This window comes from Gossypium arboreum, chromosome 10 (assembly GCF_025698485.1).
Source record: "Gossypium arboreum isolate Shixiya-1 chromosome 10, ASM2569848v2, whole genome shotgun sequence".
NCBI lineage: Eukaryota > Viridiplantae > Streptophyta > Magnoliopsida > Malvales > Malvaceae > Gossypium > Gossypium arboreum.
This window is the reverse complement of record NC_069079.1, coordinates 116,557,877-116,629,965: the sequence shown is the minus strand read 5'-3', so window position 1 is coordinate 116,629,965 and position 72,089 is coordinate 116,557,877. Positions and strand designations below refer to the sequence as shown.

Here is a 72,089-nt window from a genome sequence, read left to right as displayed (position 1 = left end):
CTGTGGAAGCTAAGCTAATCTTAGAAGAAGCTCATGAAGGTGTATGTGGGACGCATACAAATGGGTTCACGATGGTAAGGCAAATCATGAGGTTTAGCTATTATTGGGCCACTATGGAAGGGGACTGTATCAACTATACCAAGAAATGCCATAAGTGTCAGATTTATGGGGACAAAATTCATGTACCACCTTCACCTTTGCATGTTATGACTTCTTCATGGCCCTTCTCCATGTGGGGCATAGATGTCATTGGACCAATATCACCAAAAGCTTCGAATAGACATCGGTTTATCTTCGTGGTAATTGACTACTTTACAAAATAGGTAGAAGCTGCTTCTTATGCGAATGTTACTAAATCAGCTGTAAGTCAATTCTTGAAGAAGGAGATCATTTGTCGGTATGGAATGCCTGAGAAGATCATATCCGACAATGCATTGAACTTAAACAATAAAACGATAGCAGAGGTTTGCGACCAGTTTAAGATTAAGCATCACAATTCTTCTCCCTATCATCCAAAAATGAATGGGGCAGTGGAAGCCGCCAACAAGAACATTAAGAAAATAGTGGGGAAGATGACTGAGACTTATAGGGATTGGCATGAGAAGTTACCGTTTGCACTCCTGGCCTATCGAACATCTGTCAGAACCTCTACTGAGGCAACCCCATTCTCGTTAGTTTATGGGATGGAAGTAGTGTTACCTATTGAAGTAGAAATACCTTCTCTTCGAATTTTGACAGAGATAAGGTTAGATGAAGCTGAATGGGTTCAATCCCGATATGACCAGTTGAACTTGATTGAGGAAAAGAGACTAAGAGCCATTGACATGGTCAGATGTATCAGAAGCGAATGATGGGAGCTTATGATAAGAAAGTTCGACCAAGAGAGTTCCACGAAGGAGACCTTGTACTGAAAAAGATCCTTCCTCTTCAAAAGAACTTTAGGGGAAAATGGATGCCGAACTGGGAAGGGCCGTATGTCGTGAAGAAAACTTTCTCTGGCAGTGCATTAATCTTAACGAAAATGGATGGAAAAAGTTTACCCAACCCAGTAAACTCAGACTCAGTTAAAAAATACTTTGTCTAAAGGAGAAGTGAATCCAAGGTGAAAACCCACAAAGGGCACTTTGAGGTTTCGATTTTCAAAAAAAAAAATGGAGAGGCCTTGGTGAAAACCCTCAAAGGGCACCTTGTGACCAAAGGGGTTTTGAGTTGACAACCCTAAAAGGCGACTCAAATTTTGAAGCATCCGATAATCTTGCTTAACAAAGAACGAAGAACGTTGCATATTGGGGCATCGACAGAGTACTTTGAATCTCCTAAACACATGCCTTCATGAAGTTGATGTATAAGCACTCAAGCGGCGATATCTAGGGCATCTAATTTTGGCCTGTTTGCTATCTTTAGATTTTTTTTTCTTCTCAAAGATAGGCTTTCAGATTAATTTCCTTTGTATCTTTTTCGATAATTCATTCAAATCCAATTATTCTTAAAATTTATTCATCTTCCATTATTCTTTAAGTATGTTGCATCGAAATAATGATAGATGAACTAAAATGTTCACAAACGAAGTTTTGCGCATTACTCTGGAATTTCTAGATAATACAAGAAACTAAAATAGGACAATTGTTCGAGAAATTCACATAAGTAAGAGATGAAGGAACTCGAGGTATTTCTTTCTTCTAGTCCAAAAGGAAAATGGACAAAACCAACGATTCAATTCTAAGGAAAGATTATCTTACAGACATCCTCAGTGGATCGTAGCCTGTGAGGAAGGCTACAGGCCTACAAGCTGAGCAAGAATAATACTTTGAGAAGAGAAAAGACAAGTGAAGGAATGAGTGGTGACATCTAGGATAGGGATCATGTTCATAACATGTTGCACCATAACATGTTCGACTCACTTCGATCATAGCATCTTAATTATCAGGCATAATCATTCTACATGTTATCAAAGACGACGCGCCTTAATCCCCTAAGCAGTAGGGTAATAGGCCGCAACACAGCAGATCTGGCTGAAGCAAGATCCAAGTTGGTTTGGCATCCCTGTGCTTACAAGGAACAAATCGAAGACATAGCTGATTTGGCTTTCACGTGCTTACGATGAAGCAAATCTAAGATGATTTAGCATCTCTGTATTGTCAGAGAGCAAATCGAAGTTTGGTGTCTCCATATTCGACGGAGAGCAGACACATAGCAGATCTGGCCTTCAGATGTTTATATTGAAGCAAGATCCAAGATGATTTGGCATCATTGTGCTTACAAGGAACAAATCAAAGACATAGCTGGTTTGGCTTTCACGTGTTTACGATGAAGCAAATCTAAGATGATTTGGCATCTCTGTATTGTCAGAGAACAAATCGAAGTTTGGCGTCTCCATATTCGACGGAGGGTAGACACATAGCAGATCTAACCTTCAGATGATTAGACTGAAGCAGATCCAAGATGGTTTGGTATCCTTGTGCTTATAAGGAGTAAATCGAAGACATAGCCGATTTGGTTTTTGCATGCTTACACTAAAACAAATCTAAGATGACTTGGCATCTTTGTATTGGCAGTGAGCAAATCGAAAAAGGCAGATTCAGTGTCTCGGTTTTGTCAGAGAGCAAATCGAAGATACCGACATGACAGTCATAAGTTTGTAAGAAGCAGGTTGAAGACCATGATTTGATAAGACCGGTCAAATTTGGTCTTTCTAAATATTTCCTCGATTCCCGTCACACAGCAATGAGCAAAGAGGGGCAACTGTAGCAGCCCAAATTTGACCGGCTAAAAACAGAATAAAAGAATTAAATAAATAAGTATTTATTTATTTAAAATGTCCATTTAAAAGTCCAATTACAAAGCCCAGGTGTTTTGATTCAATATAGAAGTACTACCCGGTAACACCTAAATACAGTGCTAAAGCCCAAATCCAAACCACTTAAGCTTACTGGACCCATTTACACCCAAAAAAAAACCCAGCACCTTGACCTAGGTTTACACGGGGCCCAAAAGGCCCAAAGCAAAAAACAGGCAAGGAAACCCTAGGGTTTCCTGAGAACTCAGCGCCGTAATGAAATTCTGGAAGCTTCGGGCACTCTAAGCGACGCGACCTTTCATCTCGTGCAAATTCGATGGCCCAATCAATTCCACCAAGCGCGTCATGATCAAATGTCACGCCACTATCGACGCGCAAGACACGCTGGAATCCGGCGTTGGCTCCATCAGCGCGCAAACATCAGTGATCGAGCGAGATTCTCGTGGATTACCTGCGAACAAAAGAGGAAGCAAAGACAGAAAACCAAGGCAAAAAAGGAAAGAAATCTTTGATTTCTTTCCTAAAACATAATAGCCTAAGACTATAAAGCCTTTCTTCAAATCTGCAAAAGAGGGAGGGGATTTTACACACAAACATAGAGAGCAAAAACACACGAGGGATAGAGAGAAACTTCAAACTTGTACACAAGGATTCTACGAACAGTTGTAAAAGTTTACTACTGATATATACAAAAAGTAGTTTTCTTTCTGAGAAAGGTGATTTTCCTCTTCAGATCTACTTTATTATTTATGATTTTTACATGTAGTTTGCTTAGTTTACAGATAAAAATAAAGAAAGAGAGATGATATACCGAAATCTGCATCGAAATGGGCGAGGGTTTAACCCTCCGATCACCGTGTATGGTGGCATGTGAGGCACACGAGCCTGAGTTGCTCCGAGGTCGAAGGCCGAAGATCAGAACCCCTTTCTTCCCATCTGCAGAGAGTTTCAAACCTTTTTGTTTTTAAAAACCAGTGTAAAATGAATTTTGGGCTTAAGTTTTGGTTTATATAGCCCCAACGAAACGGTGTCGTTTTGGTTTAACCTAATAAGCTTAAAATGGCATCGTTTTTAGATTAAGGATCCGCGCGCTGACCCTGTTACCCGAGGGGATCAGCGTGTTTTTAAGGATTGGGTTAATTACTCAATTGGTCCTCTTGCATTTTAATATTTATAATTCCATTTTTATTTATTTCAAATTTAGCCCTAAGGATTTAATTTTGTTTCAATTTAGTCCTCACGGTAGTTTTAAAATGGTATTTGAGAAACGGCGTCGTTTTAGGATTAGGGCTAAATTGCCCAATGAGTCCTCTGAATTTAACGCGCATTTCAATCAGGCCCAGAATATTTATTATTTCGAAAATTAACCCCCAGATTTCTTAATTAAATTCTATTTTAATCCTTTTTATTTTATATTTTTTGTTTTAAAAAACTATTAGTAATATAAATAGTATATATATTATTCATTAGATTATTATTATACTTTTTTTAAATTTTTATTCATTATATATATATATATTCATTCCGTTTTTTATATGTTTTATATATTGTTTATATTACTATATTTTTATATGTAAAATACTTATTATTATTATTTTATATATCCTCATCATATTATATTCTATTTATATATTCATCACATATTATATTTTACTATATTTCATGATATTTTTATATATTATATTATATACATTGTATTATATATTTTCATAATTTATATCATTATATATTTTTATTTGTAAATTGTGTTATACACTATATGTTTATACTATATTTCTTTACATTACCTTTATTTTATTATAAAGCATGCATTATTCTTTATTAATTATATATTTTCAAAACCTTATAAATAAATGTAATGTTAATACTTAGTACATTTTATGTATAGCTATTATACCTTATAATATAATTTATATATAAGTATTTTTAAAAAGAGGGTTCTCTTTTATCATTCTTATATTATACTTTTAAATGTCTTATTTCTAATTTTTTTATTTTTTATACTTTTTTACTTATTTGTCTTTGTATTTCTCTTATTTTGATATTGTTTAGTTGATTAAATCTTACAAATCATTTATAATTATTGTTAAGAGTTGTATTTTAGAATTGACATGTATGTTGGTATTATTTTAGGCAAGTTTATGTTAAATTGTATGCCATGCATCATCTTTTGTCTATTATTTTTAAAAAAATATATATTTAGAGTATACCTTATATGTTTATATGCTTACTTATTCATTTTTAATGTATGTCGTATATGTTTGTATGTATGTTTTACATGCTTTAAATTTGCCATGTTCGTTGTTTAAAATTTGTTTAAGTTCATGCTTTTACTTGCCTATTAAGATAATATGTTATCTTGTATGATGTTCTATATTGATAATATGCTCCTTCATGCATCGATTTTAAAAACGAGACTCTAAAGTTTAAAAAAAATAAAGGCAATGCTTGGTGTTTGAAAATTTCGAGAAAAGTAGTGCCCTAACTTATTGGGTTGCAACTTTTCTCGTTGAGTTCGAATAGTCAAGCACCCTTCTAAATTTTTAAGGTTTTCAAAGTACAAGCGACTGTTTCAGAATTTCAAGGCGTTGTGTCCTAGCTTACTGGATATGGCGTTTTGTTGTTTCGAGATAGGGATTTCCAAAAAGGCTAACTTAGTGTCAAATGTCTTAAAAATATTGTGTCCTAACTTATTGGATGTAATATTTTGATTCATTTGATACAAGTGAACCCTAATTTTCAAAATCAAAAATATTAAAAGAGGATTGCATCTTAAATTTTTTAATTTCCGACATTAAAGACACTTGATAATCAATTAGGTACCAATTTTTAGGCGTTACGAGGGTGCTAACCCTTCCTCGTACGTAACCGACTCTCGAATCTGTTTTCTCGACTTTCGTAGACCAAAATTAATGTTTTAAAACAAAACATCTTATAAGGTGACCCAATTACACCTAAAAAGATTGGTGGCGACTCCCATTGTCTTAAAGTCGATTCCCATTTTCCAAAACTCGATTTAAAAATGGTTTCGACATTCCCTATCACATGCACTCAATCATCGAGTTAGTTTCATGTCAAAGCAATATAGCATTAATCTTAGACGAGCTCATCAATTCAAGCATTTCTAATCTCATTTCTCATTTTAATCCCGTTGAACTTTTAGGATTCTCGATGGATATCTCATTTATCATCAAATCATGCAAGTGATCATTTTAGATAGGCACTCCCGCGAACCTTGCTCTCACGGTGGGATTACCAATCCAGGTTAAATCCCTCGTAACATAAATTCAAGGAGTATTGTCGGGATTACCATTCTAGGCTAAATCCCTTACAACGACAATTACTCTAATAAGCTCGGATCTGAATTACCAGTCTAGGCTAATTTCAGTCCTTAATTGAATTACCCATCCAGGCTAAATCCATAATGCACACATATTCGTCGGGAGGTTCGATCACTTAAGGAACACCCGTCCAGGCCAGATCCTTACTATACTGAGATCATTGGATTATCCATCCGGGATAAATCCTTTTCTGCAACACATGCAAGATCTCATGTCATGTAAGCAAGAATTTATCCATCGGATCTCTTTTTTTATTCAACCGGGACAATTATCATCATTTTCATTTTACACTACCACATTTCATGGATTATCATGTAATCAATATCTAAATTAACATACATTTAAGAATATGCATTTTAAGTATATTTAAAGTTTACTTTGAGTTACACAAACTTACCTGGTAATTGCTTCGGGTTCATATTTTGGTTATTTCGAAACATTTCGTTTTCCACGGTCGACATCCGGAATTGGTTCCTCAGGGTCTATATCAGTAGAAATGAATTATTAATACTTCACACTATTCATTTCAGACCTAAATTTCACCCCTGGGCAAAATGACCATTTTGCCCCTAACATTTCACATTTTTACAAATTAGTCCCTAGGTTCGTATAATGAAATGCATGTTTTCTTGACTACCCAAGCCTAGCCAAATGTTTTTCATACTTATAACAGCCCACATTTCCTTTCATTTCACATTTTTCTACCCATTTTTACAACTTTTACAAATTGGTCCCTTAGGCAATTTCCATGAAAAACTACTTAGTAAAAGTTGTTTACCATCCTTTAAACTCTCATAGTCCTCCATAAATCATCAAAATACAGGCATCTCATGGATGGGTAATTTTCTAAACATAAACCCTAGCTTGAAATATGGGTAGAAACAGAGAGAGCATGTTACGAGGATCTAAAAAATACAAAGAACATAAAAAACGAGGCTTGGGAGCACTTACTATTGAGTTTGAAAATGTCATAACCCTAGTTTAGGAAGCTCTTGAAATTTTGGCAGCTATGGGGAAGAAGATGGCTGATTTTGGCTTTTTTTTTCCCTTTTTATTAAGTTTATTACCAAATTACCAAAATACCCCTCTTTACTAAACTTTCAAATTTTACTATGCATGCCCATTTTTTCCCAAAAACTTAGAAATTGGGAAAATTTCTATTTAAGATCTTTTAATTAATAATACAAAGCAATTTCATACAAATTGCTTATAGAACCCAAGTTTTGCAATTTATTCAATTTGGTCTCTAATTTCCAATTGGACACCTTACACTTAGAATTTCTTCATGAAACTTTAACACATGCTTATTTTAATATTCTAGACCTTATAATAATCATGAAATAAATATTTTAACATCGGGTTTGTGGTCCCAAAACCACTATTCCGGCTAGGCCCAATTTTTGGATGGTACATTTTTCCCCCTTAAGGGACTTTCATCCTTGAAAGTTTTACTGGTAAACAGATTCGGATATTGGCTTCTCATGGCTTCTTCAAGTTCCCATGTGGCCTCTATGCCATAAAACTTTCATTAGCTCTATATTCTTATTCCTCAATTGTTTGACTTCTCGAGCCAAAATTTTAACCGGTTCTTCACTATAAGTCATGTCCGGTCTAATCTCAACTTTCGTCGGTGAAATCACATGTGAGGGGTCCGATCTATATCTTCCCAAAATAGATACATGAAACACATCATGAATCTTTTCCAATTCGGAAGGTAATGTTAATTGGTAGGCTAGCAGTCCAACTCTTTCGGTAATCTCGTATGGTCCAATAAACCTTGGACTTTGGTAGCCTTTTCAACCAAATCTCAAGACCTTTTTCTATGGAGATAATTTCAAAAAAAATTTATCTCCAACTTGAAATTCAATCTCTTTTCTTTTCAAATTAGCATATGACTTTTGCCTATCCGACGTCACTTTCAAAGAATCACGTATCACTTTAACCTTTTCTTCAGTTTCCTTGACTAAATCAACTCTAAGAACTTGACTTTCCTTGAGCTCTATCTAATACAGTGGAGTTCGGCACTTTCGGCCATACAATGCCTCATAAGGTGTCATTTTCAAACTCATCTAGAAACTGTTGTTGTAGGCAAATTCCATTAAAGGTAAGTATTTTTCACAACTACCTTGAAATTCGAGGACGCAACACTGTAGCATGTCCTCGAGAGTCTGAATCGTCCGCTCAGACTAACCATCAGTCTATGGGTGGAATTCCGTACTAAAACTCAACTTTGTAACCAAGGCTTCTTGTAATTTCTTCTAAAATCTCGAAGTGAATCTCGGGTCTCTATCTGAGATGATTGACAACGTTACTCCGTGTAATCTCACAACTTTAGAAATGTACAAGTCGGTTAGTTTATCAAGAGAGTAATCTATCCGTACTGGAATAAAGTGAGCCGACTTTGTTAGCCTATCAACCACAACCCAAATAACATCTTTCTTTTTCGGGGTTAACGGCAGTCCAGTCATGAAATCCATGGTAATCTTGCCCCATTTCCATTCGGGGACCTCACAGGCTGTAACAAACCTGAAGGTACTTGGTGTTCAGCCTTAATCTATTGACATATCAAGCATCTTGATACAAATTCTGAAATTTCTCTTTTCATGCCATTCCACCAGTACATTTTCTTTAAATCATTATACATCTTGGTACTTCCCGGATGAATAGACAGAGGACTATCATGTGCCTCTTGTAAAATTTTTCGGATAAGCTCATCATTTCTTGGTACACAAACCCTATCTCTGAACATCAAGCAACCATTGGAACTAATCCAAAAATCTGATTTAATGCCTGATTCGCATTGAGTTCTCTTGGCTTGTAAATCACTGTCATAAATCTGAGCATCACTGATTTCCTGAAGAAATGTCGGTCTAGCTCTTAACTCTGCCAAGACCGAACCATCATCCAACAACGCCAACTGCGTGTTCAAAGCTCTCAAAGCAAACAAGGATTTTCTGCTTAGTGCATCGGCGACCACATTTGCCTTTCCCAGGTGATAATAAATTATTAGCTCTAACCATCTTCGTTGTCTCAGATTCAATTCCTTTTGAGTTAGCAAATACTTCAAACTCTTTTAATCTGTGAATACACAGTAAGTTTCATCATACAAATGATGTCTCCAAATCTTCATGGCGAATACAACAGCAGCTAGCTTCAAGTCGTGTGTTGGATAATTTTTCTCCTGCGGCTTTAGTTGCCTCGAAGCATATGCTATCACCTCGCCCTCTTGCATAAAGCACCTAACCTAGTCCATTTAAGGACGTGTCACGATAGACCACAAATTCTTTTCCCGGTTCGGTTGCACTAAAACTGGAGCTTCAGTTAGCAACGTCTTCAATTTCTCAAAACTTTGCTGACACTTTTCTAACCACTCAAACTTAACATCTTTTTGTAGCAATCTCGTCAAAGGAGTCGCAATCATCGAAAATCCTTTTACGAAACGTTGATAGTAACCGGCTAAGCCCAAAAAGCTTCTAACTTCGGTTACGTTCTTTGGTGGCTTCCACTCAACAATGGCAGAAATCTTATTCGGGTCAACTCAGATGCTATCACCTAACACAATGTGACTGAAGAATCCAACCTTTAGGAGCCAAAACTCACTCTTGCTAAATTTAGCATACAACTGTTTGTCCCGTAAGATCTGTAAAATCGTTCTCAGATGCTCCGTATGCTTAGTCTCACTCTTGGAATAAATCAGTATGTCATCAATAAACACAACAACTAACTTGTCTAAGTATGGCTGAAATATCCTATTCATTAAGTCCATAAACACAGCCGGTGCATTTTTCAACCCAAAAGGCATCACAAGAAATTCATAATGGCCATACCTTGTTCTGAAAGTAGTCTTAGGTACATCTGACTCTTTTACTCGCAACTGGTAGTAGCCGGATCTTAGATCTATCTTAGAAAGCACAATGGCTCCCCTCAATTGATCAAACAAGTCGTCGATCCTTGGCAACGGATACTTGTTCTTGATGGTTACCTTGTTGAGTTGTCGGTAATCTATACATAGTCTCGTCGAACCATCTTTCTTCTTTACAAATAATACGAGAGCACCCCACGGTGAAAAGCTTAGTAATAATATGAGAGCACCCCATGGTGAAAAGCTTAGTCTTATGAATCCTTTATCGGTCAATTCTTGCAACTGTGCTTTTAACTCTTTCAACTCGGTTGGTGCCATCCTATACGGGGTAGTAGAAATAGGTTCTATTCCAGGCACTAGTTCAATACCAAATTCTACCTTTCTGACAGGAGGTAAACTAGGCAACTCTTTTGGAAACACATCCGAGTACTCGCATACTATCAGTACCGACTCAATCCTCAGCTCAGATTCCTTAGAGTTCAGTACAAAAGCAATGTAAGCTTCATACCCTTTTCTCATATACCTTTAAGCCTTCATTGAAGAAATCACAACTGATGGTGTATTCAACTCACTTGAATCAACTCGGAGAACTTCGCCATTTGAACATTTCAATTCAATATACTTGCTACCACAATTTACTATTACATCTTGAAAGGCCAATCAATCCATGCCAAGTATTACATCAAACTCATCAAAGGGTAAAAGCATAAGGTTAGCCAGAAATCAATGACCTTGGATCGTTAAAGGACAATTCTTACAAACCTTATCTACTAAAGCAGACTTGCCTAGAGGGCTAGACACCTTAATCACAAACTCCGTACGTTCTACAGACATATTCATGCTAGACACCAATTTCATGCAAATATATGAATGGGTCGATTCTGGATCAATCAGGGCAACAACATGAGCATTATGGAGAGAAAATGTACCCGTAATGACATCGGGAGCAGAGGCTTCCTCTCGAGCGCGTATCGCGTAAGTTCTCGCAGGGTTCGAGCCTCTGATTTTGCAGTAGTATCCTTGGAAATAGTTCGACTACCACTTGCGTTTCCAGGATGTCGTGGTGGTCTACCTTGAAAATTAGGAGCATTCGATTTCGGGTCTAAGTTCAAGCATCTTTTCGCAAGTTGAACAACTACTACTACTTCATCCTTTTGACCTTCTTTCCCAATTTCAGCATCAACAATATCCAGCAGATGGTTTTCTTCCATCGACGACATAAAATATGAGACTAAGCCTCTCTTTTCTTGAGATCCGAACGGCGAGATTATCTTTTTTTGTAGCAGCCTAATTTTCAGTGGTGTCGGAACAGTGATTTAAGATCACTAAATCTGACAAATGAGTAGGAAATATTATTAATTTAGTGAGTATAAGTTAAATGTGAAGTTAGGAAAATTTTTGAAATAATGAATAGTGTACTAAAAATATATATATTAAAATAATTAGAATAAAAAACGAGGTATCGAGACCTTGGGAATTTTAAATCGAGCCATAAATATTTTTATAAATATTTATGGAGTGTTAATAAGTTAGTATTAAAGTTTCGTCAAGAAATTTTAAAGTACTGATAGCTAATTGAACAAAAAGGACTAAATTGTATCAAATGTAAAATTGTGGGAAATGATTAAATAGCTTAAATGATAAAAGAAAAAGGGTTTAAAAGGAAAATAGACCCAAGGTCTATTTGGGCTGGACGGCAAGAGCATGAAATCAGCAAGAAAATAAGGGGAATTAAGGGCAAAATTGGAAAATTACAAAATTTACTTAATAAAACTAGGACTAAAGTGGAATTATCTAGATTTCTCTTTATTTTTCTGCATTCTCATCAGAAAAACACCATGGAAGAGTTCCCTTAAGCTGGTTTTTCATATTCTTACTGCAAGTAAGTTCAATTCTTGATTATTTCTTGAAATTTTTGTGTTTTTGTGACTTTTACAACTAGGTCCACTTGTTGAATTCATTAGTTCTTGATTCTATGAAAGAAATTGAAAGTTTCTATGAATATGTGCTGGAAGTATATGATGATTTGACATGGATTTAGAGCTTTAAATTGTTTATGTGCTGATTTTATTGAAAGAATTGAATAGAAAGTGAATGTTTGGGACCTAAATTGTAAAAGAGTTTGAAGTTAGAGTTTTATGTGGAAATTCTGAATTTCAATAGTTATGAAATAACTTATAATGACTAGGAAAAGTATTAATTGAGAAAATTAGTTTAATTGAGGGGTTAATTAAGTAAGGACTGAATTGTATGAACTGTGAAATTTGGGGCAAAATGAAAATCAACATTTTGCACTAAAACAGTTTTAGACAGCAGCAATAGTCTAATTTTGAAAAATCACCAAAAATTTTAGAAATTGAATTAGAGGATGAATAAAATATGAAATTAAAGCTTATTGAGTCTAGTTTCTTATAGAAGAAACGGTGTAAGCAATGGAATTGTAAATCATGAGATATAATAAGTTTTGTGAGACAATGTCAGAATGATTTTGGGTTCCCCTGTTCTGAATTTGGAAAATCATCATAAATTGGATAAAAATAATTAAGAGATTAAATTTATATGTTTAAAATACTTAAAGAGTCTGTTTTCAATAGAAATAAGCGGGAACATCATCCGAATCTCGTACGATGAGATAATTAATTCTTAGTGAAGAAGGGTCGGAACTGTCAGACAGCAGAAAAGGGGTAATTTTAAAGAATAAAATGTACTTATTGGATAAACCAAAAATTCTGAAAATTTTATGGTAATAAGATATGTAAGTCTAGTTTCAGATAAAATTAGCGGATCTTAATTTTGAGTTCTGTAGCTTAAGATATAAATAATTTAGTGACTATGACACAAATGGACAATTTTGAATACACGTATAAGTAAATAGTGAAATTATTGAAAATGTTACTTGTTGCATGTTATATAAATTAAGATGTGGAATGGAGAGGAGGAGGAGGAAAATATGTATGAATATTCAGCTAGCATGGCTAATTTGCATGTTTTAGGCTCATGGACTAAATTGAATAATAGAAAAACTGTAGGGGAAATTTTGTAAAAAAAATATCAAAAATGACCAAAATGAAGGAAATGAATTTTTTTATTATTTAAATTATAAAATTTAATGAAACTATTAATTTAGATCAAGATCGGGTGAAAACATGTTTTAAGGATTAAATTGAAAAATGTTGATATTATGGAAAATTCTGATATTTTATAGAATTCATGGGTTGTTATCAATTTGTTTGAGAATAATGGCTGGAAATAAAGATTAAATTGCAAGAATTTTATTCTATTTTAGCCTAAGGATGAATTCGTCATTAATTAAAAGTTTAGGGGTAAAATAGTAATTTTGTTTAGAGCATTAGTTGAATGTATTATAACATGAAATAAATGAAAACGACGATCAAATTTCTTTATAAAGATCCGGATGACTCGAATACGAGACTTGAACTCGGAAAAGAAAAGATATCGGATTAATAAAATATCTGATAAATAAATCGGTAACTCCGGTAATGCTCCGTAACTCTATTCCGGTGACGGATTCGAGTTAGGGGCGTTACATTTTTCCCGTTAAGAGCTCGACAATAACCACTCCGAAACTATAAACATCACTCTTTTCAGTAAATTGACTTGACTGGAAGTATTCAAAATCTAAGTACCCAAAAGTCCCAAGCACTTTGGTCGTCAAGTGAGTTTGATCAATGCTGATTGATCTAGATGTTCTGAAGTCTGACACTTTTGCTCGGAACTTTTCATCTAGTAGTAAGTTACTAGACTTGATATCTCGGTGATAAATGGGATGGATGCAGATGAGTGTAAGTTAGAAATTGCACTTGCAACTTCCGCTACAATGCGTAATAGTATATCCCACGACCTCAGGTACTCTTCATTTTGGTCATGAATGAGATGGAAAAGGGTTCCATTAGGGATGAACTCATAAACAAGGAGGGGCACTTCGGTCTCCAAGCAACAGCCTAATAACTTGATAATATTTCTGTGATCAATTTGAGAAAGAATAAAAATCTCATTGATAAATTGTTCAACATACCCTTCGTTTACAGTCTTGGACTTCTTTACTGCAACAATTCTCCCATCAGACAACATTCCTTTATAAACCATGCCTTGACCACCACAACCCAATATTCTGTTCCCATAATATTGATCAGTAGATATTTCCAACTCTTTGAAACTGAAGAGTTTAGCTTTATCCAGACCACCTTCATTTGAAGACGTCTATTTTTGAAACAATATCCCACCATTTCTTTCAAAAAGTTTTTAAGTTTTATGTATTTTCTTTTCTGCAATATCCTATAAAGCCGCCATACTCCGAAAATTAGAAACAAAAGCCCTATACTTAAGCCGATACCTGCATGAGATCCAAATAAATATGTCAATGCCACTTATTTGATTAACTCCTGGCATCGTTAATGTTACCATTTAAGCTACCGTTTGAATAAAATTTAGATGGGCATATCTTTTGCCACATAAATCATGATGTTGTATATATTGCATTAATTTCTCAATTTTTGAAAAATGAATGAATAAAATTCTGACTTACACGAAAAATTATCTACAAGATCAGTATTTGTTTCTTAGCAAATGATAGGAATTTTCTTCAATCCGAAATGGAAATGACAAACTAAAATATTAATATTAAAGTGTATTTCAATATAATCTAAAAAATTAAACTACTGTTAATATTTTCAATATTTATTTATATAAATTATATTTTGGACATATATAAAATTTAAAATAGCTTTCAAGAATATCAAGATATTATTGTTTATGATAAAATCATAAAAATAAAATTAATTTTTAGTGTGGCTTTTCTTCAAAAAAATTCATGTAATAGTACAACTTCTGAATTCATGTAATATAAAAACGAATATGCATCTATTTTTTTACTTCAATTAATGTAATTTATGATTTATATAAAAATAATTTCAAAAAATTATTTAAGAAATTACATCGTTAGTCACTCTAAATAGAGGTTATTTCAATTTTAATCACTTCAATTTTTTCTTAAATTGGTAACACAAGATAAAAATTGATCAAATTGGTCACTCCATTGCTAAATTGTAACAGAAGACTAACGGTGCATTTGTATGAAAAAAATTTTGGATGACCAAAATAAAAACAACTCCTATTTAGAGTGACAGGCAAATAGTTTATCCTAATTTTACAGTAACTAATGTGAAAATGTACTATTAGTCTTCCATTACCATTTAATGGTGGAGTGATCTATTTGATCAATTTTATTTTAGATTATCAAATTAACAAAAAAAATAATTTAAGTGACCAAAATAGAAAACATCCATATAATAAGATAGTTTACCTATATAAAAGATATAGGTTGAAAGTTAAAAGGAAATAAAAATAAATATAACTTCGATAAAGATTACAAATATTTTTTACATAATGAAAATTTTAGCTTATGATAAGATATTTATTTATTTTGCTTGACCCTAATTTTTATTTTCACCTATTTCACCTTTAATCTTTAACCTTATAAATTTGGTTAAATTGTTGTTTATTGGACAAAATAATTGACTTAACTGTTAAAAATTTAATTATATTGACTTGACAGTTCCTATTAGTATTTCATAAAATATTTAAAAATGCATAAAGGTTATTTAAAAAGAAAAAATTAATAATATAATTAATTTTTATAAGATAATAATTTAACTAAATTTAGAAAGTTAATAACCAAAATGGGGAAAGAAAAATCAAAACTAAAGTGACAAAAAGATGGTAAAAATATTAAATATTAAATATTAAATATTAAAAGTGTATATGAGTATATTATTATTTAATTATAAATAAAATGTTAAATAAGGAAATAAAATTTATTAGTTATATCAGCTCTTGATTGAACCCAAAAAACAATAACTCTTATCCGATATATAAAGAAAGTAAGTGTACCAACCTACTGCAACAACAGGAACGGGAAAATTCTCACGGTACGGCTTGGGAGTGCAACCTGTTCCATTTTTCCGACCATCACCCTCAAATCCTACAGGGCATGAGCAATTGTAGCTTCCAAGTGTATTCTGACATGTACCACCTTCATTGTAAGGCTTCAGTCTTTCACATTCATTAATATCTACAGTTTTTAAACATTTTAAATAAACAAAAAAGTAGAGTTAGCTAATTTCTTCAAAATAATCTGCAAGGGAGAATAACTTCAAATCAATTACATAAATTATTGAAATGTTTACCTTCGCAATCAGTGGCGGACGTTGAGGCTCAGGGCTCATGTTTCTCCTGAAGTTTAATTTTTTATAATTTTATTTTTGTAAATTTATACTATTTTTAATATTAAAATTTAATTAGATAAATTACTGAAATTTTTTATCTCTTGATAATATTAACCAATTTATTATTGTAATATTAAAATTAATTAAATTAATCTCCTTCTAAAGTTTAAAATATTATGTTTCTATATTATTCTTAATGAAATCAACTTGATAATTGTATGTGAAATTTAAATTTCTTTTGATTATATAATATCGAATCTTCTATACTAAACTAAAATAAAAAAATAATTGCAATTAATTACATTAATTGCTTATCCTTTGTTTGGGGTAAAGAAATGATGAAAAAAATTTGGATTTTGTTTGGTATAGAAGATAAAATTAATTATTTTAATTAATTGTAAGGATTTTTCTTTACTTTTAGCTTAGTAATAAATTTGTTGACTCTATCAAGGGATAAAAACATTTCAATAACTTATTTAATTGATTTTGTTGTTTCAAAATTTAAAATTACAATATTGAAAAAATAATTAGAGCTTTCAAAAATGGGGTAAACAAGTACAATTTGACATATTTTAAAGTATTATTTTACTTTCTACCACTTTTTCACTTTAATTCTTAATATATATATATATTTTATCCTAAACAATACTTAAAAAATTGAATGACCAAAATGAAAGTAACTTACAGATTGGATGACCAAAATAAAAGTGTGAACATGATATGGTGAGTATAATTAATTACCATTAGAGATTTAACAGTTAAGTGACTAAAATAAATATGCCCTAAAAATTTAATGACAAAATGGTGAAAGTTTTATTTTAAATAACTAAAATAAAAACACCCTAAAATTGGGTGATAACTAAATAGTTTATCTTTTATTTAATATTTACATATTTTATAATTAAATTGAAATATTTTTTGTTAAAATAGTTATTCGTAAAAAAACAAAATTGAGTGGGTTGGGAGGAAAACACGACTGTTGTCTTTCTCTAATAGACACAACCTATTCATTAAGGTGCTTTTAATTTGGTCTTTCGGGGAACAGAATTTTCAATTTACGCACCAATAAATCCAAATGGAACGATGATGTGTTTTTTTCTTTATTAGATAATAATAAATTTATATTCAACTTTAATATATTTTATTAATTGATTTTAATTTTAAAAATTTAAAAATATTTATAATTGTTATAAGCACCTAGCTTGACCAAGCTTTGCCACCACAACTTCGCCGTGCAACAATCTCGAATATCTCAACCTCGTCAAGGTCTGGTTCCGTAAACACATGTGGAGCTCCTTAGACCTACCCTGCCAGGGATAGGTTTTGGGTTCTTCTTTTCCTGACTCACAGTCATAGGTGAGACCTCACTTATCTTGTCTCCGTCCATCACTACCCACCTAGAAAGTTATTGTGCCTCCCAAATAGTCAACCATTACGAGACTTGAACTGTCCATGTGTCAAGACCACAGATTAAGAAAGGGCTGCCCTCACCCATAAATATATCTTTGTTGGAACATTTTTAAAATATTTATAATGTTCCAATAGTTATAACTGAAAAGTTACAAGTGATCCAAAAATAATGTCACTTGGTAATCAAGCAAGAGTTGTCACTATTCATAGTAATCAATTATATCTCTTGTCACCAAAAGTTATATAACTTAATTAATAAAAAGGGTCACAATTATTCAAGTTGATTCTGATAAATACTCTAAAATGACATACTTTTATGTGTTAATTACATATATATTTTGAGTATGATCCCACTAATTTGAGTTTTTTTTGGTTTTTTTTATCTTGTAGGGACACAATTGAATTTGGGGGGGGGCAAAAAACATGAATTTAAAGACAAAACAAGTCAGCATGCGAAATAGGGAAGAAATGGTGCTGAAAATACAAAGTATGAAAGACTTGGGGCAAAAATTCAAAAAAGAGATTTATGAACATAAGACTTTATTTAAATTTGAATTTTATTTTTAGGATTATTGTTAGGATTATTATGATATTGTTTAGCTTTAATTTCAAATTATATATTTTATTAACTTCTAGAGTTTAAATAGGAACAAACTAGGTTTTTTATGTACATAAATAGGGGATAGAGTGGTATGAATATTCACACATCATTTCTGTAAAAACTCCTTCCCCTAAGGCTCTAGCCTTTTTGTTCCTTTTATTTTATTTTCCAATAAAATTCATTTCCATTAAACTTGAGTTCTTTTTCCCAAAAAGCATGAGCCACTAAACTTATCTACCTAAAGGTTATCAAAATTCCTCAAAAAAAGGGTTTATGAGGCTTAAAATTCGCACTTAGTCTTCTCAACGAGTACTCATCATTTCTCCGCACTACAGGATTGACGCTTTTGTCCATGTCCTTTCAAAAGTAATCTTTTCATCTTATGCAAGGAATGGCCACTTTGTATGTTTTTGAAAGGCTTTACATTTGGTTCGTTAACTTACTGCGTCAGAGGTTGTCGAGCCCAAGAGATGAAACGGCGTGGCATTCGCTATTGAGAAATGATGATCTAGTGTAAGACGGTCACACAAAAATGACGATTGGTTAGAGTCAGGTTCCTCTAAATCGTAAGGCTAAAATCTAAGTGGAGTTGGAGGTCGTAGGCGTCTTCTTCCATTATAACTGGCTTATTCAGTCATAAAAAGGACCGCCTAAAAACCTAGGATTAAACCCAAGGAGGATCGAGATAACTGGAAGTTGGAATCCCTCAAATTGAAGAATCTCTTTCCTCAACTCTGTTTGTTTTTACAATTGCAGTTTCAATTTATACAAATTCAACTCGTCCATATTTTTAATTCTATTTTTCTTATTTTTTTTCCTAGGTCAGACTTTTTTCTTGGGCAGGATTGTACCTAGGATTTCGAGGAATAAAAAGTTGTAGCAATCCAGTCCATGAGGATTTGACCCTACTTTCCTTATACTATTCTTTTCATTATTTCATAAGGATAGGTTATTTTTGGTGTTTTCAACGACACACCAAATTTTGGCGTCGTTTCCAGATACTGGAAACATACTAATCTTGTTTCTTTCTTTTTCTTATGACCAGATCTACTCCAAGAAATCTTGGTTTTGGTTCAGAAATAGAAAAGACTGCAAGAGCTAATAGCAAGATAACAAGTTATGGAAAAAATAATTAAATGTGTTAGGAACTCAGAGTAACCCACTGCCGAAAATAGAAGTAGGCGACGAAGTTGAGTCTAGGGTTAATGAAAACCATACTCAAACACTAGAGAACGAAAGAATAGGACTGGATCCACTAGAAGAAGTGTCTAACGCTAGGTTTAATGTAAACCCAAATCTAGCACAACAACCTATGGCTCAAACAAATTAGCAAATGGCCGAAGCTCTTACAGAGCAACAGTCGTTATGCATTGCGTATCCTACTATAGATATTAATTTTGAACTTAAGTCAAGATTAATCTAGTTGTTGCTGACTTTTCGTGGATCGCAAAATGAAAATTCATATAAACATCTAAAAGAGTTTCATATGGTTTGTCTTAGTATAAAACCTCAGGGCGTAACTGAAGATCAAATAAAATTATGTGCTTTCCCTTTTTCCCGAGCAAATTTTACTAAGGAATGGTTATTTTATCTAACTACTTAATTTATCACAACTTGGGCTGATATTTCCCGTTTGTTTCTCAACAGATTTTTCCCAGCATTGTGTGCAGCTGAGTTAATGAGGGAGATTGTTGGGATAAGGCAAAGAGATGTGGAGTCTCTTTACAACTATTGGGAGTGATTTAAGAAGTTGTGCGCAAGTCGCCCGCAACATGGGATAATAGGACAACCTCTGCTTCAATACTTCTATGAGGGCTTGAAGCCCATAGAAATGAATATAATAGATGCCGCCAGTAGAGGGGTATTAGTCATCATGACCCCCTAATAGGTAAGGGACTTTAATCTTCACGATGGCTGCAAATACACAACAATTCTAAGCCACTCCTAAACCCACTAGAAGGGTTCACCAGCTAAGTATTTCAACCTTAGAAGATAAAGTCAAAAAAATTACTAATATCATGAATTCTCTTACAAAAAAGGTAGGACCAGTCCAACTATGTGGAATTTGTGCAGCATCCGAACATACTACAGATGCATGCCCTAGTTTGTGTGACGATATTATGGCCTATTTGGATACTATAGGGAACTTTCCTGACCACCCCAAAGGTGATATGACCCTTACGCAATACATATAACCCAGGATGGAAATACCATCCTAACCTGAGTTATGAGGCTAACCCATAGTATAACCAGCCATACAAAAAATGGGCGAGGTTCGACGGGCCTCCGAGGACCAAAACACCAACTACGGCGATTGAGATTCAACTCTATAGTGACTGTGAGAGGCGGCATCCGAGCGAATGTTGAAAGAAGTTAAGAGCTTCTCTCTGTTGTGGGTCAATAGAGCATCATGTTTGAGATTGCACTCATTGACCAGATCAAGTGCCCATTGTGGCACAGACTCCAACTCTAAATCCCATTCAGCAACCACGTAGGGGGTTGAGGTATGGTCAAGGGTGATAATAGTTCTAGTAGAAGTTAGAGAACACCGAGTAAAGGTGTGGGTCAGGCTGAGGTATGACAGCCTGCACTGGTCTATGCAACGAGGTGCCGTGAGGACAGTGACGACGCTTACATTATAGCAAGTACTGATTAATATCGGATCTACTCATTCATATATAACTAGTACTACTTTTGTAAATCGAGGTATATCTGTTGAGAATACTGCTACGAAGTTTTCTGTGATTAGTCCTTTGGGTCAGTCGGTCCGAGTTGATAAAGTATATAGACGGGTTCCGTTAGAAACTTAGGGTGTCGTATTTCCAGTTGATTTAATGGAGTTTCTTTTTGGCGAATTTGATCTGATTTTGGGAATGGATTGGCTCGTAGAACATCGAGCCAGTCTAGATTGTGCCTTTAAGAGAGTTACTCTGAGAACTGATGAGAATAGTGAGATTGTTATAATTGTAGCTAAAAAGCTAGATTAGAAAGGTAGCAAGGCATACATTGTTTTTGTGTCCGATTTTATACTTGTGAATCTTTCTGTAAAAGATATTCGTACTGTGAAGGACTTTCCGGATATCTTTCCCGAGGAGTTGCCAAGAGTACCTCCGGATAGGGAGGTTGAATTTGGTATTGATCTGTTACCAGACATTACCCTAGTGTCCATTGCACCCTATCACATGGCACTGAAGGAACTTGCAGAGTTAAAAGCTCAACTTCAGGAACTTCTCGATCAAGGGTTCATTAGGCCAAGTGTGTCCCCATGGGGAATATCAATTTTGTTTGTTAAGAAGAAAGATGGATCAATGAGAATGAATATAGATTACCATCAGCTGAACAAGTTGACAGTAAATAATAAGTATCTGCTACCGAGGATCGACGATTTATTCAATCAATTCCCCGGAGCATTTGTTTTCTCCAAGATTAACTTCTGTTCTGGTTACCATCAGCTCAAGGTTAAGGGGACTGATGTGTACAAGACTATCTTCAGGACTCATTATGTGCATTAAAAGTTCTTAGTTATACCGTTCGGTTTGACGAATGCTCCGAATGTATTTATGGATTTAATGAATCAGGTGTTCCAACCATATTTAGATCAGTTCGATGTAGTTTTTATTGACAACATTCTAATTTATTCCAAGACTAAGTCTAAGCATGACGAGCACCTTCGTACTATCCTGCAGATACTCTGTAAGAAGCAGCTGTTTGCTAAGTTTAGCAAGTGTGAATTCTGGTTATAGGAGGTTTCCTTTCTTGGGCATTTAGTGATTGCTGAGGGGATTGGAGTTGATCCCAATAAAATTGAGGTTGTAGTCGAGTGGAAATAACCGAAGAATATGCCTAAGCTTCAGAATTTCCTAGGTTTAACATGTTACTACTGTAGGTTTGTCGAGGGTTTTTTCTGACTGCGTCTTCTCTAACTATGTTATTACGTAAGAACACCTCATTTGTTTGGTCTGAAGAGTAGCAGTTGAGTTTTGAAAAGCTCATTGATTTCTAGTGCAATTGGGAGAATTATCTACTACTGGCTAAGTTTGTGTACAACAGCAACTTCCAGTCTAGTATTCAAATGGCACCTTACGAGGCTCTATATGGTCGTAAGTGTCGTATTTCGTTATGTTGGACCAAGTTAGGTAAAAGTTAGGTTTTGGGTCCCGAGCTAGTTTCTGAAACTGAGAATACTGTCAAGTTGATCCAAGACTGTCTTAAAGCTGCTTTTGATCAACAAAAATCATATGCAGATTTAAAAAGAAAAGATATCGAGTTTTCTATAGGTGATCGGGTGTTTCTGATAGTGCCTCTGTAGAAAAAGGTTATTAGGTTTAGACGTAAGAACAACTTGAGCCAGAGGTTCATTTGACCTTACTGTATTTTAAAGTGTGTCAGACCTATTGTTTATCAGCTAGAATTACCCTTTAAGTTGGATCGAATTCATGATGTGTTTCACGTCTCGATGTTGAGACTGTATCGATCTGATTCATCGCATATTGCCCCTATTGAGGAAACTGAGGTACAATCGGATTTGACTTTTGAGGAGGAACATGTTTAGGTTCTGGATCGAGACATCAATGTAGCGAGAAAGAAAACTATCCCTCTGGTTAAGATTCTATCACGGAACCATAAAAGTGAAGAAGCGACTTGGGAACACGAAGATTCGATTCGTCAGTAATACCTGTATTTGTTTGAGTCTGGTAAATTTTGGGGTCAAAATTTCTTTTAGGGGGAGAGAGTTCTAACGTCCTAAAAATTTGAATGTTTAGTTTTTGAATTCGGTAGTAATTAAATATTTGTCTCTATGGTTGTATGTTCTATTTATGTGTTTGAGGTCGGGGGTTCGAGTCTCGTCCTTAGAAAGTTTTGCTATTTTGTTCTAAATTAACCTCTATCTTTGAATTGTTGACTTAAGTTTAATTTTGTGTAAATTGTGTCAAGAATGAGCCTGTTGGTTCGATGGTTAAGCTTTTATATTCTACTTGATCCTATGTTCAAGTCTCAGTGCATACATTAAGGAATATATTTTTATCTTTACTAAATGTTAGAATTTTGATTGGTAGTTAAATTAGAATTAAATGCCCTTCTTTTTCCTCTCCCTTTTCATTTTTATTTTCTTCTTTTCATTCTTTTCCCTTTTGCTTCATTACTTTTTCCCATTTTATTGTCGCTTAGATTCGTACTTCTTATCTAGTACTGTTATCGGGTAAGTTTGTTTTCATTTGTTTCGTGAGTTCGATTGTTCAATTTCTAAAATCGTTGGTTATTATCACTTTTGCCAAATTGGTTTCTTCTTTAAACTATTTGAATCCTTGTTTATATGTTTGATTATTGTCTTTAGGAGAAAGTCTTGAGGATAACGGTTCCCTTAACATTCTAGATTTGTGAATTTCGGTTTGGTGAAAAGGTAATTGTGGTTTGAATTGGGATTTTTATGTCGAAACATTTTGACGAACTTGGTTGTAAGTTAATCTTATTGTTTGTTGCAAACTATCGCTTAATTGGTTATTGAATGGTTGTTTTAAGTCTCAGGAGTCCTCTACGTGGTTCTTACTTCAAAGCTATTTCAAATGTGTACAGAAAACTCGAGTTTTTACGAATTTCAAACGCTGAGAAACATGGCTGTCGACGCCACATGACCTTGCTAGGCCATGTGAGCCACACGGCCGTGTAACTCATTGTTCACAAATTAGAGACACATGAACATATGTCTAAACTGTGTGTGGGAGTGTTTTGTACAGGGTTCACACGGGTTAAAGACACAACCACGTCCCGAGACTATGTAACTCACTGTTTGCGAATTTGTACAACACAGATAGGTGACACGGGCATATGGACCAAAATTTGGAAATTTCTCTCGGGCCACAAATGTCTTTCAAAACGAATGCAGGCCTTCTGTAAGGTCTATACGAACTGAATTAAACTGTATAAACTGTTATTTTGTGATCTAAGATTGAGTTCTAATAAAAGCTGTGTGTGTATTGTGTATGATAACTGTTAATGATATAGAATTATTCTGTACTGGTATGAATTGTATCTGAATGGTTGTGTGGGCCTCTGTATTAACTGTTACTTGAAATCTATATCTGCATTGGGTGGGATTGAGTAAATGAGAAAGTATTTTGTTCTGAGATAGTAGGTAAACCACTGGTATCTGTATTCTGATCTGGCAGCTAGTTTGCAATTATAAGAGCGTGTCGTACCAACATTGTTTTGTGTGTAGGGTTGGATGGGTATTAACCTATTTGGTGTGTTGGGTTGGTCGGAGATGGTTTGTAGCTGATAGAGGATAGGAAAACTGCATATATTCTGTATCTAAGAATAATTTGACTTACTATCTGTTTGAGCTGTTACCTTCTAGATCTGACTTCGAGCTCGAATTTGGGACTTTATTAGGTCTAACCTAAATCTGTTTGAACTTATAATTATTTCTTTATAAGATCATAATTCATTTTTTTGCTGACTGTGCTACAGGTAACCCACAGACTTGATCGGGTCGACAGATCGAGAGCTCGGTCATACTATTTATTAGCTTTATTATCATTAGTATCACTAGCCTATTTCCAATAATGTCAAGATATACGATGTTCTAAGATAATAATTGACGTATTATGTTTTACAATTGTTAACTCTTTTTGGTTTTGCTTTAAAACTAAATTTCGGAATACTGTGCTTTAAAAAAACAATTAAGGTAGCTTCCCGAACTTGACCTTGTCGTTTAGGTTAGGTATAGGGTGTTAAACATTTTAAGGTGATTTGATAAGAAAACACAAGTTTAAGGGCTAAAAATTAAATAGTAGATTAAAATTACCTTTTTTATGAAATTAAATGGTCAAATAAGTCATTAGGCTTTTCTTTCACTTATAAAATTAACACCAATTGATTTGAGATTAAATATTGTAAAGAGAATATATGTGTGTTATGAAAATTTATTTATTTTACCTATTTGATACTAATTAACTCATAATTTAATCAAGTTCAATATAACTATCAAATATAAAAGACTAAGTAACAAGAAAAAAAAACAAAAACATAATTTTTGGTAAATTATAACAAAGCAAATTTCTAACAAAAATACGACTAATATGACTCAAACTTATATTACACCTGAGATAATAAACACATTTAACATTAAACCCATTAAACCTACACACGAAGTTTACAAAATTATAATTACTAACTCGGTGAAGGCATTAAAAATGGAGTCAACTAATTAATTAATGTTGAGAGCTAGCAGTGAAAATGAATGATGAGCCCAAAAAACAAAAAGGAAAATCTTATGATATGACATTTAAGGACTTAATTAATAAGTCAATTCAACAAATGATTAGCTCATATTTAAATACAAACTATAATAATTAAATTAAAATTGAAATCAAATTTTATTTTGATTGGACGAAGCAACATAACTCAATTTTATAGTATTATCCCAAACATTGTTCATTGCGTATCCTGTTTAGAGTCTACAAAACAGCCAAGTTTTGCAGCTTGCAGAGTCTTCTTCTTATTCGATTTCTTCAATCTCCTCATGTTCTTCTCTATCCTTTTAAAACACTTGCTTTCTCTCACTTCTCTACATCTCCGATAACGTCTTGCAAACTCTGGTTTGAAATTTGTTAGAGGGTTCACCTCAAAAACGCACGGTGTTGGCTCAGGCACTGAAACAGACCCACTTGCTGTTCCTGATGAACATGGCCTGCGAGGACATTCCAAATCTAACTCTGCCTCCCTCAATTCTACCCTTGTTGATTGCTTCATTAATGGCTTCTTCATCGTTGGAATTACGCTGTTTCTGAGGTCAGAGTAGCTTGTAGTCTTGTTGAATAAGGTTCGACACCAGTTTTGGACCAAATGCTTGGCAAGTTTTCGATTGGAAGTGGTTTCCTCATCTGATTTTGAAAGAAACATAATGACTTTACCAAGCCCACTCTTCTTCAACTGCTCCCTTCCATCTTCTAAGCTGATATCAACAGGCATCACCTGAGTTAAGATATTCAAAATGGAAGATCGAAGCGTGGCGTTTGGTAAGCTTCCATCGGGAAGAGGCTCGAGCCAACTCTTCAACAAAGTTAAAACCCCATGATCCAAAAACTCTTGTTGCAGCTTTTTCTTGGAAAGAAAGTCAGTAAGAAGAGGCAGCATTTGGATCTTTCTAATAGCGGGTTTGTTTTGGATGTTAAGCTCAATGTCTTCTTCGGCAGCAACCTCCATTTGAGCCATTACTTTCTCAACGAGTAATCCAATTCCCGGAGAACTTGTTTCCTCCATCTTCTTCCTTCTCTTGACCTTATCGAACATCGCCTCGATCTCTACATCAGTATCAGATTTACGACGGATTTGTTCGTCTTTCTGGTCCTGATAATCCGAGTTAAGCCAACCCCACATCTCCTCCAGATCACTCGGTTTCTGAAGCTTTCTCTTGTTGGTTTTAGGGAAATCGTGTCGGACGATCTCACGAATGATGTTGGTTTCTTCCTCCATGGATGATTTCTTCTTGACCAGCTTTCCTCTAGGTTTCAATGCTAAAACTTTGAATCCTAGTAATGCTTTGGTGGTGAAGTTCTTCTTAGGTTTCAAATGAATGATGTTGTATGTTATATGTATATATAATAGTTAACCTGATAGGATGTAATGAAATTCTATTGTAGTTGGAATCCTAGTTGCAGTTGGATTTCAAATTACAAATCCTAGTAGGAATTTGAGTTGAATTAATTCTGTAATTGTAATTGTTTCTTTTTTAACTCAATTTTATTTTCGACGTACAAATTTCTGATATTTTCATGGATCAAAAAATACATCAGACGGGTTTGGATAAAGAATTCAGAACTTAAATTTCATTAATTAATAGTTATCTTGATATATTTTTTAAAAAATTATCCTGATCGCAAATTTAATTTAAAATTTGATTTCATTAGAAATTTAGTTGAATTTGGGTTTTAAGATGTAATCTTATTTTTATTAATAATTATCCTAATAGGAAATGGATTTCATGATGTAAACCCTAATAGAAAATCTTGGGATTTGCATTTTATCAAGGTTTTCAATAAAAATAAAAGTTATATATATATATAACTCTCAAATTTAAACAAGTCATTATATATATTAGTTAAATAATTTTTTAATTTATTACTTTTGTTCATTAATGCTCTTAATTTTTGTTAAAGTAATTTATTGAAAAAAACATTGTAAATCATTCAATAGAAATTATATATATTCTGACTTTAGCTTAATTGATTCAAATAATAAATACTTAGAGGTGGTATTAATTAAATTTGGATAGAAATTATATATATTCGATTTCAGTTTAATTGATTCTAATAGTAATTAAATTTAGGATTCAACCCAAAACTATGATGTTTTTGGTAAAAACATATATATCCTATTATATTTATAAACTGTTTATTTTAAAAATAATAAAGTGTTTATTTTAAATATTGATAAAGTAAAATGAGTAACTTGTCCTATATATTTTTAAAACGTGTCATTTATTTTTTTATTATAAATATTAAAAAGACCTACACGATATGTATTAAAAAATAATGCTATTTCATTGAATTATTTAATTGAAAAATATTTTATTTAGTTTGTGTTTTTTTTTAGAAGGACAACATGAGATAACAAAACAATCTCGTCTTCAATACTTCTATGAGGGATTGAAGCCCATGGAAATGAACATGATAGATGCCGCCAGTGGAGGGGCATTGGTTAACATGACCCCCCAACAGGCAAGGGACTTGATATCCACGATGGCTGCAAATACTCAACAATTCCAAGCCAACCCTGATCCCACTAGAAGGGTTCACCAGCTAAGTATTTCAACTTCAGAAGATAAAGTCGAAAAACTTACTAATATCATGAATTCTCTTTTTGCAGTAAAAACAGGACCAGCCCAACTGTGCGAAATTTGTGCAGCACTTAAGTATACAACTAATGCATGCCCTAGTTTGTGTGACGATACTATAACCCATTTGGATGTTGTGGGGAACTTTCCTAGACCACCCCAAAGGCAATATGACCCTTATGCAAGTACATATAACCTAGGATGGAAAGACCATCCTAACTTGATATATGAGGAAAACCTGCAATATAACCAGCCATACCAAAATCGATTTCTACAACAATCACAAGATTCAGGTACTCTCTAATAGCTATGGTCAATAAATTATCAGCTAATGTGCTTGATTTCCAACAGAAAATACAACGACAAACTGTTGATTTTCAAAAGAAAACAAAGGATTTTCAATAGAGAATAGAGGCATCTATAAAAGAATTAATCATGTTAATCGAGAAAATTAACTTACAGGGAAAACTGCCGTCCCAAGACAACACGCAAATGCAATGACGTTGCAAAGTGGAAAAGAACTGGAACCAAATCCTAGCAGGAATCTTGATCAAAATTTAGCCCAGGAAAAGCATGAGAACGATGAACAAGTCCTAACGAAACTTTCATTTCCAGGATGATTGAACCAACATCGGAGAGGTAAGGAGGAAAAGGAGCTCGAAACATTCAGAAACGTCGAGATCAACATACCATTGTTAGATGCCATCAAACAAATTCGGTAATATACCGAGTTCCTTAAGAAGCTTTGCAACAACAAGCAAAATTGACTATAAATGAAAGACTAAGTGTTGATGAAAATGTATATGCAATGTTGCAGTAGAGGATGCCAGTAAAATGTAAAGACAGGGGCATGTTTGTAATACCATACAAAATAAGCCACTTGGGAATTAAAAAACTATGTGTGATTTAGGGGCCTCTATAAATGTAATGCCTTTTTCTATTTATGAATCACTTAACGTGGGTTTTTTTATAAAAACAAGTGTTATCATTCAATTAGCAAACATGTCTATTGTGCATCCTGAAGGAGTCCTTGAGAACGTATTAGTGAAAGTCAACAAACTTATCTTTCCTATGGACTTTTATGTAGTGAAAATGGAAAAGGATAACGCTCCTGAGTCTTCGGACATCTTGTTGGGGCAACCTCTCTTTAGTACCGCAAGTACTAAGATTGACGTGCATAGCGGAACCCTCACAATGGAGTTTGATAGGTAGATCGTGAAGTTTAACATTTACGACGCTATTAGTCACCCGAGTGAAATTTTGAACATAAACCGTGGCGATATAATTGACTCATTGGCAGAAGAAACTTTTGAGTCACCTTATGAAGATAAACTTGAAACATTTTTTGATGATAATTTCAATTTAAGATCTATTTGTGAATCTGCTAATGAATTATCGGCTCCTCTAAACACTAAACTTCTACCTTTTGTTGTGTAGGCACTAGATTTGGAATTAAAACCACTTTTCAATCATCCTAAGTGTGCATTTTTGGAGAATATGAGACCATTGTTGTAACAGCCCTTTTTTTGTTAAATAAAAAAAGTGGTTTTGAGACCACAAATTTGAGGTTTAAATATTTATTTTATTATTTTTTTAATGTTTAAAGCATGACTGAGTGATTGTGTGAAAATTTCGTTAAGAAATTTTATCGTTTGAATGGTCAATTTGATAAAAAGGACTAAATCGCGTAAAGTGTAAAATGCATGTTCTATTAGTTAAATGGGTCCATTAGCTATGGAACATTAAAGTGGAGGTCCTTATGTTGTAATTAGACCATTAAAATGGTGGGTGGACAATTATGGGCATATATTATGTGATTTTTATGCTTTATAACCAAGGTTAATTTTGGTATTTAATTATAAGTTATAATAAATAAAACAAATACAAATTTTGGTGCTTTCATCTTCTTCTAGCCGAAAATAAGGAAGTAAAAACACTATTTTTATTTTTTGAAGGTTCGGCCACGGTATATTGAGCATGTAAGTGATTTTTTACTCAGTTTTTAATGATTTCTATATTTTTGAGATCGTTGCAGCTAGTACTAGCTAGCCCAGGAACTAATTTGAAAAACTGTTAAAGATTTTGAATTTTGTCATTGATGAATATGTATGATATTTGATGATTGATGATAGATTTTGAATGTTTATTGATAGTTAAACAAGTTTTGTAAAGTGATTTTTAGTAAAAATGCAAAATAGGGATTTATTTGTGAAAATATGAAAATATGTGGTTAAATGTATGAATAAATGAAAAATATGGGTTGTTAGGGGCCTTATAGTAATTCGGCTATCATAGGTATTAAAGAAATTTCATGAATTTGCGATTTTGTGTAATAAGGACTAAATTGTAAAAGTTGTGAAATTCTAAGGGTAAAAGTGTAAATATGTCTAAATGTGTGTTTTGAACTAAATTGAATAGAGGGATGATTAAATGATTTAATTTTGAATATATTTAGATTAACAAAAGCCCAATTTGGATCTATATCGGGGGAAAACTAAAGTTATTGACTAATCAACCTATTTCATCGTTTTCATATCCGAAATAAGTTCGTATGTCATAAGCATTGTTATAATTATGCTTTAAATGCTTTGATATTGCATAAATTGTGTATACGAGACTACAGTCATATTTGACGACAATTCTGCTATGTATGGTGTAGAAGCCCAAATTACCCGGGGCCCGATTTCATCAAAACCCAACCAAACCTCTAAACCCACTAAAACCCTTAACCCATGACCCATTTACATCTACCCAAACCCATTACAAAACCCAAATATTAAACCCAATTCAAAAGCCCATTAAGCCCCCCCCAAAAAAAAACCTAACCCAAAAAAAAAAACTAAGAAACCCTAGCCACCTAGCCACTTTCCCACTTGCCCCATTTTTCCTCCCATTTTTGATATCCATTGTCTACCACCACCACCTACAAAATAGAAAAAGAAATAATAGAAAATCATGTAAAAGATGGCTATAAAAAGCCATTCAAAAATCATGTAAGAAAAAGAAAAAAGGGGGATTTTTACAAAGATTGAAAAAGGAGACAAACACAAAAATCCCTTCAAATTTTGAACACAAAAGAAACATCAATAACAAGGTTGCATCTTTTTCTTTTTTCCTCTTCTTTCGAATCTTTTTTTCTTTTTTTTTGTGTTGTTTTTTTCTTTCTTTATAAATACATATATTGTTAAAAAATTTTTACCTTTTAAATACCACTGTAGGCGGTGGCATGGCGACCGACGATCGACCGGTGACCGCCCCCTTGGCAATTTCCTTTCCCCTCCATTCTCTCTTCTTTCCCCTTCTTTTTTAGGTATTTTATATATATTATGTATATATTTTTAATGCCATTAGTTATATATTTCTTATGTATATATTCTTAAATACTATTATATATACATATATATATATTAAATACCATATTGTGTATATATTATTATTACAAATAATTACTATTGCTAGTATTATTATAACTATTATTATATTAGTGTATATTTTATGTACATATGTATATATATATATATATTTGTACATATCATTATTTTATATTATTGTTGTAAATTTTTATGTATATATTTTTTATGTACGTTTCCTAATATTTTCTTTTATTGTAGATATTATTATTATTATTACATACTTTTATTATATGCATATATATATGTATTTTTATGTACATATTATTATTTTATATTATTATTACCAAATATATCATTTTTCCTATTTTATTATTAGTACTGATTTGTTTTTATTTTGTAAATATCATTATTATTGTTATTCTAATATTCTAGTATTCCATGTTAATATTTTTCATTAATGATATCATTTTTTTTCGTCCTTTATCTATTTTTAATTTCTCACTTTAGGAATATTTTTCTCATGTTTTAATTAATTTCAAAAATAAGGCAATGTACCGATTTAATATTAAGCCATCGATTTCATCACTATGTTGGGTGAAATTAAATGACTTGTGTTAAAAAACAGGACACCCTTTCTAAAAAATCGAAAACTAAAAATTCTCATTTTCAATCGGATCACGCTTAAATATTATATTGAACTCGTATTTTGAAAATCAAGTCAACACATGTTTATGAGATACCAATTTTGGGCGTCGCGGGTGCTAATACCTTCCTCACGCAGAATCGACTCCGAACCCCAATTTTTCTCTGGACTTTCATGTAGACCTAAATTTGGCTTTCTTTTTGTTTTAAAATAATTTTATTAGGTGTCCGATCACACCTATAAAAAGGATCGTGGCGACTCCTTTGTTAATAAAATCGAAAGTTGGTTTTCAAATGTTTAATAAATCGCCACAATTAGCGACCAAGCGAAACTAAAATTTTTTTACGTCGCATCTGATGGCGACTCATTGGGATAAAACTTATGAGTCGAGTCGAATTAAACACGTTTTGTCAAAATTTTCAAATTTCCTTGTTCAAAGTAAATATTTGGTCTTGATCTGAAAATCTCGTTTTCAAAATTCATGCATTTGTATCGTGTTGTAAATATTTCTTCTAACTTGTTATTTGGTTGTTTTTCGTTTTCAATTTTTATGGTTTTAATTTTGGTTTAGTTTCTTTAAGTAAAACGTAAAGGTTTATGAGTTTTTCCCCACACCGTGCACTTGCATTTTCGCATAACATGAGCTCTCTACCCGGCTCCATCTGCTTTAAGTGAAAGTAAACGCCACGCCTTCGTGAGTTAACTCGTCCCTCCAAGACAGCTAGTGAATACTTTCGGGTTACATATGACTTATGCTTTCGTGAGTTAACTTGTCCCTCCGCATAGGCATAAGTAAATGTAATCCTCGAATTGAACTCGTGAGCCTGTGATGGGTTATGACCGAGGCTTCGTACTAATCTTAGCAGATGACAGTACGGACAATTCGAGTACCTATCTAGAACCAAAACCGCATATAATAAACTATACGAGCCACCTAACTAGAGCCATGCCGAACCTCCGCTCGTTTAGTAGTCACCTAAATAAGTACACGGGAAAAGCACATCTTACCTTCTATTTCTTTTACATTTATGCTTTCTAAGCAAGGGAATCGAGTCCACTGGACCAAGTAGCTTAATTTGTTAGATTTTCCACAGTTTTTCTCTGTTTATATGTGTTGCGCTAACCAAGGTCGTTTGTCTGTATTTTTATTTTTCATCATGCATCGAAGGCATCTTGTTAGGAAGGTGTTGATTAGAGGTTGGTTGCCAAAAACGGGTTTCTAATGGAGGAGTCAATTATACGAGTGACCGAAACATTGTGTAATACTCCTTTGATTAAGGAAATGCCTAAATAGGGGCTATCTTGAAATTAACACCAAATTTTTGCATATTCATTCATGACTGACATTCATTTAACATTCATGCATTCATTCATACATTGCATATCCCATACTCGGTCGCTGAAGATAAAATATATAATTCGCAGTTGTAATACCACAAGACTGGAACCACGTCATCCGTATAAAACGCGCCGACAAGGAGGCTGAATTCAATGAGAGAATTGAAAGGATGGAAAGGGCTCAAAAGGAATTACAAGAGCAACTGGCCAAATCGCAACAAGAAACGAGAGACCTAATGGTGAGATCTCGAGAGGAATCACTCGAGCAAAGAGATCAGATGGCCAAAATGATGGAGATGATGACAACTTTGGTCAAAGGAAAAGGACCCGTCCAGAACCCCGATGTTATGGAACCTCAGTCAAGAATTCACCACGATCAGGATCCACTCTATCCCCCAGGATTCACTCCACCACCCGCATATACAACACAAAGAGGGTATACTCAAGGGGAACCCACAGTCTTGGAACAACGACCTATGCCACCTGCTCCACCCACTAATCTTGGGCAAGGAATATTCATATCAAATTCTGGGGCTAATCCTGCGAATCCAATTGTTCCAGATTTGGACAATCCAACAGAAATAGCCAGGTTGAGAACGGACGATCATGAGGCTCAAGAGAAGTATAGGAACTTAGAGGAAAGACTCAAAGCAATAGAGGGTACTGAAGCCTTCTCTGTACTAAGTGCCAAAGAACTCAGTTTGGTGCCCGATCTAGTTCTGCCTCCGAAGTTCAAGGTGCCTGATTTCGAAAAATAGGATGACACGAGATGTCCAAAGGCGCATCTTGTCATGTTTTGCCAAAAAATGACTGGTTACGTGAATGAAGACCAGCTACTCATACATTGTTTTCAGGATAGTCTAGTAGGATCGGCTCTTCGGTGGTACAACCAGCTTAGTAGGGAAAGGATCCGATCTTGGAAGGACTTGGCATCAGAATTCTGTGAGCAGTACAAGCATGTATTGGATATGGTGCCTGATCGAATGACTCTACAAAGGATGGAAAAGAAACCAGCAGAAACCTTTAGGCAATATGCTCAAAGATGGAGGGATGTCTCTGCCCAAGTAGAACCCCCATTAACAAAAACGGAGATAACCGTTCTTTTCATCAACACTTTGAAAGCACCGTTTTATGACAAACTAGTGGGAAGTGCCACGAAAGACTTTGCGGATATTGTAATATCCGGTGAGCTTATAGAGAATGCCGTTAAGAGCGGTAGAATGGAAGGTCAAGAAAGTTCAAGAAGGGAAGCGCCCATGAAGAAGAAAGAACCAGAAGCCCACATGGTGGGAATGGGAAGCCGTTATGCCCCTAACCCATATCCAAACCAACCTCGACCTCGAAATTATCCTCCTCTGAGTTTCTATTATCCTCCTCAGACCCCTTACTACCAAGCACCACCTCTTTCCTACCCCGTATACGCCATGAACAACCAAAGGCCCGTCACTACATTCCCACAAAACACGGTACTCGCCCAAAGCCAACCCAGAAACGAACCAAGACCAGCAAGGCATAATCCCGAGAGACCGCAATTTACCTCCATCCCTGTGTCGTATGGGGAATTGTACCCAAAACTTTTGGAAAAACAGCTAATTTCTCCCCATTACATGGCACCCCTTAAACCTCCATACCCAAAGTGGTACGATCCAAACGCTAGTTGTGCATACCACGTAGGAAACCTGGGGCACTCTACTGAGAACTGTCTTGCTTTCAAAAAGAGAGTTCAAGGACTCATTGACGCGGGTATCCTACGATTCGATAGTACCAGTAACGCCACGGGGAACCCGTTCCCTAACCATACCGAAGGGAATGTGACCACAGTGGGGAAAGAGGATGAATGGAAGGTCAGAAGATGTGTTTCAGAAATAAGGACGCCTCTGCAGAAAATCTGGGAGGTATTGGTTAAGAAAGGATTGCTCTGTCACTCTGATAGAATTTTTGGAGAAGAAGGTCAAAGTTTTTGCAATTTTCATGGGATTGTTGGACATGACATTCAGTCATGTGAGGAATTTAAAAGGTTACTTCAAGACCGGATGGATAATAAGGAGATCAAGGTCCTAAACAAGAGGGAAGATGCCAACGAAGGAGAAGTATGCGTCTCTGATAGCCAATCATCAAGGCCCCCTTATAGTGCTGATCGACCGTTGGTAATTTATTACGACGCGATGAGAGAGCCGTTGAAACCACAGATGGTAATTGAAGTACCGTCTCCTTTCCCGTATAAGGACAACAAAGCAGTACCATGGAAATATGACGTTAATATCGTCACACCTGAAGATGAAAAACCCAAAGCCATGACTGGAAGCGTTGGGGAAGTAGGTCATTTCACTCGTAGCGAAAGATGTTATTCGAAAGAGGTTGAATCAGTAAAGAAGAACAGTGACTTGAAACAGAAAGGAAAAGCACCGATGCACGTGACCGATGATGAATATGAAACTGCGCCTAAACAAGAAGCTAAAAATCCTGTGGACGAGGAGGAAGCACAGGAATTCTTAAAATTTATCAAGCACAGTGAGTACAACGTGGTAGAACAATTGAGTAAGCAGCCAGCGTGAATCTCGGTATTATCTCTGCTGTTGAATTCAGAATCACACCGAAACGCTCTGCTGAAAGTGTTAAATCAAGCTTATGTGGCAAACAATGTATCCGTTGAAAAACTGGATAGGTGGATGAACAACTTGAATGCGGATAATTTCATTTCTTTTAGTGATGATGAAATACCGCCTAATGGTAGAGGCTCAGTGAAAGCATTGCATATCACAACCCATTGTAAGGGCTATATAATACCGAACGTGCTCATCGACAATGGATCGGCACTCAATGTCATGCCTTTGGCCACACTTTCCAGGATTCCGATGGATTTATCCTATCTAAGGCCCTGTCATTCTACAGTAAGGGCATTCGATGGAACAAGACGAGAAGTTATGAGAAAAATCGAGATCCCTCTAGAAGTGGGTCCCTACATATACGATGTTGAGTTTCAAGTCATGGACATTACAGCATCATACAATTGTCTCTTGGGAAGACCTTGGATCCATTCTGCTGGAGCAGTCCCATCATTCCTCCATCAAAAAGTGAAATTTATCATGGATGGCTGTTTGGTCACTGTCAAGGGAGAAGAAGACATTGTAGCATCTATTTCTACCGACGCACCATATATTGAAGTGAGTAAAGACGCACTGAAATGTTCCTTCCGATCTCTTGAATTTGTGAATGCCACATTCGTCATTGAGGGAAACATAATTCCCGAGCCAAAACTGTCGAGAAATACCAAGATGGGTGTCAAGTTGACCGTAGGAAAGGGAGCCCGAGCAAGGAAAGGATTGGGAAGGTACCTGCAAGGAATAGTCAGGGCCCTAAAGCCAGTGCACCACAAGGCCCGATACGGTTTGGGGTTCCATCCGGACATGCGTCAAAGAAGAAAACAGTGGAAGAAGGATCAGGAGAGAAGGATTGCGAGAACTTTGGGCCGAGAAATAGAATGGAAGCCCACAACGTACCCTCCTTTGTCAAAAATATTTACGTCTGCAGGAATGACATACCCCAGACAGGATAATATACAAAGCACGCTGTTATTAATTGAAAGGGGTCTTCAGAATGTCAGTATAAATATCATTGACAAAGGAAGTGAGGCTATTAAAGATGTTTCAATGATACGCCATTGTCTTCCTGGTTTCATGTTGAACAATTGGACTGCCAAGGACCTTCTTGTAGTTTATAAGTCTTCAGAGTAATGCTCAAACATTAACCCTCTATTGTGTCCTTAGATATAATAGAACTCTTTTGTAAGAGCTTGCATTCACTCTTTATCATTTAAATGAATATCAATGAAGATGCATTTTATCACGATCTTTCGTATTATCACTAATTTCATAATGATCTCCTCATTTCATAGCCTATCTGTACATTTGCCTCATACCATGCCATAACATTTCATTTGTTGGTTCCAATACTTGGATGCCCCTATATAGTTCCCTTTTTCATTCAACTTTCAGGTGCTCAGATGTCAACAGCATGAACAAACCCGTTACGAGTCTTGAAATCGATTTTGAGAAGGCTGTTTGTTTAGGACAATTCGAAGCCGAAGAAAATACTGAAGACTATGTCTCGTCTCTTGATTTGCTAAGAATGGTGGAACAAGAGGATAAACAGATTTTTCCTCATCAAGAATCTGTTGAAACAATAAATCTGGGAACTGAAGAAAGGAGGCAAGAAGTGAAGATTGGGACTTCTATTTCAGGGGGCACCAGGCATAATTTGATTGCTTTGCTTCGCGAATACAAAGATGTATTCGCATGGTCATATCAGGACATGCCAGGATTGGATGAAGATGTAGCGGTCCATAAGCTCCCATTAAAGCCAGAATGCAAGCCTATTCAACAAAAGCTAAGAAGGATGAGGCCTGAGATGTTGTTGAAGATAAAAGAGGAAGTCAAGAAGCAATTTGATGCTGGCTTCCTACAAGCCTCCAAATATCCAGAATGGGTGGCTAACATAGTCCCGGTACCAAAGAAAGACGGTAAAGTACGAATGTGCGTGGATTATCGTGACCTGAATCGAGTAAGTCTTAAAGATAATTTTCCCTTACCACACATTGATACGTTGGTGGATAACACGACAAAACATTCATTGTTTTCCTTCATGGATAGATTCTCGGGGTACAATCAGATCAAAATGGCCCCGGAAGATATGGAGAAAACTACCTTCATAACGATGTGGGGAACATTCTGCTACAAGGTGATGCCTTTTGGGTTAAAGAATGCAGGGGCAACATATCAGAGGGCTATGGTGACGTTATTCCATGATATGATGCATAAATAAATAGAGGTCTATGTTGACGATATGATTGCTAAATCCCGAGGGGAAGAAGAGCATGTAGTGAACCTGAAGAAGTTGTTCGACAGACTGAGAAAGTTCCAGCTAAAGCTCAATCCGGCCAAATGTATGTTTGGAGCTACCTCAGGAAAATTGCTTGGTTTCATTGTCAGCGAGAGAGGTATTGAAGTTGATCTAGATAAAATAAAAGCCATTCAAGAGTTACCACCTCCGCGCACGCAAAAGGAAGTCAGAGGGTTTTTAGGGAGATTAAACTACATCGCCCGATTTATCGCTCAACTTACCGACCAATGCGACCCAATCTTTCGACTCCTTCGAAAACATAATCCCGGAGAATGGAACGAGGAGTGCCAAGTGGCTTTTAACAAGATAAAACAGTATTTGTCTAGTCCTCTAGTACTAGTACCGCCAACTCCGGGAAGACCATTAATTTTGTATCTGACAGTGTTCGAAAATTCAATGGGTTGCGTACTGGGGCAACATGACGAGTCAGGAAAGAAAGAAAAGGCGATCTACTACCTTAGTAAAAAGTTCACTGAATATGAGGCAAAGTATTCATCTATTGAAAAATATTGTTGCGCTCTGGTTTGGGTAGCTCGGAGACTCAGGCAATACATGTTGTATCATACGACATGGTTAATTTCAAAGCTAGATCCAATAAAGTACATGATGGAAGCACCTGCACTTTCAGGAAGAATGGCATGGTGGCAGATCTTACTATCAGAGTACGACATCGTCTATGTGAGTCAAAAGTCAATAAAAGGAAGCGCAATAGCTGACTTTTTGGCGACCCGAACAATGGATGAATATGAGCCATTGAGATTTGAATTCCCGGATGAAGATTTGATGTGCATTACAGAAAAAGAATGCGAGTCACCAAAAGAGAAGTCATGAAAGATGAGCTTTGATGGTGCATCAAACGCATTGGGGCACGGGGTTGGAGCAGTCTTAATATCACCAGAAGGGAACCATTACCCACTCACTGCCAAGTTGAACTTCTTCGTACTAATAACATAGCGGAATATGAGGCATGTATCATGGGACTTCGTGCGACTATTGAACGAAACGTCAAAACTTTAGAGGTATACGGAGACTCACCTTGGTGATTTACCAAATCCGTGGAGATTGGGAAGTGAGAGACTCAAACTGGTTAAATCTGATGACCTAGTGGCGAATTGATTAAAGAATTGAAGAAATAACTTTTAATTACTTTCCACGAGAAGAAAACCGGTTAGCTGATGCCACGCCACGTTGGCTTCAATGTTCAAAGCGAGCGAGAAATCAAATAATGCCTCTTCAAATGAGCATATCTGAAGTCCCGCCCATTGTTTCAAATTGAAAAGGAGCGGATGGATGGCCATGGTTCCATGATATCTTAGAATATATCAAGAATCAAAAGTATCCTGAACAAGCAAACGAGAACGACAAGAGAACAATCAGAAGAATGGCAGCGGGATTTGTTCTTGATGGGGACATCCTGTACAAAAGAGGAAAAGATCAGGTGCTCTTGAGATGCGTAGATGCTGTTGAGGCTAGAAAAATACTTGAAGACGTCTATGAGGGAATTTGCGGGACACATGCCAATGGTTTCAGTATGGCCAGAAAGACTATGAGACTCGGTTACTACTGGTTGACAATGGAAAGCGACTGCATTAGTTTTACCAAAAAATGCCACAAATGTCAAATCTACGGCGATAAAATTCATGTAGCCCCTTCGCCTCTTCACGTCATGACTTCTCCGTGGCCTTTTTCTATGTGGGGCATGGATGTTATAGGGCCAATTTCCCCAAAAGCTTCTAATGGACACCGGTTCATTTTTGTGGTTATTGATTACTTCACAAAATGGATAGAAGCTGCTTCGTTTGCCAATGTGACAAAGACTGCAGTTTGCAGATTTTTGAAAAAGGAAATTATTTGTCGATATGGTTTGCCTGAGAGAATCATTTCAGATAACGCCTTGAATCTGAACAACAAGATGATGAAAGAAGTGTGTGAGCAATTCCAAATAAAACATCATAACTCCTCACCCTATCGCCCAAAGATGAACGGAGCTGTTGAAGCAGCCAATAAGAATATTAAAAAGATTATTGGGAAAATGACTGAGACATATAAAGACTGGCACAAGAAGCTACCATTTGCTTTGTATGCATATCGTACATCTGTGCGGACATCTACGGGAGCAACTCCTTTTTCTCTGGTTTATGGAATGGAAGCTGTGCTACCTATCGAGGCTGAGATCCCTTCTCTACAAGTCTTAATGGAATCAAAGTTAGAAGAAGCAGAATGGGTACAAGCTCGATATGATCAGCTGAACCTCATTGAAGAAAAGCGTCTCAGGGCAATTTGTCACGGGTAGATGTGCCAAAAAAGAATGATCGCAGCCCATGACAGGAAGGTACGGCCAAGAGAATTCCATGAAGGAGAACTCGTGCTGAGAAAAATTCTCCCAATACAAAAAGACCTACGAGGGAAATGGGCACCAAACTGGGAAGGACCGTACGTCGTAAAGAAGGCATTCTCAGGAGGAGCTTTGATCCTTACCGAGATGGATGGGAAAGAGTTGTCGAATTCAGTGAACTCAGATGCTGTGAAGAAATATTATGCTTAAGATGAAAACCCGAAAAGGGCATCTTAAAAAAAAAAAAAAAGGGGATCAAGGCGAAAACCCGAAAAAGGCGTCTTGATTAGTACAAAAAGATCAAGATGAAAACCCGAAAAGGGCATATAAAAAAATAATAAAAAAAGAAAGAAAAAGGGTGATCAATGTGAAAACCCGAAAAGGGCGTCTTGATTAAATACAAAAGATTAGGATGAAAACCCGAAAGGGCATTCTAATTAAGCGAACCCGGGCTTAAAGAACAAGGCGTTTTGAACGGTGGGTCAAATAGTGAGACTACCGAATTTGAAACATTTCTGAAAGCTCGAAATCTTTTACGCAGGAAGCCATGCTTGAAAAGATTCTTGATTGAGGAACGTGGAAGAGTTCATGCATTGAATATCTAGAGCATTTGTATTCGTTGAATGCAATCCCTTTTCTCTTTATGACACTCTTTTACTATCATTGGTTAACTTTCTTTGTTTGCTACATTTGAAGTGAATAAATGTGAGGTATCCTTTTGTCCCTACCTAACCATTTTCACGCATCTCATTATGTGATTCATTTACATGATATTAGTGAAATGACATACTCTAAACGAAAGAAATGTTAAGCATTACCCGGGTAAGAATTTGATAAGTACAAGAGCCTCAACGCAAGGACAAAGCTCAACCAGGGGCAAAAGAGTGATATTTGAGAAACATTGATTACTCGTGAAACTTAAGGACGGGTACAGGGCCTAAAGAGAAAGTCAGGAGTCAAGTAATGAATCTGATCATCACGAAAATCGTGATGAAAAGGGCATCGACAAACATGCCTAAGACACATAGCATAATCATGTAGGCATAAAATCATTTACGAAAAACATGTGCATATCATGATAACATCATGCATGACATATACAGGTACTCCAGTAGAGCAAGAAGATGTGATGGTAGCTGAAAAGACACATGAGTTCCACCAGATGACATGTTCTGGTATTCTGATGTTTTATTTCAAAATTCAATTCATATTGCGAGAGGTGAGTTGAGCCTCGGGACACGCTGAGGTATTGTCAATTTTTCGTATGTTTCAAAAATCAACTCATATTGCGAGAGGTGAGTTGAGCCTCAGGACGCGCTGAGGTATTTTCAAAAAAAAAAAATCAACTCATATTGCGAGAGGTGAGTTGAGTCTCAGGACACGCTGAGGTAATTTCAATTTCTGTTGTCAAAAAAATCAACTCGTATTGCGAGAGGCGAGTTGAGCCTCAGGTCACACGCCGAGGTATTTTCAATTTCTGTTTTTCAATTTCTGCCTTTCAAAAATCAACTCATATTACGAGAAATGAGTTGAGCCTCATGACACGCTGAGGTGATTTCAATTTCTGTTTGTCAAAAATCAACTCATATTGCGAGAGGTGAGTTGAGCCTCAAGGCACGTTGAGGTAATTTCAATTTCTGCTTTTCAATTTATATTTTTCAAAAAAATTCAACTCATATTGTGAGAGGTGAGTTGAGCCTCAAGACACATTGAGGTATTTTCAATTTCTGCTTTTCAAAAAAATCAACTCATATTGCGAGAAATGAGTTGAGCCTCAAGACTCGTTGAGGTATTTTCAATTTCTGTTCAATTTATGTTTTTCAAAAATCAAATCATATTGCGAGAGGTGAGTTGAGCCTCAGGACACGCTGAGGTATTTTCAATTTCTGTTTTTCAAAAATCAACTCATATTGCGAGAGGTGAGTTGAGCCTCGGGGCACGCTGAGGTATTGTCAATTTTTGTGTTTTAATTTCAACTCATATTGCGAGAGGTGAGTTGAGCCTCAGGACCCGATGAGGTAATTTCAATTTCTGTTTGTCAAGAATCAACTCATATTGCGAGAGGTGGGTTGAACCTTTTAATTTCTACTTTTTCAAAATCAACTCATATTGCGAGAAGTGAGTTGAGCCTCGAGAACACTTGAGGTATTTTTAGTTTTAAATTGACTCATATTGCGAGAGGTGAGTTAAGCCTTTTTATTTTTGTTTTTCAAAATCAACTCATATTGCTAGAGGTGAGTCGAGCCTCAGGTCACGCTGAGGTATTTTCAATTTTTGTGTTTTAATTTCAACTCATATTGCGAGAGGTGAGTTGAGCCTCAGGACACGATGAGGTAATTTCAATTTCTGTTTGTCAAGAATCAACTCATATTGCGAGAGGTGAGTTGAGCCTCAGGACACGATGAGGTAATTTCAATTTCTGTTTGTCAAGAATCAACTCATATTGCGAGAGGTGGGTTGAACCTTTCAATTTCTACTTTTTCAAAATCAGCTCATATTGCGAGAGGTGAGTTGAACCTCAGGTCACCCCGAGGTATTTTCAATTTCTGTTTTCATTATTATGTTTTTGAAAGAATCAACTCATATTACGAGAGGTGAGTCGAGCCTCAAGCCACGCGCTGAAGTATTTTTAGTTTATGTTTCAAAAATCAACTCATGTTGGGAGAGGTGAGTTAAGCCTTTTAATTTCTGTTGTTTCAAAAATCCTCTCATGTTGCGAGAGGTGAGTTAAGCCTTTTAATTTCTGTTTTTCAAAAAAATCAACTCATATTGCGAGAGGTGAGTGGACCTCAGGACACGCTGAGGTAATTTCAATTTCTGTTGTCAAAAAAAAAAAAATCAACTCATATTGCGAGAAATGAGTTGAGCCTTAAGACATGCTGAGGTACTTTCAATTTTTGTCTTTCAAAATTCAACTCATATTGCGAGAAATGAGTTGAGCCTCAAGACACGTTGAGGTATTTTCAATTTCTGTTTTCAAAAAAATCAACTTATATTGCGAGAGGTGAGTTGAGCCTCAGGACACGCTGAGGTAATTTCAATTTCTGTTGTCAAAAAAAAAAAATCAACTCATATTGCGAGAAATGAGTTGAGCCTCAAGACATGCTGAGGTATTTTCAATTTCTGTTTTCAAATTTTAACTCATATTGCGAGAAATGAGTTGAGCCTCAAGACACGTTGAGGTATTTTCAATTTCTGTTTTCAAAATTCAACTCATATTGCGAGAAATGAGTTGAGCCTCAAGACACGTTGAGGTATTTTCAATTTTTGTTTTCAAAAAAATCAACTTATATTGTGAGAGGTGAGTTGAGCCTCAGGACAAGCTGAGGTAATTTCAATTTTTGTTGTCAAAAAAAAAATCAACTCATATTGCGAGAAATGAGTTGAGCCTCAAGACATGCTGAAGTATTTTCAATTTTTGTCTTTCAAAAAATCAATTCATATTGCGAGAGGTGAGTTGAGCCTCGGAACACGCTGAGGTAATTTAAATTTCTGTTTTCAAAATTCAACTCATATTGCGAGAAATGAGTTGAGCCTCAAGTCACGTTGAGGTATTTTCAATTTCTGTTTTCAAAAAAATCAACTTATATTGCGAGAGGTGAGTTGAGCCTCGGTTCACATGCTGAGGTATTTTCAATTTCTGTCTTTCAAAAAAAAAATCAACTCATATTGCGAGAGGTGAGTTGAACTTCAGATCACACACTGTGGTATTTTTTTCAATTTATATTGCGAAAGGTGAGTTGAGCTTTTTAATTTCTGCGAGAGGTGAGTTGAGCCTCGAGTCACATGTCGAGGTATTTTCAAAATCTGCTTTTCAAGATAAGTTTCAAAAATCAACTCATATTGCGAGAGGATCACATACCGAGTAGAGAATAAAGATTGAAGCTGATTGAAGACGTCAGATTCTGTCTCCTTAAAGTTGCAGTAGAGTTGATCGAGGGCATCAGATCTTGCCTTTCTGAAGTCGCAGAAGAAAAGACCACAAACCTTATCTCACTGAAGCGATAGAAGAGAAGATTGAAGTTGTAGATCTCACCTTTCTGAAGTTACAGTGAAGTAGATCGAAGCCATAAATTTCATATCCTTGAAGTTACATTGGAATAGATTGAAGCTACAAGGCGTATATCATAAGATGCAGTGGACTGAACAGGGACTAACTAAACAAGAAAAGTTCCAAAGAAAGTCAAGACCTAGCAAGACCAGGCAAATTTGGTCTTCCTTGAAAGTCTTTACTCTATTATCGTTGCACGACAATGAGCAAAGAGGGGCAGCTGTAGAAGCCCAAATTGCCCGGGGCCCGATTTCATCAAAACCCAACCAAACCTCTAAACCCACTAAAACCCTTAACCCATGACCCATTTACATCTACCCAAACCCATTACAAAACCCAAATATTAAACCCAATTTAAAAGCCCATTAAGCCCCCAAAAAAAAAACCTAACCAAAAAAAAAAGAAGAAAAAAGAAAAACCTAACCCAAAAAAAAAACTAAGAAACCCTAGCCACCTAGCCACTTTCCCACTTGCCCCATTTTTCCTCCCATTTTTGATATCCATTGTCTACCACCACCACCTACAAAATAGAAAAAGAAATAATAGAAAATCATGTAAAAGATGGCTATAAAAAGCCATTCAAAAATCATGTAAGAAAAAGAAAAAAGGGGGATTTTTACAAAGATTGAAAAAGGAGACAAACACAAAAATCCCTTCAAATTTTGAACACAAAAGAAACATCAATAACAAGGTTGCATCTTTTTCTTTTTTCCTCTTCTTTCGAATCTTTTTTTTTCTTTTTTTTTTGTGTTGTTTTTTTTTCTTTCTTTATATATACATATATTGTTAAAAAATTTTTACCTTTTCCGCCACTGTAGTGGTGGCATGCACATAATCGACGATCGACCGGTGACCGGCCCCCTTGGCCGGATTTCCTTTCCCCTCCTTCTCTTCTTTCCCTTTTTTTTTAGGTATTTTATATATATTATGTATATATTTTTAATGCCATTAGTTATATATTTCTTATGTATATATTCTTAAATACTATTATATATACATATATATATATTTTAAATACCATATTGTGTATATATTATTATTACAAATTATTACTATTGCTAGTATTATTATAACTATTATTATATTAGTGTATATTTTATGTACATATGTATATATATATTTGTACATATCATTATTTTATATTATTGTTGTAAATTTTTATGTATATATTTTTTATGTACATTTCCTAATATTTTCTTTTATTGTAGATATTATTATTATTACATACTTTTATTATATGCATATATATATGTATTTTATGTACATATTATTATTTTATATTATTATTACCAAATATATCATTTTCCTATTTTATTATTAGTACCGATTTGTTTTATTTTGTAAATATCATTATTATTGTTATTCTAATATTCTAGTATTCCATGTTAATATTTTTCATTAATGATATCATTTTTTTTTAAGTCCTTTATCTATTTTTAATTTCTCACTTTAGGAATATTTTTTCTCATGTTTTAATTAATTTCAAAAATAAGGCAATGTACCGATTTAATATTAAGCCATCGATTTCATCGCTATGTTAGGTGAAATTAAATTGCTTGTGTTAAAAAACAGACACCCTTTCGAAAAAATCGAAAACTAAAATTCTCATTTTCAATCGGATCACGATTAAATATTATATTGAACTCGTATTTTTGAAAATCAAGTCAACACATGTTTATGAGATACCAATTTTGGGCGTCGCGAGGGTGCTAATACCTTCCTCACGCGTAACTGACTCCCGAACCCCAATTTTTCTCTGGACTTTTATGTAGACCTAAATTTGGCCTTCTTTTTGTTTTAAAATAATTTTATTAGGTGTCCGATCACACCTATAAAAAAGGATCGGTGGCGACTCCCTTTGTTAATAAAATCGAAAGTTGGTTTTCAAATGTTTAATAAATCGCCACAATTAGCGACCAAGCGAAACTAAAAATTTTTTTACGTCGCTACATATGGCACTTAGTGTGCGGTTCGAGATAGCTTCGGCTATGTATGGCACTTAGTGTGCGAGATTAAAATAGCTTTAGATGTGTATTGGCACTTAGTGTGCGAGATATCGAGTATTCGATAGTATTCCGAATAGGTATGAGCTCGTTACGAATTTGTACAGGTATGCACATGGAAAATATGAGCTTCAAATAGAAGAAGTTATGAATTTGCATATAAGCATATGATTAAGCATATGGAAAGTTTGTTTGTTATCATGAATTATATGTTAAATAGTTCAAAGTGCTGATTTGTGTATTATGATTTGTTGAATTTATTTCATACGAGCTTACTAAGCTTTATAGCTTACTTTGTTTATTTTTCTTGTGTTTTATAGTGTTATAAAGCTAGCTCAGATTCGGGGATCATCGGAGGTCGCTTCACACTATCCACCTATCACTTGGCATCTATGAACATTGGTATTTTAAGTATATGACATGTATAGGAACTTTGAGTCATTTTGGTATTGTAGCATGATTTTGGCCATTTGTGTTGGCTTGTTTATATTACATATTTGGTTGTATGTTAGCCATGTAAGTTGGCTTATTTTGGCTATTATGTGATGTATATATATATGTGTATGTGTTAATGCTTCTTAGTGATGTGGTCCATGTTTGATTGGAAATGGTTGGTCGAATATAATTCTAAAGGTAGTTAATGGTTGATGAATTGAAAATGGTTATTCTTGTGAATTGGTGCAAAGTGATGTATTTTGGGCAAAGGTTTAATTAGATGATTTGTATATGTGAAGTTAGTATGATTTAAATGAGTAAAACTTGAGGTAATAAGCATGTTAGTTGTTGGAACTGAGATGGTATGAATGATGTATGATTAAGGTTGTTTAAATGCTTTTAAGTGTTATGTTTTGGTGCCATTGAATTTGGTATAGGTGTGCATAATTTGGGTGGCAAATTGGCTTGGTAAATAGCCTATTTTTGTTCACACGGGCAGAGGCACGGACCTGTGTCTCAGCCGTGTGTGACACACGGTCATGTTACACGGTCGTATGTCCCCTGGTGTTGAAATTGAAATAAAGTCAGTATGCCCCACATGGTCTTACACACGAGCGTGTGATCGGCTATGTGGCATAAGTCAATATACCCCCTAATTTGCACACGGACTAGCACACGGGTGTGTGACTTGGCCGTGTTGCATAAGTCAGTATACCCTACAGGTTTGGCACGGCCTAACACACAGTCTGGCGCAGGCTCGTGTGTGGCCATCTCGAAGGGCAAACGGGCTAGACACACAGGCGTGTGGTTGGCCGTGTGACCCAAGTTAGTAAGCTTACTTGTTTGGACACGGGCTGGGACACGGCCATGTGCTTCCATTTCGAATGTTCACACGGTCTGGCCAGAAGGGAGTGTGTTCCCTGTTTTGAGAAAAATTTTCTAAGTGTTCCAAATGTTTTAAAAGTTATCAGCTTAGTCCCGAACCACTTCCAAATGCATGTTTAAAGCTTCGTAGGCTCGTAGTAGGGACATATTGATTGAGATTGATTGATGAATGTTTGAATAAAAAAAATGTATGCTAAAAGTATGTATAAGTGTGTTGTAAGTCTAGTAATGCTCCGTAACCCCATTTCAGAGTTGAATACGGGTGAGGGGTATTACAATTGCCGACTTAAAAGGGATTAGCCCCTTGATATGCACGCATAAGATTTTCTTGAAGGGAAATATAAAACCAAAGCAAGAGGCGCAAAGAAGATTGAACCCAAATATGTTGGATGTGGTAAAAAAGGAGAATTTTTAAGCCCATACGATCGAAAAATTCAGTTGGAACAACCCCAATACTAGTTAAACTGTCAAGCTAACGACGTTAACCAAGTGCTTATTGGGAGACAACCCAATTTTATATATATATATATATATTCTTTCTATTTTATTTTCTTTATTTTCTTGCATGTTAATAAATTTTATCTCTCTTATTATATCCAGGAGAATTGAGGGAACGAAAAATTAAATTTGGAAATGGGTGGAAAAAACAGTAATGAAAACGACATGGGGAGTGTTCTAAACCCTTTCTTTTTCATCATATTTGTTAAGATTATTTTTCATATTGACAGCAATGTGATTTAAATAGGGGGAGACATTCCTCATTATTTCTGCTATTTTATCTATTGTTACTTCTGTTATGTTACTGTTGCTGCTGCCTTGTGTTTGTTTTTTCCCATAATTTTTTTTTAGTCTATCCTTCCCCTTTTCATGCCCAAAATTTTGACTAAGAATTACCCACTGTTTGACCTGCGACCGTAATTCTTGTCTACTGAGTTAGTTATGATTTTGCTATATTGATTTCATCTCTACTGTTTTATTTCTATTAGGGTAAAATAATTATGATTAATGAAGTTAATCTTATCTTGCTTATAGTAAAATCGATTAAGTCTAAATGCAAAGAGAACATTTAATACAAATGTATGCTAAATTTATTTTTATGACCGATAGGTAATTGCCAAAACTAATTTTTGACACTTAATTGTTTTTCCTAGTCCTCCAAAATTAAATTTATGTTTCATTACAAGAATAAAATAAAATGAAATCTAATAATTCCGTGGTTATGAGCACAGCTTAAAACGTGATTGACTGAGTAACCGGGGTAGGGTGATTGGGTTGTCATCCTACTTCACGTAAAAAGGTTGAGTGACGTGTTACGTAAAACTCCACTGACCGGAATTAAATAAAAAAATTAAGAGTGTGTTAGGCTGAGTAACCGGGGCGGGGTGCTTGGGTTGTCATCCCACTTTGCGTCAAAAGGGCCAAAACATTCTTTACCAAAATATATAAAAATAAAATAGGAGTGTGTTGGGCTGAGTAACCGGGGTGGGGTGCTTGGTTTGTCATCCCTTTTCGCTTCTAAAGGGCCAATACATTCTTAAGAAAAAAAAACTAAGAAAATAAAAAGAATTGCATTTAAGAATCAAGGATGGAACAAGTAGGGTGTCTTGATAAGTTTAGTAGATTACCTAATTTTCATGAAATAATACAAGTCGATTTAATTTTTGTGTGTTTCAATTGGAGTACTTCTTCAGTTTTACTTAAAGCAAGCTAAATGTTTTCTTTATTTTCATATGCATTATGCCTAATTTTTATAAAACTTTGGAGTGATACTTCTTTCATGGTAAAATCTAAATTACACAGTGGGATAGGAACCATACTTGAGGGCAAGCATGGGCTAAGTAGGGGGAATATGATAATACTTTAAAATGACATACTTTTATGTGTTAATTACATATATATATATTGAGGATGATCCTACTAATTTTGGCTTTTTATGGTTTTTTATCTTGTAAGGACTAAATTTAAGGCAAAACAAAATTTGGGGGCAAAAAGCATGAATTTAAAGACAAAATGGGTCAGCATGCAAAATAGGGAAGAAGTGGTGTCGAAAATACAAAGTGTGAAAGACTTGGGGCAAAAATTCAAAAAAAAAGATTTATGAACATAAGACTTTATTTAAATTTGAATTTTATTTTTAGGATTATTGTTAGAATTATTATGATATTGTTTAGATTTAATTTCAAATTATATCTTTTATTATCTTCTAGAGTTTAAATAGGAACAAACTAGGTTTTTTTATGTACTATGAATAGGGGATGGAGTGACATGAATATTCACTCATCATTTCTGTAAAAACTCATTCCCCTGAGGCTTTAGCCTTTTCTGTTCCTTTTATTTTATTTTCCAATAAAATTCCTTTCCATTAAACTTGTGTAAGCTTTTCTCGAAAAACATGAGCCACTAAACTCATCCAGCCAAAGGTTATTGAGATTCCTCAAAAAAAGGGTTCATGAGGCTCAGAATCCGCACTTAGCCTTCTCAACAAGTATTCATCATTTCTCCGCACTACGGGACTAACGCTTCCGTCCATGTCCTTCCAAAAGTAATCTTTTCATCTTGTGCAAGGAACAACCACTTTGTATATTTTGGGAAGGTTGCACAGTTGGTTCATTAACTTACTGCGTCAGAGGTTGTCGAGCCCAAGAGACGAAATGGCGTGGCATTCGCCATGGAGAAATGATGATCTAGTGTAATACGATCGCACAAAAGTGGAGATTGGCTAGAGTTAGGTTCCTCTAAATCGTAAGGCTAAAATGTAAGTGGAGCTGGTGGTTGTAGGCGTCCTTTTTCACTATAACTGGCTTATTCAGTCATGAGAATGATCAATTAAAAGCCTAAGATTGAACCCAAGGAGGATCGAGATAACAAGAGGCTGGAATCCCTTAAATCGAAGAATCTTTTTCCTTAACTTTGTTTCTTTTTACAATTGCAATTTCAATTTATACAAATTCAACTCGTCCATATTTTTAATTCTATTTTTTTTCCTAGGTCAGACGTTTTTCTTGAGCACGACTGTGTCTAGGATTTTGAGGAACAAGAAGTTGTAGCAATCCAGTCCCTAAGGATTTGACCCTACTTCCCTTATACTATTCTTTTCGTTATTTCATAGAGATAGGTTATTTTTGGTGTTTTCGACGACACACCAAATACCTATTGAATAATTATGTTCGTGGTTAAAGATATGACTTTTCGTTTGGATAATTATGTCCCTATAAAGAAACATAAGACCTCCTATAAATAGGAGAGGAATTTCATTTGTTGGATACATCCGGAAACATAAAAAAAAAAGTTTCTTTTTTATCTCTCACCATATTTTAATTCTTAGATTGTTTTATAAAGAATTTCTACAGTGAATTGTTTCTGTGAGTGCAAAACGTAGATAGTCATTAGGCTTCATTGTATCCTCGAGGTTTATTTGTCAGTAACTCTTTTGCACACTATATATAGGTGGAGCGAATAGAACCTTAAAGAAAGTGACATTGCTACACGCTTTGATGTCTTCGTTAATTTCTTATAAGTTTATTTTTATCCCCAAGCATCAACAATCTCTTTAACTTTAGGGAGGTGTCTTCTTCTCCTTCTACCTTCACAATTCAACTAAAGGCATCCTAACATCTTTCTTACAGCTCTCTGCACACCACCATGTGAACCATCAGTCAAGCTCCTAACATTTTCTCCCTCAACAATAATAATAAATAATTCAAAAAGTTTTAAAAATAAAAAATCCCATAAAAATTATAAAAATAAAAATTTATAAAGATTTCAAAAAGTATAAAATATTTTTGAAAAATTATATAAGAAATTTAAAATACTACGATAAAATTCTTAAATTTAAAAATATATTCTAAAACAAGTTCAAAAATTTTAAAAAATTAATTTAATTTTTTAGAGCTTTGACCAAAATAGACCGACAATTGGTTTCGTTGATAAATGTTGATGATGATTAAAATTCTAAATATATATATATATATATATATCAAGTAATAAAGTGAAAATATGAGATTATTTCCACGAAGACCAACTTCTAAGCTAAGTATTAACTATTCGCTTTTAACTAATCCAAATCAATAAAAATGGTTATTATTAAAATTAAATTGAGCAAATAATAGAAGGTTAACTAAGTTAATGACAATGAAAACTTTGGAATTTACTCAATCATATTAACAACATCTAATTTAACTATTCAAATATCTCTCATTTAATTCTTAAATTTATGTAATTACCAACTCATGATTCAATGATATTAACTAAACTCTTTCAATATCTTGATAAGTTATTTCATATTCTCCACTAGTTATATTCCTATGCTAGACACATGGGTTAATTCACTAAGCAAAAATTTATTAGGTTGATTAAGGCTTTAGGTATATTTGTATCATAGCTGCAAATTGACTCATTCCTCTATGCTACTGGAATTAATTCAATATAATACAATTGTAAGTTTCTCTTCCATGACAAGTTAATACTATCCAATTAATATAATTTGGTGGCCAAACAAGCAGATAAAACAAACACATAATTGAATAAATAATTAAACATAAATAAATTTAATTAAAGAGAAAAACAATCGATTAATTGAGATTATGATGTATCATCATTCCAAAAAAATAAAGTTAAATTCATCATGAATTCAAAAAAAAACTCACAAATCCATCAATAAAAAAAAATAAAAAAAGTAAAGGAAAGAACATAGAGAGAAAATAGATGAAAAATTTGCGCGGAACTCTCCAAATCTCCTTTTCTTCTTGATTCCACAAACTTAAAAAGTTTTTCTTGGTATGAAAGAATTTCCTTTGTGCCTTCAATTGAATTATGTTTCTTTCTTTTCTTCTAAAAGTTTTTAATCACAAAATCCTTGAATTTTGGGTTTTTATTGTTGCACTCCATCGAGCAATTAAGTTCAGTGGAGCAGATTATTTGCTGCCAAATTTTCTTCACCAACAAGCTTGCTCCATCACTATTTTGGTCTGATGAAGCGGAAGACTTTATTTTTTCACCATTTTCTTGATCTATGTTATAATTTATTTTTCGGAAAAAAGGGAATTACAGTTAAGTCTAAATTAATTCTAAAAATATGGAAAATAAACAAAATATGAATGAAGCATAATTAATCCAAAAATTATAAAATCTACTAAAAACCAACCAAAAAGTTAGAATTACACTTAAAATGTTGTGAAAACTAGACTAAAATAACTTTAAATGTAGGAGTTATCAATTGCCTGACTAAATTGACTATTGATCAGTATTGACCAATGATGACCGGACATGGATTGACGTTGACTAGCAATGATCGAAAGTTGACCGATGTTGACTAACCATTTACCGACATTGAATTCCAGCAACCAGAACACAACTCAAAGTTGATTTACATTTTTTATTTTAATTTTTGAAGTTTTAGAATTCTTTTATAAATTACATGTATTTTTAGTTTTAGTTTTTAGTTTTTAGTTGAATTCAAGTGGTGTTGGATTTAGATGTAAAGAACCAACTTGAGAAGATGATAGATAATGATGATAGGTATTTTAGTTTTATTAGTAATTAGCTACATTCAAAAATCATAAAATCATAATATTATATATATATATATATTGAAAATCTTATCATAACTTTTAAAAAAATTGAAATTGTATGAACCACAATGTTATTAGGTTATGGGATGAATCATGCAGGAGAAGATGATGTGGAACAAGGCTACTCCATTAAGCTGCTCTTAAAACTGGTCCTTCTTGCTTTTTCTTGATTCCATCTCCATAATACTTCATACTAATTCTGGTGTTGCATTATTTCAGGTTACTTGGACTAAAAGTCGACTTTACCTACTCAAATTTCAATCAGCCAAATCAAATTTGTAATCGGTTTGAGCCTGGTCTTGTCCCAACAACTTGACTAGTTTACCAGGGCCTTCCATATCACATGGACTCATCAAAATAGTCTCAAATTCAACCATTTTTGATAAATTTTATATGGTATAGGTGGCACAATTTTAAAATATCACGTCATCAAATTTTAATAAAATATAAGTGTAACAAAAAAAATAAATTTAATTTTTAAGTTCAGGTACTAAATTAAAATAGGCAAAAAAAAAAAAAAGAGTAAAAATACTGTTGAGAGGAGGTTAGACCTCTTCTGAAAGTCTTTGAATTGCGTCCGCTTTTGAGCCAACAGACCCCTTAATAGGAGATATTGTATTCGTTTCAAGATTTTGTCCTCAACTTCCATAAAAAACCACTGTATGATTCAGTTGAGGGAAAGGAGGCAAGAGATGTTATAGTTGTGCACATTATTAATTATAGAGAATGCACCTGAATCAGCAACAGCAACAGCAACAGGTTTTGTTTCAGTTCCTGAATCTACACCATGCGTTTATGAGATGAATCCTTTGACAAATTACAAGCCCGCGATTGCAAGAGGTTATCAGGGATATAAAGAAGTGAGTGACAGCAAGTGTTTGGAAAGGATAGAGAAGAAGATGAGCGATTGAAAAAATAGAAATAGAAGACTCTGCAAGCTGCAGAACCTGCTGTTCGCTTTAGTGCGTTATAAAGCTCATTTAATTTCCGATGTAAACAAAACTAATATTATTAATAGTAATAATATCTCTGCAAATTACAATTGTTTTCTCTTTTTCTCTGTTTAATTTGATTACTCATTCATGCAAATCGTATTAAACTGTTAAGAAGGGTTTCAATAGTTATTCCAAAGTCTTCTGTTTCTAATTTAACTGATTGTGTTGCACTGGCAAATGGCCAAGAAAAACGCCAAGTTTGATTTGGCAATATAATACACTATCCTGATCAGCAATTCACCAGAATTCACGCATGCATTTCACCAAATTAATGAAAACCAACACGAAATAAATTCGATGGAATTACCGAACCAATTGGCACGGATAGGAACATTATTATGAAGTCAAAAGCTCGAAAGCAAAACTCTAGAAGCTGTCCATGATAGCGGAATGTTTAAAAGTAGTTGCTTTTATAGAAATTCTTGAGGAAATCAGACGTGCCTTCATCCTTGGTGTCCAAATCCTGTGCAAGCCCTTGACGACCCAGCACATACTGCCCGATAATGTGGTGCCGTTGCTTTGCATGTTCAACGATGTTGTTCAGCTCTTCCATACCCTTAAACAGCAGCAAATCAATTACCTGCAGCCAAACATTTTGCAATGTAAAGAATCTTTCTAGTAATTCCAATACCCATACAACTCATCCATAAACAGAAGATATAAAAACTATACACCAATTTATCAAAATGCCATGGAATTATCATCAGGAACAAGGCAGCTCTGCCAAACAATTACAGGTTACCAACAAGAAGGCAGTAAAAGAGAATGCATAAGGTATTGTAAAGTATTTCTGGGAAATAAATCAAATATCCACCAATGCCGCTCTTCTACATTCAACTTTAATGTCACCATCTCCTATGAGTTAGATGCAGTTCCTAAAGTGTGATGAAAACTATTAACTCTATGTGTTAGGTAGCTAATGAGATATTGACAAATTCATTTTCAGGGTAAAACATCACTCAGAACTGCTGCCCACTAGATTATTGAAACTAAAACATTTATTGAAGACTTCTACTTGAGAAATACAACCAATAGCGTGCATGGAATCCATCAATTCAGTTTTCTTGAAGTATCCATGTCCGATACCATGTTCTAACGCATATCCAAACAAGGGTATAGAATATGACCTTCCAAGGATCCTTAAAATATATGGAGGGAAAAAAAAAACAGAATAAAAAGTAGAACTCTTATAGCATCAAATATGTCATCAGTTTCTCTAGAGAAAACCTGCAATACCAGTTATACACTAGAAGCAGGTTTGATTGATCAATTTCCATAGAAACCACCCCAAAATAAGCTTTAAACCTCATTCTCAATGTGAAAAACAATTTTATTTGCAGCACAAATTATACATGATTAATACAAATGGTTCATTTTGATATGCAAAATAATCCTCATTCACCATCAACAGCCACTGTATCATCTGGCTAGAGTACAAGAATTATTCAAGATGAAAAAACAAGAGGGTTAAACCTTAGCTTTCTCCATGCCATTCAAAGGACTTCAAACTCAAAACAGCTTATCGAAAGATTACATCAATGGACATTCAAAACAAGTTTAAACTGTTCCATTTACGACTTCGTAGCAACATACGGAACAAGCCAGAGTAATTGGCACACAAAGCACTAGAAAGTAAAAAAGACAATACTAGAACAATTGTTCACGAAGCTATTGAAATCCCAGTTTAATCCAAACATTTCATTTCAGAAAAACTCATCAGCATTCTCCAAATTAATCTTCGAAAATATACCATCAATAAAGCTCTTCTTAAATCTCATTTCCAGTCCCCTTCTTGATCAGAGGAGAGCACAATGAAGGCAACTCATGAAATAAATCTGATTCAACAGCATAATTTAGCATTCCCGTTAAATATAAAGACATCGAAATCGAAACTACTTCCCCAAAACAATAAAAAAATAAAAATATCCAACCATTTCCATCACAATCCTACATCAACTAAGCTTAGTTTAAACTCAGATTTCAATAGGATAATCACCATTCCTTGAATAATCTTATTTTTCATTTTTTTAATTTCTCTTAATTCAAATTAGCTATAAATTTTATTTATTTCCAGAAATTAAGTGCAAGCAATACAATATTTTCCTAACCCTAGGAAAGATGCAATTTCCCAAAAGTTTAACAAATCAAAAAATAAATTAAATAAAAAGGATCTAAAACGGAGAGATTGGGGAACGGACCTTAGGGTTAGTAACATGAGAGTTCTTACGGATCTGGGAGGAGATGGAAGAACGGAGCTCGGATTTGGTGACGACGTCGTCTAGGTTATAGATATCCATAATAGTGGGGATTGACCGACAAGCTTGTCTGAAGAAATCGAAGACCCGGCTCTTTGCTTCTTCCAAACTCGCTGAGTTGGGCGGTACTTTCACACTCCTCAATGTGAATGCCATTTTGGGTAATCTGAGTTCGAACTCGACTCGACTCGTTCAGTGACTCTTGAGTCAGGAGGTGAGAGGGATAATGTGGGAGGAAATGAACTTAGTACACCTATTATCAATGTGAAGACTCCAGAAGCCCAAACGCTGTCGTTTTACTGCAGTAGATCAGCCATAGATAATAGATGGACTGAGTTTTTGAGCCGGGCTTTAGTTAAGATTTTCAGTCTCAACTGTAAACCCGGTTTAAACCCAACTTAAACTCATTCTTTTTATTACATAAATAATCATTTATAAATACATCTAATTTAGTTTAAAATATATTTTGTAAAAACTAAAATATCTGTATAAAAGATTGCATTAGCTCAATATATAATTCAATTCGTTAAATACCTTTTTTTTTGGAATAAATATTAATAATGCCAAAAATTGTACTAAGATTTTTAAATTGAAAAAGTGAAAAAAATAAATTTAAAATTTTTTAGTATAAAAACTAAATATCAAGTACAAAATATTTTGAGATAAAATCAATTGTGCAATATTCATAATCAAAGATTTGATATCAATTTTAATGTTTAAATATTAAATTCATATAAATTTAATTAAATATAGTTGATATAAATCAAAGAAATCAAATATTCAAATCTCATTAAATTCTGTATAAAGTCAAATAGATGGATCTTAGAGTAAATAAGTTCTAAAATTTTTATTAAATCTTAACTTGTCAATACAGAAGAATGTGAGTTCGGATGTGCTAAAGTGCATTATACTCTTATTTATAGATTGGGGAAGGACTAGTCATTGCCTCAAAAAGAGCAGATACAATCGGAACCTATAATAAGATTGTTAAAAAAAAACTAAAAGTTTTACAGCAATTTCGTTTATGGGTAGTCTTCCTCAGCAAATGTGTAAAATGAATTACTAGTTTTACATTTCCCCACACTCAGCTATAATGCATGGTAATTTCGGCCGGTTGTTTGGTCCTGTAGCCACATTCTCGATCTTCCGAACAACGAGAAGACAATCTCCAAGTACCCTCTGCGCAATCACGGACGACATAATTCTTCGTCATTTCTATGAATATTATTCGACTTTCAAAAATTGGGGAAATCCAAAATCCGGATGTACTCTGCACTAAAAGGTTAGAGAACATACCCCGAATACAACATGCTTATTATCAAGCCACTCACATTTCGCGCACGTGATAAAAAACTGCAGTCAATAAAGACCAAAATCAATATACGCGATAGTTCATAACAGTAGACAACCATACTGACAGTCCTCGAAGAGTTTGTGACAACAATACTTCCATCAAATCCCAATTCACCTGACTGGAAACTTGCAGACGGATACATGTCTCTAAGCATAGATATGGTACAAATAGAAAATTCTATTATCTCGCCTTTAATATGAGACACTTGATCATTACTCATACCGTGTGCATTAATGGAAATCGGCATTTCTTTTTAAATGCACCAGATAGCAGATGTGTGTGTATGCAAGCAAGAAATAGAAATTGAGTAGGTTACCTGACAACCATTGGTATTTGGACCACTGTTTGCCTGCAACATAAAAGGTAAAACAATATACAACTTTAGTAGAATTTCACTGAAGGTTTCCATATCCTAGTACCTTTACTGGTCAACGGTATATTTCTTTCTCCCTCCATTGTGAGACTTCGTCTCCCAGACTCGGGTGTCAATGTAAGATACAAGTATGTTCAGTTTTTTTAAAAGTTTTTCCAAGTATTTGCATAGTCATGTCCAAATATGTGCCAAACACGGGTATTTCAAGAAAAAACAAAGAGTTGAAGAAACGACTGTGTGAATGTTTCACATATATGTGTGTATGGCTACTCAAACATTATATAAAAAAACAGCATACCATTGATAGAAGCCCAGGACCAGTGTGCTTGGCAATGAAATTTTCATCTTCAAACTTATGGCCATATATGGAAGTACATCCACTACCATCACCCTGCAAGGCAAGATTTTAATGTAACGATTATATAACATTGGAGCAAATTGATCTCAATAGTTTTATGTTATCGACAACTATTTTTAAACAGCTGTTCATCATTTTACACTTAAAAAATCAAAATACTGGTCGAAGCTATTAAAATATCAGTACTTTGGCAACCACCGCCCTCCATTTTAGGGGCAAAAACTATCCTTCATAGGAATATTGGCTCAGACATTTAAGCTAAGGACATTCCATGAAGAACATAAGAACAGCAAGACCAATACTTCAAACATCTACTCGAAATCGATATACTGAAACAAATGAAAAATGCATAGTCTATAAGAAACTCGAGAAGCTGATTGTGGGTACTCAATGACTAACATGACTGAGCAGATTAGCTAAGATTATAAATGCAAAATGAAAGCTCTAATAATAATAATAATAAATTACCAACCTTAAGAAAATCTCCAGCTTGAATCATAAAATCTTTAATAACCCTATGAAATTGGCAACCCTTGTAACCAACAGGCAGCCCTGCTTTCCTGGTATCGATCCAATTAATAAAAATGGGTAAGTATGAATTAATCACGCAGATACAGATAATTAAGTTTTGGTGGGGAAAAAAAACCTGTATTCGCCGGTGCATAGCTGTCTGCAAATGGGGAAAATTTCAAGGTTCAAACAGAAAATTCTAAAAGTATAAAATTATCGTAGAAAATGAGGGGTGAAGAAGTAGAAATACCTGAAATTTTCGGCAGTTTTAGGAGCAATATCAGCGAAGAGTTCCATTTTGATACGGCCGGCGGGGATGGAACCGATGGTTATATCGAAAAAGACGATTGGATTTTTGGGATTCGGAGGCCTAACGTGCCACTCCACACCTCCACCGCTGCTTCCTCCTCCAGACGCCATGGCCGCCGTGCGCGACTCTGCTTCTTCCTCTCACAACTTGGGTACTACTCTGGTAGCAGTCTTTTTCGTCATCGAGGAATCTTGTTTTAATTTACCGGTTTTCAACAGTGATTATTTTTAAATTTCTCAAATAGACCTTTAATATTTTATTATTTTAGTTGTACATACCTAGCCAACCGTGCCCGTGGTCACTTTGCTCGGTATCCCGCCGGTCAATCCTCGCTAGCACATAATTTTTACTCGGCACATGGAAAATCTTCTATATACCTCACCAAGACAGATGTGGATCCTTTCAATTGCATGGATGGCATTAGGGGGCTAAATAAGAAAATTTCAAAATCAACTGGAATGGAGGTTTTGAATAATTTGAAAATGTAAATTAAAAATTATTTAAAATAGTAAAAATAATACAATTTTATTTAATAATACTTTTAGAAAATATCAAATAAAATTCAGTGGTTATTTTTTAAAAATATTTATAAAAAGTATTTAAAATTTTGTCAAATAATATTTAAAAGTAATAAATAAAACTTATTTTATCAAAATAAATTTAAAAGTTATGATAAACGATTTAGAAAAATCCAAAAGAAAACTCTATTAAACTGAAACAATATAACCCTTTCATGGCAGTTACAACTTCATCAAGTTCAATCGCAGCATGATGACCATATACATCAATCCCATCATCACATTTTAAGTAGAAATTGTCGTAGGTTAGATATATGTAATTTTGGATTATTTAAATTTAAATATGTAAATTATGTGAGTATTATTATTTAAATTAGAATTTAATTTGGATATTCAAATCTGTTAAAATTTAACTTTAATATTTTCAACCATATGTCAAATATCTAAATCAACAAAAATCTGAATCCACAAATAATATAAAATAAAAATAATGTTAAATGAATTTTATTCATAATTAGCAATAAATAAATCCAAATTGAAAATGTAGTTAAATAAAATTTCAAACAAATTAAACATAATAACTTCACAACAATTTAAATATACCTAATGACTTAAACATAAGATTTACGAACAAATTAAAATTTTCATAACAATTTGTAAAAAATCCAAAGTTTAACATTTTAATCATATAACAAATATCTAATTTGAAAAATATTAATATGAATCCGAAAAATAAAATAATATAAAATCAAATAAAAATTAATTTTTTAAAAAATTCATAATTAACAATAATCTGTCTTAATTATATAATGCTAATTGTATATAGTATAATCTACTATAAAATTAGTTACATGTTTATGATTTAAGCTTACATATGGTTAATATAAAATGCATATTATAATAACCTAATGCTATGAATATTTTATTATTAAGATAAGTTTTGATGAATTTTAAATTCTATTTCATTTATACTTTTTATGTCTATAAATATAGACTTTGGAGAAACACTGTAAATTATTCTCATTGATCAATAAAATATCTTTTTTATTTTATACATAAATGTATATATGAATACATACATAATGCTAATTGTATATATATTATAATCTATCATAAAATTAATTACATGCATATCATTAATAAAAAAATACACATTATAATATCATAATTATATACATTCTTGTATAATGTATATAAAAAATGGCGTCACATTATTTATTTTAAATTTATAAAATCACATCTTTATGTTCCTCTTCCTATTGGCCTTTTTACTGTTTTCGTGGTGATTTTTCTGGTAGACAAGTTGTGCTAAGTGCTACAGAGGAAAGCATGTCAAAAAATAAAATTTGTTTTGCGTTCTCCAATAGCAGTGGTGGTGACAATAGTCCATTTTGTTTTATCTGAAAGGGCTGGTAATATTAATAATTTTAGTTCTGAGCGTTTTTCTTAATTTTAATTTCGAGTATTTTTTTTAAAAAATTTAGAAGAGATTGAATGAATCTAACATCTATGGTGCATTTTTAATAATTTTTTTGTACTACCAATTTCTCATTCTCACAATAGAAATATTATTTCTTTCAAAATAATAATAAAAATTAATAATTATTCACAGTCTACTAGAAAAATGTGGAAAACTCCTAGTATATTCCCTTCAAAATAATATTCATAGTGTTTCGGGAAAAGTATAAAACGTGTTGCATTTTTCCACATGATGTGGAAGCTTCAGAGTAACTTAATTCATAATGACTTCAAATTATTACAATCAAACATCAAAAGTTCCTTAATTTCAATTATCAAAACCATGGCTTCTTTTCTACATATTCTTTTCTACATAAATGTGAGAACTAAATTTTGCCCGGGCTACCTAATTCTAGCCCAAATACTCAATTACAACCCATACACATATAAAAGTAAAAATAATAATAAATCTAAATAAAACAAAAACCCTAGCCCATAAAACTTTTTCAGCAAAGAGAAACTGTTTCCCTTCAGCCATCATGTGCCCATGTTCTCCACCCACGGCCATCAACGCACTCACAAACCACGTTAACCATACCTACGACGTGAGCAAAGAGGCAAAGAAACCGTTGTAAAAATGGCTATAAAAAGCCACGATTATTCATTTGTTTTTTTACGATTTTTTGGAATACAAAATACACAAAAAGAGAGTAAAGAGCAGCCAAGAAACACTTCAAAGGTGGTTATTCATCATTTTCCTTTTTTTTTCTGTTCTTTTACCTTTTTCCTATTTTCATTCAAATCCATAAAATACCAAATATATGGGAAACAGGAAAACTCCCCGGAGGTACGACGCGCTCGCACCACTGGAAGGCCATGCTCTGATCATCGCAATCGGCCTCGGCGACGGTTGAACGATTGGTTATTAGCCTTTCGGCTGGCAACAAGGGGAGAAGGGGAAAGTTTTTAAGTTCTAGGGTTTTTCTTTAAAAAACAAAGTTAAAGTGTTTTTTTTAAGCAAAGAAAAAAGATTTTAAAACAGGTTTTAAATTTTAGTAATAAAATAAAATAGCATTGGGGGAAGGAACAGAATATGTTTTGACTTGGTCTATGCACATATTCTCTTTAAATGGTTAATTTGCGCATTTGGTCCCTCCCCTCTTGCGCTGACTTGTAATTAAAACCTGTTTATACTTTCCTTGTTTTTTAAATTGTCCCGGGAACTTGCGCGTCTACTCACTTCAGTCCGCGCTGAAATGAATTGTTTTGGGGCATGGTTTATTAGTTTTTTCCGTCCTTGCGAATTTGCGCGCGCTACATTTGGGTCCTAGTTTATTTTATTTATTAATTGTCCCTTTTAATTTGATTTTATTTCAATTGAGTTTTTTCCATGTATAATACATTATTTCTTAAATTTATTTGGCACTACAACTTTTAAAAATTTATTTTAATATACTTTTTAGGTTACCTAAATAATTTTCTACTTTGTTTTTATTTGTTTAAATTATAAAAATATTATTGTAAAATTCTATTTTATGTGGTGTTGTTTTAAAATTCTTGTATAAATTTAGTTAAAATACCTTTATATATTACTATTATACATATATATAATTTTTGATAAAATTAGCTCTATTCTATGTACATTATTGTTTTCATATTATAATTTCGATAAAATTAGCTCTATTCTATGTACACTATTGTTTTCATATTATTTTATGTAAATATTTTCTTTTAAATTTATTATATATATGTATATATTTTTTCTTTTAAATTTATTTATGTATAATTTGGTTTTCTCTTAGGGATCTTATTTTAAATTATATTTTTATATTTTAAATACTTTAGTATCTTTGTGTATGCATTATTTATATTTTTTTCCATTTTCATATATGTATCATTAGTCAAATCAATTTGTTTTACTTGTTATTATGTTATATATTATTTATTTCGCATTTCTTCCTGCATATTATATATATATATATTAATAATTGTTTATATATTATCGTTTTTGTGTACATATAAGTTATGTCGAATTTTAACATGTGTTATTCCGTTGTATATTTTTCATATGGGTTTTTGAATTGTTTTGCGATGGTTTCTAGTTTTCATAGGGTCTTGTGTATTATGAGTTTTTTTCCCTCCATATTTTATTGTTTTATACATATAATTATGTTTTTATTTCTTATTGTTGCATCATGACTATAATTCCCATATTCACTTATCCTTTATTTCAAACAAATCAAGCAAGTATATTTTGACTCGGTTTTTGTAATTGCTTATTTTTTCGCAAATTAAGGCAATGTTTCGTGTTTTGAAATTTGAGGAATCGTGCCCTAACGTGTTGCGTTTCGATTCATCGTTGGACTAAATAACCGAATACCCTTTTAAAAATTTTTCGTCGCGTGTTTTGGAAATCATGAGGTGGTTTCAATTTTTGGAGGCTTAAAATATCGTGTCCTAACATGCTGGATGTGGTATTCTATTCCTTTGGAACGAGTGAATTTTAAAATCCAACTTGAGTTGTTTCGCATGTTTTGGAAATCATGAGATGATCTCAGTTTTTGAAGGCTTAAAAATATCGTGTCCTAACATGCTGGATGTGACACCCCTAATTTGATCCTAGTCGGAAAGTGGTTTCGGGACCACAAAACCGAGTTACAAAAATAATTAATTGTTATATTCTATGCTTATTATTTGTGAATAAGTATGTGTGAAAATTTCAAGCTTCGATTTAGTCGATTGCATGTGAATTCAGTTAGTAGGACTTGTGTGACACTTTTGAAATGTGATAGGCTAATCTATAAGGACCTAATAGTGCATGTAATCAAAAGGGAGGACTTGCATGTCAAATTTCCCCCCCTAATTGATAGTGGCCGGCCATGACAAAGGATTATGGGCAAAACATGTCATAGACATGTTATGTTGGTGCAGCATGGGAGGAAAAAAATAAATTAATGAGTATGGGTAATAAAGAAATGGAAAAGAAAAAAAAAGAGAGAATGTGTGAGTGTTACCCCCCCCCCCCCCATTTTTGCCGTGAGTTGAAGAAAAAAAAGAAAAAAAAGATTGTTGTTCATCCTTTTTCATTTCTTTGAGCCAAAAATTTTAAGGAAGAAGGAAGGAGATCTTGCTTCATGCTTGGTTTGGAAGAGGATTAGGAGGAGTTCGGCCAAGGTGGTTCTTGAGATTAAGGTATGTTCAATGTTGCTTTTGGAGGTTTACACATCCTTTGGAGGGTTAGCCTACTTCTATTTATCTCATGGACGAAATTGGAGTTGTTGGAGAGTTAGGATTCGGCTAAGAGGCTTCAAAATTTTAGTTGATGCCTTGATACTACTAGCATGTTAGCTATATGGATGTGTTAAGTTACTTGAAATGTTAGATAAATTTGAACTCCCTACCAAATTCTTTAGGCAACCCATGTTAGAAATTTCGGTATTGAGATGTCTAGATCTTTCGACCATTGTAGCTATGGAGGAATAAAGTTTTTGTTTCTTGTTAAATTGGATGAATCTTGTTGTATGAGTGCTTGAACAAACTATGATTACATGGATGCATAGATTCAAAGTGGGAAGAAATGGGCTATTATATTTGATGCTAATGCCGAATATGAAGATGATGAACTTGAATAAATAATATTTAGCTAGCATGATAAGTTATGAAATATTAAGTGGATGATATAATTGATTGATGAAGTGGCTAATAGGGATTTCTAATGAAATTTTGCCAAGGCCGAATGTATCATGAAGTAAATAAAAAAATGCTAAATGTGCATTATGTGCTTATATGTGTATTCGGCCAGGGAAGTTTGACATGAAACTTTGATAGATTTGAGAGATGAATGAACGAATGAGCTAGAGGTTATGTATGGATGAATTTTATGCACATGTGTGTGTGTGGCATTAGTAGCTAATGGCATTCGGCATTGTTTAATTAAAATTAGAAATGAATGCTTGAAAGTTAAATAGGTCGCTCTAATAACCAAATATGCTAAAAACTAATATATGGACAAATGATACGAATGAATTGGTTTTTGAAATGTATATGGTTGCCGTATGTATGTGTTTGATTGAGAAGTAAATTTGTTTGATTTAGCTCAAGAGCCTAGAGGATCGAAGTTGGATAAGGGAAGGGAAAAAGTGATCGAATAGCCGCCGAAATCGTTCGACCACATCCGAGGTAAGTTTTAAGCGATTAATCGTTGAGTAAATTCAATCATAATAGGACATAATGAGTTGATTTAATAAGATATGATGTGGCCATGATATGTCTTAAACCCAAATGGTAAGTTCATAAGTGGTCGGACTTGGAAATTTAAGAGCAAATTGAAATAATTTGCTTGGACAGCAGCAGTAATGTGAATTTAGAAAATCACTATAAATTGTTGGTGTGGAATTATAGGCTGAATAAAATATGTAATCAAAGCTTAGTTGGTCTAGTTTCTTATAAAAGAGACCGTGGAAGCAAAGAAATTTCCTATAAAGAGATATTTAAAGTTGTGCGGGACAGTGTCGGAATGACTCCGAAATCCCCTGTTCTGTTTTTGGAAAATCATTATAATTTGTAAAAAAATGGTTATAAGATAAGATTTATATGCTTAGACTCCTTAATGAGTCTAGTTTCAAATGGAATCAAATAGAACACATTATGAATTCTGTACAATGAAAAATTTGATTGGTAGTGAAGAGTGGTCAGATTAGTCAAACAGAGAAACAGGGGAAACTTTAAGAAAAATCTGGTATTGATTGGCCAAACCAAAAATTCTGAAAATTTTATGGGTGGAAGATATATGAGTCTATATTCAGGGAAAATTAACGGAAATTTATTTTGAGTTTTGTAGCTCCAGTTATAAATAATTTAGTGACTATTGCTCAGGAAAACAGCTTGTGGTGAATATGTGGTAAAGCCGAGCGGCTAATGTGAAATATATGTGTGATACGAATATGTGGTAAAGCCGAGCGGCTAATGTGAAATATATGTGTGATACGAATATGTGTGGTAAAGCCGAATGGCTAATGTGAAATATTTGTGTGATATGTATATGTGGTAAAGCCGAATGGCTAATCTGAAATATGTGTGTGATATGTATATGTGGTAAAGCCGAATGGCTAATGTGAAATATGTGTGTGATATGTATGTGTGGTAAAGCCGAATGGCTAATGTGAAATATATGTGTGATATGTATGTGTGGTAAAGCCGAATGGCTAATGTGAAATATGTGTGGTAAAGCCGAATGGCTAATGTGAAATATATGTGTGATATGTATGTGTGGTAAAGCCGAATGGCTAATGTGAAATATATGTGTGATATGTATATGTGGTAAAGCCGAATGGCTAATGTGAATGTTGTAACATGTGATTAAATGTACATGAAATTTGGAAATATATTCCGGGTAAGACCCGATGACTACGTGTGGAGATTTTGTCCGGGTAAGACCCGATGACTACGTGTGGAGATTTTGTCCGGGGAAGACCCGATAACTTCGTGTGGAGATTTCGTCTGAGCTACAGGTCTCGCCGATAATCCGAGTAGAGGTTAAAGCTATAAGACTTCGTTATAAGAATTGCTTATAAATATATATTCAATGCGAAAGGTTAAACAGGTATGTACACCAAGTTTATATGTGAGCTTGATTTGAACTAAATCATAAGGTAGTTATGTGATGCATACGAGAGCAATCCATGAGACTATTCCTATGAGTATGTGACATCGGATCAGTGTGAGAGGTTATGTGAAATCATACAATATATCTATGTCACATGAGCTCACTTTTATGTGAAAGTTTATCGCCTCATCAGATATGATGAGATGTGCATATTCGGAAAAGGGATGGTATGCCCGAAGGAAGAGTGAAATAAAAATATGAACAACTATGTTACAATTTGATTGTTATCTGTTGACACTGCTTAAAACTTACTAAGCATTGAAATGCTTACTCCGTTTACTTTGTTTTCTCTGTTTTATAGATCTCATTTGGAAGCTACAGGCTCGGGGATCGTCAGCAACTAGTCACACTATCACTATCCACCGTTTTAGGTCTTGCTATGTTTTGGAATATCTTATGGCATGTATAGAATAGACTAGTAGTGAAAGGATATTTTGGTTAATGTATAGGACTACCCTTTTGTTGTAGGTCATGTACCTTTCGGTTTTGTGTAAATTTGGATAGCCATGCGAAAATGGCATAAGTATACTTTGATCATAGCATTATAATCGTTTTGTATGTCGTCCGACGAGAGGTATGGAAATGTTGGTAACGGTTAGTCATGGGAATGGTTATTCATGATCACTTTTGGTATATGTATGACAAACTCTAGTTGATCCATGGAGGATCATGAAATAGGTAAAGTTTACCTTAAAAATAGATGCTGGCAGCAGCAGTGATGTGGATGTGAAAAATCTCTAAAAATAGTAGGAATGGAATTAAATAGCGAATAAATTATGTAATCGAACCATGATGAATCTATTTTCATAGGAAAGTGACGAAACGTTCATATGAACATTAGATTATGAGATGTTAAAGTTTTCGTGAGACAGGGCCAGAACGGTTTTTGGATCCCCTGTTCTGACTTTGGAAATTCATTATAAGTTAACCAGAGACGTTTAGAAGTCATGCCATATATGTATAGATTCCTTTTTGAGTCTAGTTTCTATAGAAACAAACGGCATCAGTATTGAAGCCCTGTACAGGGAGATATCCAAATCGTAATGCATGAAGGTCAGTGTAGTCGCACCCTGTAACAGGGGAGGCCTTAACTAATAAACTGTACTAATTGGCCCAACCAAAAATTCTAGAAAAAAATCTGTAGATGGATATATGAGTCTAGTTTCGGGGAAAAATTACGAATCTAATTTTCGAGTTGTGGAACTCAAGTAATGATTTTTAAGGTGACAGTGACGCAGTTAGCCAGTCGTCTGGAAAATTTTTAATTGGACTGTGAGAGTGAATGGTTTAAGCCGTTAACCCCTCGTGTCCGACTCCGGCAGCGGTCTCGGGTACGGGGTGTTACACTGGATGTGGTATTTTATTCCTTTGGAATGAGTGAATCTTAAAATCCAACTTGAGTTGTCTCGCGTGTTTTGGAAATCATGAGGTGATCTCTATTTTTTGGAGGCTTAAAATATCGTGTCCTTCCTCGTATGTAACCGACTCCCGAACTCGTTTATTGATTTTTCGTAGGCCAAAATCCATATTTTAATAAAATGATTTATTAGGTGATTCGATCACACCTAAACCAAAAAAGATTGGTGGCGACTCCATACATCGTTTTAAAAAGTTGATTCCCATTTTTTTCAAAATAAAAATGGTTTCGACAATAAAAAACAAAGATGGCTTCTTTCTTAATACCATTCAAACTCATATTTTTCCATGTAACAACCAAATTGATTAATGTTGAGAGTTTGCGATCAAAATGGAAGTGGGAATACAGACACCACTCCACTCTCGTCATGTTTTCATTTTCAATGTTTCAACCTATGTTTTCATATAGAGTAATTCAATCTAGATATTCATTTTTAAAAAATCTAAAAGAATAATGCCGGAAGTGTCACCAATCTAAGCCTTGCAGAGTATGATTTGAGATTGAGAGGTACACTTCACCATCTCAACCTCTACTTCATTTCCTTGCCTAACTTGGTTAGGCTTCACCATCGAAACAACTGGCCCATTCCTTCGCATATTGGAAACCTTTCCAAACTCATCTTCCTTGACCTCTCATACAATTACTTCTCAGGACATATTGTTAGAGTTGTATGACCCAAATTCTAAGAGATTGCTTGCAAGTCAAGTTAAACAAAATATATTTTCTTTCTAGAAGATTTAGTATTTATTAGTATAATATATTTAGCATTTATTAGTATAATATATTTGACATTGATTAGAATTAGGATTTTTCAACCTATAAATAGATGTGGTTGAAACTCTTCTTGTGAAATCATTCGAATTCGAATTTTCTTCTCCTTTACCCGTGGTTTTTTTCTCGAAAAGGTTTCCACGTAAAATCTGTGTGTTCTTTATTTTTATTTCTCTTCTCTTTGAGATGCATTGTCATTACCGACGTTTTATTTTTACAAATTGGTATTAAGAGCTTTCGGGTTGTTCATCTCAATCTCGATAATAGCGTCTTTGAAGTATGAAATTCTGCTATTAGATCGCAACACCAGATTCGTGTTGTGGCAGATAAAGATACAGGCAGTTCTTGCACAGATGGACTTAGAGGAAGCCCTGCTAGGGGTAGATAAGATGCCTTCGACATTGACGGAGGAAGAAAAGAAACGTAAAGATCGAAATGCGTTAACACAGTTACATCTGCATTTGTCTAACGAAATTTTACAAGATGTGATGAAGGAGAAGACCGCCGCTGGATTATGGAAGAGGCTGGAACAAATATGTATGTCAAAAAATCTAACCGGCAAGCTGCATATGAAGCAACGTCTTTATGTTCATCGTTTGGAGGAAGATGCGTCTGTGCACGAACACTTAACAATGTTTAAAGAAATTCTCTCAAACTTGGAGGCCATAGAGGTTGAGTATGATAAGAAAGATCTAGGGTTGATTCTACTTTGTTCGTTGCCCTCGTCTTATTCAACCTTTAGAGACACGATTTTATATAGCCGCGAGTCTCTCACAATTGATGAGGTTTATGATTCTTTAACTTTGTATGATAAGATGAAGCATCTTGTGGTTAAAATCGACTCTCAGGGAGAGGGTCTCATTGCTCGTAGGAGACAAGATCGGAATGCTGATGATAATCATGGAAGGACACAAGAATGAAATCCTCGTGGTAAATCTAAAGGTAGATCAAAGTCTTCAAACAGAGGTAAAACTTGTAACTTCTGCAAGAAGAAAGGGCACATTAAATCTGAGTGCTATAAGCTACAGAACAAGATTAAAAGGGAGGCTGCGAGTCAAAAGAGAAAATAACCAGAAAATTCCAGTGAAGCTGATGTTGTAGAAGACTACAGCGGTGGTGAACTTCTAGTCGCTTTTGTCAACAATTCTAAAGTAAGCAAGGAGTGGATCCTTGATTCGGGCTGCACCTTCCACATGAGTTCCAATCGGGATTGGTTTACAACTTATGAAATAGTGTTCAAAGGTGTTGTTTTGATGGGAAATAATGTTTCATGTAAAATCACAGGTGTTGGAACAATTAAAGTTAAGATGTTTGATAGAATTGTCAAAACACTCAGTGACGTACGACATGTTCCAAAATTAAAGAGAAATTTAATTTCATTGAGTACTCTTGATTCAAAAGGGTACAAATACACAGCTGAAAGTGGGGTTTTGAAGATTTCCAAAGGTTCCCTCATTGTGATGAAAGGGCAGAGAAAGACTGCCAAGTTATATGTTTTGCAAGGTTCTACTGTTACTGGTGGTGCAGCTGTCGCTTCCTCTTCCTTGTCAAATGATGATATTACTAAAATTTGGCATATGCGTCTAGGGTATATGAGTGAGAATGGCATGGCAGAATTGAGCAAAAGAGGACTTCTTGATGGGTAAGGAATTTACAAACTAAAGTTCTGTGAGCACTGCATTTTTGGGAAGCAAAAGAGAGTTCGATTCACCAGAGAAATCCATAACACGAAGGGAATATTGGAGTATATTCATTCTGATCTGTGAGGGCCATCAAGAGTGCCTTTGAGAGATGGAGATAATTATATGCTAACTTTTATTGATGATTTTTCCAGAAAAGTTTAGGCGTTCTTCCTGAAGCAGAAAAGTGATGTGTTTTCCGTATTTAAGTCTTGAAAAACTATAATTGAAAGATAAATGAGAAAACAAATAAAATACCTCCGCACAGACAATGGCTTAGAGTTCTGTTATGATGAGTTTAATAAACTGTGCAAGTCAAAAGGGATCGTGAGACACTTGACAATTCATCATACTCCACAGCAAAATGGCGTTGCAGAACAAATGAACAAAACGATCATGAAGAAGGTTCAATGTATGTTGTCAATGCCAACTTATCAAAGTTGTTTTGGGCTGAAGCAGCCTCTACTGTATATTTTTTAATCAATCAATCTCCATCCGTTGCCATTGAGAAAAAGACTCCACAAGAGGTATAGTCTGGTAATCCTATTGACTATTCTGATTTAAAGATCTTTGGGTGTCCTGCGTATGTTCATGTTGATAATGGAGAATTGGAACCGAGATCCATTAAATGTGGTTTTCTTGGTTATTAAGCTGGTGTAAAAAGGTATAAGTTATGATGTCCTAAAAATAGAAAAGTTGTGATTAACAGAGATGTTTTTAATGAAACTGCTATACTACCTAACTTATCTCTTAAAGACTCTTCCAATAAAGAAAATCAAAAGCAGGTGGAGCATCAGATTAATCCAGAATCTACAATAGAGTC

The 72,089-nt window shown here is 34.3% G+C and overlaps 3 protein-coding genes and 1 pseudogene across 4 annotated transcripts; all 4 read right to left on the bottom strand.

The window, feature by feature from the left end:
* Positions 1–13,544: 13,544 nt before the first annotated feature.
* Positions 13,545–17,632, bottom strand: LOC108481721 (wall-associated receptor kinase-like 6; annotated as a pseudogene).
* An 8,058-nt stretch (positions 17,633–25,690) lies between these two features.
* Positions 25,691–26,731, bottom strand: LOC108481722 (protein IWS1 homolog 1-like). The gene has a single exon (XM_017784815.1). It carries the CDS (start codon positions 26,729–26,731, stop codon positions 25,691–25,693), a length of 1,041 nt encoding a protein of 346 aa, XP_017640304.1.
* Positions 26,732–54,834: 28,103 nt separating this feature from the next.
* On the bottom strand, positions 54,835–57,140 carry LOC108480417 (NADH dehydrogenase [ubiquinone] 1 alpha subcomplex subunit 6). Its single transcript, XM_017783410.2, has 2 exons — positions 56,797–57,140; positions 54,835–55,178 (listed from the first exon to the last, which is right to left on the bottom strand). The coding sequence occupies exons 1-2, from the start codon at positions 57,007–57,009 to the stop codon at positions 54,993–54,995; spliced, it is 399 nt and encodes a 132-aa protein (XP_017638899.1). The 5' UTR covers positions 57,010–57,140; the 3' UTR covers positions 54,835–54,992.
* Positions 57,141–57,675: 535 nt separating this feature from the next.
* On the bottom strand, positions 57,676–60,169 carry LOC108481979 (peptidyl-prolyl cis-trans isomerase CYP22). Of its 2 annotated transcripts, XM_017785082.2 has the most exons (8): positions 60,037–60,169; positions 59,699–59,948; positions 59,585–59,608; positions 59,411–59,498; positions 58,879–58,971; positions 58,524–58,556; positions 58,150–58,206; positions 57,676–58,032 (listed from the first exon to the last, which is right to left on the bottom strand). In XM_017785082.2, exons 2-8 carry the CDS (start codon positions 59,866–59,868, stop codon positions 57,922–57,924), a joined length of 576 nt encoding a protein of 191 aa, XP_017640571.1. In that variant the 5' UTR covers positions 59,869–59,948; positions 60,037–60,169; the 3' UTR covers positions 57,676–57,921. The 2 variants fall into 2 exon arrangements, with proteins under 2 accessions (XP_017640571.1, XP_017640573.1); XM_017785084.2 differs by lacking the exon at positions 60,037–60,169 and having other exon boundaries at positions 57,885–58,068; positions 59,699–60,013.
* Positions 60,170–72,089: the final 11,920 nt, after the last annotated feature.

What these genes read in the sequence shown, in the direction of transcription:
- LOC108481722 (XM_017784815.1), bottom strand. Translation starts at nt 26,731, where the DNA reads ATGGAGGAAGAAACCAACATCATTCGTGAGATCGTCCGACACGATTTC.
- LOC108480417 (XM_017783410.2), bottom strand. Translation starts at nt 57,009, where the DNA reads ATGGCATTCACATTGAGGAGTGTGAAAGTACCGCCCAACTCAGCGAGT. An exon ending in CTCATGTTACTAACCCTAAG is followed by an intron (nt 55,179 to 56,796) that starts GTCCGTTCCCCA and finishes GTTTGGCTGCAG; the next exon opens with GTAATTGATTTGCTGCTGTT.
- LOC108481979 (XM_017785082.2), bottom strand. Translation starts at nt 59,868, where the DNA reads ATGGCGTCTGGAGGAGGAAGCAGCGGTGGAGGTGTGGAGTGGCACGTT. An exon ending in AAAACTGCCGAAAATTTCAG is followed by an intron (nt 59,609 to 59,698) that starts GTATTTCTACTT and finishes CCCCATTTGCAG; the next exon opens with ACAGCTATGCACCGGCGAAT. An exon ending in CTATGCACCGGCGAATACAG is followed by an intron (nt 59,499 to 59,584) that starts GTTTTTTTTCCC and finishes GATCGATACCAG; the next exon opens with GAAAGCAGGGCTGCCTGTTG.